Source organism: Tetrao urogallus, assembly GCF_951394365.1.
Source record: "Tetrao urogallus genome assembly, chromosome: 3".
NCBI lineage: Eukaryota > Metazoa > Chordata > Aves > Galliformes > Phasianidae > Tetrao > Tetrao urogallus.
In genome coordinates this window covers 38,940,286-39,012,374 of record NC_136815.1, presented here as the reverse complement: position 1 = coordinate 39,012,374, position 72,089 = coordinate 38,940,286, and the positions used below count along the sequence as shown (strand labels likewise).

Genomic DNA, 72,089 nt, shown 5'->3' with positions numbered 1-72,089 from the left:
CTGAAGTAATCCAATTAGTCTTTCTACTATTTAATTTGATAGCATGCTGCCTCCAACTAATTATCAGAAAAGTTGGAAGGATGTAATTCCATAGGAATTATGCTGGTGCCAGCAGCTAACATCTGTACACTTCGCAGGAACCAGACAGCAAAACTCTTAGTTCCTGGATAATATTATCCGTTGACATAAAGCACCTGTTCAGTGTGCCACAGGCTCCAGCAGCTCCTCAGATGATTCTTATTGTAGTGATTTAAGACTTTATCTTCTCTAGATCCTTGGAAGACATCAGCCTCATTTCCAAAGGTGACCAGCAATATCTTCCCTTTCCTGACTGACATTCAGGGCAAGGGGGATCTTTAGTTTGCTCTGCAGTCTACTGCAGCTCAGTCAGCCAGGAGTTGTCCATGAGAGACCTTAACCTTTGATAGCCAAATGTGCTGGAGACACTGCCTGCTGTCACACACAGGGCTTTTCTCTTATGCACCGTACATGTTGGTAGGTTGTGAAGTAATAATCATGGCTGCTGTCAAAAAGTAAATAAAAAGAGAAAGATATAAGAGTCCCCCAGAAACTGCCAATATTTTTATAGCATCCTGTTAACTAGTAGGAAGCTACTTTTAAGAAAGTGAGAAAAAAACATAAGAAATTCTTATTTAGGATCCAGTGTGTCTCTGCGAGTCTCTGGCAAAGTTTCAATTTGAATCATCTGTATAGCCCTGCATCCTAAGTGCCTTTTTTTCCCCTCCTCTTTCTCTTGGCAGTAAGTTTTAAGCACCATCAGGGAACTGTATATCTTGCATAGAGTTATTCAAGAAAATTGATTTCAAAACTAGCTACTGAGTCCTATCAATTTTATTTTTTTTTTAAAATTCAAGTTGAAAGAAAAAGCAATTCTTTCTTCTCCACTGAATGAAACATTTCCCCCCTAAAATGGACAAGAAATAGAACAATTTCTTGCATCGTAGAATCCAAATGTTCTGTCATAGTCACTGTCAAAAATGCAGAAGGTATTCTTTGCTAGGTGTGTGATGTTACTTTCTATCTCTTTCAAAATAAATGTACGAGGTTTCTCTAAATAATCTGAGAAGGCAGTACACACTGAAGCTTTGCAAATCTGCTTTTGAGTTCCTTGTCCATATTCATCCATTCAGTCCAGTAACTCAGCTTTTATTTTTATTTTTTTTTTTCTTTTTTCCACTTTCATATACCCATTTTAGGACACTGACATGAAATTTACTGTTCCAAAGTCTGCATTGGGCTCTAAAAAGATCATGAACATGTTACAAGGAATATGCAAAAAGAATAGAGTGCACTGCATTTTCACTAGCCAAATATTACTGGAACAGTAGTGGGGCCAGTAAGAAGAAAGTCCCCGTTTCAAATGTTATAAGAAAGTATATCTTGAAAAAAGCATTTTGAAATACAAGACATTTTTACACAGACCAGCACTGATTAAATGGGCCTTGGGGCATACTCTTTCAAGAAAAAGAGTCAAAGGAAGAAAACCACTGTGCGTTCTGAGTGATCTTCCTTTGCTTTTACTGTAACTTTAAGTCCAATTTGTCACAGTGTAAAATGCACTTAACCAAAAATTTAGTTCCATAGTACCCATGTAGTGTAAGACATGAATAAATAGAAAATAGTAAGCATTACAATCCTTAGAACTTCCAGGCTCTCCAGATAAACTGCATAAAATATCGATGTAATTTCTTGCGAGGAAAAAAAACAAAACAATGGAATTTAGAGGCAACTGCTACCTACAAACCCTACCAGAATTTGTCATTAAATATCCTTTAGGCTGTACTTTTACTTAGAGCTGGAATGAATTTATCAGGCATTAAAAAGACTACTGTAGCATGTTCTGATGAGATCTATGTTTACACTAAATCTGGTTTGGTCAACATTAAGTGAAAGGTGCATACCTAAGGAAACTTGCATTTTTTCTTCTAGTGGAAAAAGGAAGCATTACTCTGGAAATACTTAACAAACTAGAGACCAAATTGAAATTTGGAGGCATAACCTTCTGGTAATTGTTATATATATATATATATATATATATATATATATATATATATATAAAATACTATTAGCTGTCAACTTTTAACATTATCCCTTATAAACTGTTAAAAAAAAAAAAAAAAACACAACAAACCACTTTATTTCTTTTTTGCAGAGGAAGAGAGGTTCATAAACAGCATAATGCTATAAAGCAAAGGAAAGCACAGCAATAATAGCAGGGTAGCTAAGTCCTAAGCTGCAGTGAGGATAAGCACAAATACATGAACAAAGAAAAGAATCTGCTTACCCTTAGAAAGCCTCAAGTACACAAGGATCTCCAGCAAGATACCCTTACCTCCACTGCCAACCCTTAATTGAGGTCTTGGAACAGGTGAAGCCAGGATCCATTAGATTGCATGCACCTGAGCCCCTCTGGGCTGACCCTGCCTTCCCACCAGGTGCTCAATCACTGTTTCAAGCCATGACTTAGTATTTCCAATACAGATGGTCATTACCTATTTCTTTTAGTGGATGATCAGTCATTAGTGAAGGCTGGAAGGTACCTGAGAAATGAGAAATGGAAAGTTCTGTATGTTTATAGGATCATCTGTGTTGGGAAGGACCTCCAAAGTCCAACTGTCAACCTGATCTACTGAGTTCAATGTGTGTTGCAAAGGCTCAGACTCCAAGCACAATCAGTTTAGGATTCAGCCACAACCAAACCAGAAACATAAAAGAAAACAAATAGATGAGATAACCAAACTACCAATAATTAGAAACTGTGTAATAGCCTGATACACACAGTTTTCTCTTATTAGTAGTTCAGTTTCCTCAAAAGACTATACACGTAATTCAGAAAACATTTATGTCATTTAGATATTCAATGGACCTGTCTTCAAATTTGTAAAAATCTTTGCTTGATAACAAAGCAAAAGAATGATAAAGGAATTTACTTCCTAGTGAACTCATAGCCACATAAAATTGATATCTAGGGGCTGAGAAGTTTATAGCTGTATAGATTACTACCAGTGAGCATGGTAAATGACAATTTTTGAATAATGCTCTGAAATAATATTCTTTACCTAATTTCCAATGAAGTACATAAAAATGAAAATAAACTGCACTTCTCTCTATTCTGTACAATAAAATCTGTTCTCAGTTTAATTTTGTGGAACACAAACATACATAAAACAAGGAGAGTGTGAAAAGGTAATATATTGTCTCACAAGTGCAGTTAAATCAGAAAGTTTTGCTAAAATATTTTCCTTTCTGTACTGAACACATTATCTTGTGAAGTCCTGATATTCCCCTGCCATCCATCTCTCCTCACTTATTTTACTTGAGTCTTTTCTGTCTGAATATTGCAAAAGAAATGTGTCATTAAATTCTTTTCAAAGTGGCGTTTCTGAGTGTGCTGGGATTATATTCTGTGTTCCTCATGAATCACAGGCTGCACAACCCGAGTGTCAGCTGTGAGCAGTTCATTACTGCTACAACTGCAGTAAGTGAAATGACTGTTTTCAGGGCTCCTCAAAGGAAGCGATCGGCAGACAGCCCTCATTGGCTGCAGAAAGGATGAATCCTACAGCCATAATCTTTGGGGTTTTTTCCTTCTTTGTTTAAATAGAAAATAAATTGAGAGCCAAGGGAAAATAAATAAATAAATAAATGATATATTTCTTTGAGACACAGAGACCTTTGAAAGGAATTTGTCTAAACAAGGCTAACTGGAAAGCAGAAAATAGTTTACCAGAAATTATTCTGGAGCAATCCTCTATTTTTCCTTGATGGTTTGCTTTTATACCTTGTAGAGGTTTTCAAGCTCAAAAGCATTCAATATCTGGAAAGCATACATAGGGCCACTTTGCATGCTGGAGGTATATTTGAAATTTTCTGAAATGTTTTCATGTAGTTAGACCTCCTGTTTGACTTATAATTACTGATTCAGGCAGTCTTTCTATAAACTTAAATTTACATGTATGCAGTGGGTTCAGTACATTCCTAGTGGCTGAAATAGCATTAAATCTTTATGACTAGATTTTCGTGAGTGGAAATTTAGCTAGTATATTCATTTTGCATGCATCTCACTATCTTATAGGCATGGATGGGAAAGTGAAGAGCATGAGTCTCTTAGGAATTGCAATGTAGAATAATTCTGAATGATAACTATCTTTATGTTAAAGCCTAGGCTATTCCTCACCAAAAATATTATTTACAAAGACAAAATATTTTTAAAAAGAAGAGAAGAATGTTTTAAAACATGCTGTATTCATTCACTAAAAACATTTGTCAAGTTTAAGCCTGAACTCTAGTCCTGGGCTCCCAAGGGAAATTCTACGAAGGTGATGAGAGGCCTGGAGCATCTATCTCCCTTATGAGGAAGGCCTGTGACTGCTCAGCCTGGAGGAGGCTGATGGGGGATCTAATCAATGCTTATAAATATCTAAAGGGCAGGAGTCGAGTGGATGGGGACAGACACTTTTCAGTGGTGCCCAGTGACAGGACAAAGGCAACAGGCACAAACTGGAACACAGGAAGTTCCATACAAACATGAAGAAAAACGTACTTACTGTCAGAGTAAAGGAGCACTAGGAATGACAGCCCAGGTTGTGGAGTCTTCTTCTCTGAACACAAACATCCATCTGGATGTTTTCCTGACCTGCTGTAAGGCACCAGCTTTAGCAGGGAGTTGAACTCTATGTTCTCCAGAGGTGCCCTCCAACCTCTACTATTTTGTGATTCTGTGATACTTCCAGAATCTCTTGACATTGGGGTGAAGGGCTGGAGGGGGGACCAGACCTCATATCTGGCAAATTGTATCACTGAGGACTACAAAATAAGATGTAAACAGACATATACTTAAGTTTTAAACACAGGGGTGACTGGCTTCTGGGCACATTTGCCAAAAATGCCTGTTACTCCTGAGATATATTTGACAACCTCTCACACAATCCAGGACAACAAACATTATATCGAAGCAAATTTACATTTTCATGATACCACACTCCAAAACGCAGATTTAAAGTGTAGGAATGTTCCACTTTTTAGGCATGTCTTTCCAAAAAATTATTAGATACCAACTGTCACTTAATCTTTCTGAAGGATCTCAAATTTGAACATCTGGTATCCCTACTTGTCATTTCTTCTTTACTTCTTCCTTTCAATTTTGAAGACGTAAGACACCAGCAAAGTTCATGACAAACTCCAAACCTCAAAGATTTTAGGCTGGATAAACACCATCTACACTTCCTTTCTGAATCACAAAACCATAGAATATCCTGAGCTGGAAAGGATCAACAAAGATCACTGAGACCAACCCAGGGCTCCACATAGCACAACCCAAAAACCAAACTCTGTGTTTGAAAGCAGTGTCCAAATGCTCCTTGAATCCTGGCAGCTTTAGAGATTATAAAAGTTCTTGTCTGAAAGATGCTATTGCGGTGTCTAGAAACTGTCCAGCACAAAAGCAACTTGAATGTGGTCATGACTGTGTGTCAACTAAAGTCAGTTCAGATTGGCTCAGCTATTGTGAGGTCCATAATTAGACATGATTAATACACCAAAAACAATCCTTCCTTAGTGGCTATCAGTGAGTGGCAGTTTTCAACAACATATCTGATGGAGAGAGAGAGATAGATGAGGACTGCAGACCCTTCATTAATGAAACCAGGTGTTGGATCAGTTGCATGCCCATATTTCTACAACTGAGCGCTCCCAAACAACAAAAACCCTCTTTTTTCTCCAAACTGAAATGGAGTTTCCAGATCAAAGAGCAATAAAAACACAAACAAAGAAAAGAATAAACACAGTGGATAGCAGCTCTGGGCATATCATCCAAGACACGATAAACAAAGCTGCATGTGATCATTTTTTCCACTAAGGAGAAATGAAATTCTTTTGATCTGATAAAATGCACAGGTTAACAGCCAGAATGAGAGCTGCAAAATCACAGGTAAAATCCTATTTTGTTCTTGACAAAGCAGAAATTATTTCTTCAAAAGGGAAAAATACCTTTTGACTAACCTTATTCTTTTGTTTGTTTTGTTTGTTTGTTTGTTTATTTACATATTATTGCAAATAATATTTGCAATTTTTTTTTTTTACAGGAATAGATCTTTTTACAGGAACTCTTCATTTCTTCAACCTGCGGGGGGGGGGGGGGGGGGGGGGGAAGTAATAAATAGATCAAATATAGATTTGACACAATTCAAGTCAGAAAAATACATCATACAATACATAAAAGTAGAAAGCAGGAAAAAAAGTATTTAAAAATTTTGTCTGAGAAAGTATCACATATATTCAAAGGATAACTGAGTACTGCACCTATTTTTTCTTTGTCTTTCTGTAGTTTATATTTTATATACACACCGCTACAATTCACCAGAGAATTGCACAACATATCAGTATGCTCATAACACAGAGCATTCAGCTGAAACCACCAAGAAAATGTTAGACTCTTTGTTAGCCAGAAGTCTGTTTGCACGTGCAATAACTATATTTATTACCATGATTTTTTTAAATCTCTGATCTTCTGATCAATTTAAAGTAGTGAAAGATTTTGTATTTTTTACACTTCAAGTTGATAACGGAATGCATGCTCTTTGAAGGACTTTAATGCCATGTCATCCGTGGGTATAACCAGGTTATTACTGAAGATAAAGCACAAGAATTCCAACAGATGCAGCTTTGCATTTGCTTTATTTGGCTTATGTTTAAACAGCCCCACTTCTCTGCACTTTGACAGAATAAGGCTATAGATTGAATTAATAAATAAAGCAAACGGGACCAATTAAGTGCATACAGCCCTTTCCCTAGTGTGCTTGCAGGTACACTTGCAGCACTGGGCAATCTTTTTCTTATGTTAAGTAAGCAGATCTGTTACAGAGCAGAGCTCTTTTATCACTTCAATCCTTTTTCAGGTTTGAAAAATGGTACACAGCAGGAGAGCAAGATATTGCTTATAATATATTGCAAACCTTTGTTATCATTAAATTAATTTAAATACTTCAAAATAACCCAGAGATTTTAATTTATTTTCTAGGCGTATTCCAACTCGCATGCAGTGCATGGTCTTAATTCTCTTTTAATATCCCATATGAGTTCTGTGTAAAAAAATCATTATTTACTCAGCACCAGTGGCAAAGGAAACCACTGTGATGAAACCATGTGGATTCTCTATGGGCAGCAGCATGGAATAAACTGGTGTCCATTCAAATGATACAACTTCTGAAAATAAAATTCACATGTAAATTACCCAGGGCATAGAACTTGCAGTGGAACACTGATGGTCTTAAACAACATTTTGACAATAATAAAAAATAAATGAAGTAAACCAAAATAGCAAAATGCATTCATTGAGCAAAAAAGGAGCATTTCAGTGATTTTCTCTACAGGCTTTTCACTCTCTCTCTTCTATAGTAGCTTCTGATATTATAGCATAATATCATAATATCTTTCCATTGCTATTTCACCAGCTTTCTATACAGTTCCACATTTCTTCCACCTGCAGGCAGCACCTCACCTGATCTCTGACTACAACTGGAGAAGCCACACTGTTCAGGAAACAGGTAACCTGTAGGTAGAACCTTGCTGACTTTCAGAAGAGAAGCTCTTGCATGGAGTCACTGATGGGATCTGGCCTTCAGCTGTAAAATGGTGCATGGACTTTGCAATAGCTTTCACACCTGGGGTCCCCATGTATGTATGATTAGTGACGAAGTACAAACAGTGAAAGAAATGATTTTGATACCATCAAATAAATCATTGCATTTCAATATAATATAAAGATGCTTTCACTTTTTTACTAAAGCCTCCATTGTTCAGCTCTGGGTGGGTGCTGTGGCTGTAAATCGTTCTTTCTTCTCTAGGAGAAATAAACGGGTGATCTGAGGTGAAATTTTCATTGACCTGAGCTTCAAGAAAGAAAATCTGAAGGAACAACACACAGCATTGTGGCTATAAAACTGTCTGCTTAACAGCTTTAAGTAATAGGCTGTATTTCAGGAGATTAATTGAATTGTGGTCAAATTCAACTCAAAGCTCTTTCATTCCCATGTAATTTTCAGCCATCCATTGTTCACCCATTTAATCAACTGCTGCTTGCTTTGTAGGATCCAAAGGAAAAAAAAAAAAAAAAAAGTAGCAGCAGACAGATTGCCATTGAGGCTAAAAAGACAAAAGCAGTGATTATGAAGTTCTCAACACCTTCATAACTCTTTACTGAAGGTAACTTAGCACAGCATCCAACTCAGATCACCCAACCCACGTGCACAGAAATGGACAAGCAAACAGAGAGTGTGTGCCCACAGCAGTTTTAATCAGTTACAATCAAACTAATTTTGAGTTAAGCTGTTCTCAGGGAGGTGGCAGGATAATCACGTACAAACACATCCTCTGAAATAGCAGTAATTTGATAATCCCATGCTGCTGTAATCATTACATTCCTTGTTCATTTGCACTCCTACAAAGCAAGCATTTCCAAACATCCCCTTCTGATGTACAAACATAAGGAGAGCAAAAATTATATGTAGGAACCTTGACTAAATGACAGTAGAAGTAATCAAGCTGAAAAACATCTGCCATTACTGGCTGTGCAGTCGAGTTCGCTTTAAGAACTACAGTGTAGCAGTCTTATCTTGTGAACAGATAAATATCTGGTTAGCTGCCAGGAGAATCAGCACGGCCTAAACCTTCAGATACAAGTCAGGTTTCATAAGTTTGGAGATATTTTCTAATAAAGGTATTACCACAGTATCCAGCAGCCTTTTTATTCATTCAGGACACCTGAGCAGGATCTGATGTAATGGCAAGGATTGGGAAATCAGCACTTCTTATTTAAGCAGAAAATGTTCTGTCCTGCTGCTGACTTGTATTTTGCCTGAAGGTCCTGCAAGAACTAGGCTCACTGAAGCAGCTGCACTTTCACCTTTGATATTTCCTGAAATTGAAATATTTTGCTTATGCACTATGACAATTTTGCCTCTTTCCAGTGCCCCTCCAGATCTCTTTGCTACTCAGACTCTTGCAACCCAAGGCAGATACCTGTGGTCTGACCCTGAAGCTCAACTCGAACTGAAGAGGGTGAGGTAGATTTCAGGAGAAGCACAGGGAGAGCTTCTTCATCCCTGGAAAGGAATGAAAGCTAGGATTGGCAACCCGGTCACAAGCCTACAGGGCATCAGCACAAATGTTGCAGATGCCTAACAGCACTGCTTCATGCAAGAGACGTGTTTCCAAATATGGTCCACTCCCACAGCTTTGAGTGAGAACATCTACCTTAGGATGGATGCAAACAGAAATAAGCTATTCAGATGCACAGTATAAAACAATATCAAATTCCCCACAACCTGGGCAGGCAACCTCTCTTTTTCTCTCTTGCTTCTCCTTCTGTCTTTCATTGCCATCTTTTCAGCTTCTTTCCAACAGGATAAACTCAGCAGAAAACAGCTTCCTGACTTGGCTTGCCCTAACCAGAATTCAGATGCACATACGTGAGATGTCATTTTAAAAAACAAGGTTCTTCTTACAGAGAAGCAGTGCTTCTCATAGAAGTGTTTTCCAAAAAGGTTCAGTGACAAGAATCATGTTTTCCCAGTGGATAAACTGAGGCTTGGAGTAATGGCATGTGTGGTCATCTACAGACCACTGAAGGAGCATTGCATTCTCCCCAGCTTTCTCGTATCTCTATTACTAAGAAAGGTATTTCCTCAGGTCCAAATGGAAACTTATGGCTAGATCCACTAAAGAGCATATTCTAGCATTAGGCACACACAGCATTCACACAGCATGTAGTTTTTGAACACTGTCTATAAAGTGTAGGTTTTCCAATTGCCAGGCACTGCTCTAAAGCCTTAAGAATAAAAAACTGCAGACAAGCTCTTTATTTTCAGCTTTGCATTTTGCTGGAAGCAGAATAGCATCTTTAGAAGAAATTACTATTGCTCCCATACAGCGTAGAGGGTCTGTAATTATTCAGAGCCTCCTGTGGGGCCCTATACAACAGTGATATTCCCCGTCCTCATCAGCCTTTTGTTTAACTGCAAATATAAAGGTAAGTAAAATACTTGGCATTAATCTCTACCCTAAATCTGGGGCCAGGTGAGTGTGAAACTTTACAGTTTTAGGAATAGGTTATCTCATTCAGTCACTGAATTACAGAATGGCTGAGGCTGGTAGTGCCCTCTGGGTCCATCAGGCCCAACCCCTGCTGCAGCAGGGACACCAGAGCAGGGGCCCAGACCCACAGCCAGGCAGCTCCTGAAGAGGGAGACCTCATACACAGCCTCTGGGTAGCCTGTGCCAGTGCTCCATCACCTGCACAGCACAGAAGTGCTCTGAGGGAACCTCCTTTGTTCCACTTTGCACCCATTGCCTCTTGTCCTAGCACTGGGAACCACTGAAAAGAGCCTGGCTCTTTCTTCATTGAACTCTCCCTTCAGGTATCTATAGACACCAATGAGATCTCCCTGAACCTCCTCTTCTCCAGGCTGAAGAGCCCCAACTGTCTCAGCCCCTCCAGAAGCGTTTAGCCCTAACATTCATCTTTACTGAGACGGAAAGCCCAAAGCATGCACCCAGAAGATGCCTGTACTACGATTTTATCATTTAAAAATTGTGCAAACATCTGCTCATTCTTTCAGTCAGTTTCTCAGTCGCTGAAGTACTGAATTACCACAGCAGCAAGTTTTCCCTGCCCCGCTGGAGGAAACATGCTGTGCTGGTGTGAGAGGGAATGTTCATGGAGAGCTCTTGCTGGAGAAGGGCTGTGAGACCCCACAATGAGCAGGAATTGGAGGCTGTATCAGCACCCTGTGGCTGCCAGTGAGTTCACCCCAAATCACCCCAAATCACCCCAAATTAGGGGCAACTACTATCCTTTCCCCTCTACCCTCCCCTCTCCCCCATCTCTGCGCGTTTCCCATCTTTTACCTGTTTCCAGACAGAACTGTTTCTTATTCTGTGCCTTTGCCCCTGCTCTGTTCAGTTCCCATCACTTTTCCCTCCTGTCTCCTGTGTCTCCATGTGCCTTTGTTCCCACTGAACTACATTTAGAAATGTCTCAGCCTAACCTTTGTCTTTCCATTCCTCGTCTCCTTAGGCAGCTTAGACAACTGATTATGGCCTTAGTTTGTTCCTTTAAGGGTGTTAAAATAAAATATTTAATCACTGGAGGTTGAAAATCAACCTACCAGAACCAAAGGTAGGGCTTTAGAAACTTAAAAAACCCCAGAGTTTCCCAAGCAAAAATCAGCACCTTACTCTTCCTTGATACAATATTGGCAATATTATTTTGCATTTTCTCTTTCACTGCTGTTAGCCCTTTTTCCTCCCACCTTCTCCAACTCGCAGAACAAACCCAGTCTCTCCTTTGTGCTTGTTACACCGTTTCCTTTCCTCATTTTCTGCTTCATCTGCTCAGCTCATAGCCCTTATGAATGTCCCATGTCATAGACTTCAAACCAATTCAGAAAAGGCCTTGCTTTAAATTTGAACAAATTATTTCAAGGAAGAAATGTATAACAAGAAACTGGTTAGACAGTACTTTTACACTGTATTCCTTTCCTACACACTTCATTTTTTCTTTGTCTTATGTTATAAGCTGTTCAGAAACAGAAGGATTTTAACAGTAGTGAAAACCTTCATAAAAGGTAATAGGATAACTCCTATTGATTTCAATGAAATCAGGATTTCATCTTTTTCACAGTTGCTCCTCAGTAGACTGCTGCTCTTTTCAAGATGTATCAGTTTCATTTGCAACTGTTAGTGCATGGATACTATAAGGAAAATCCAAGACAGGAATTTCCATTCAATTTAAGGAGCTAACGTCTCTAGAACATCTGTTTCCAGAGAATAACACAGTAAGATGTTTACTGTTCAGATATTTTCTTCAATGATTTTATTGCCTGTTCTTTACTGTATCCCTAAGCATTAATTAGAAAATTGTTTTGACAACAAAAAATTGCCAAAGAAGCATAATTGTTATCCTTTCCATTACTGTTTGTGACCACTTTCAATAGCCTTTTCAATCACCCCTTTTTATATTGATTTTGAAATCGCCAAGGAATTTAGCAACAAAGCAAGGCTGCATCATTTAAGGCAAATGACTTACAAAAGCTATAATCTTTGGAGAAAAAAGAAAAAAAAAAGACATTAATCTAACATAAAGCATATGCAAACAAATACACATTTTGCTCCATGGTAGAAAATACCATGTTGTTAGTTTGCTTTCTTTGGTTGGTTGATTGTTTTTCAAAAGAGTCAAATACATAAAAGAGACCCGCTGTCCTGCTATTTTGCTAAAGCCATGCTTCTCAGATGACTTAAGTATCTCAGCATGAAATTCATAGCAGGCAGCATGATGATATATGAACTAACTCAATTAATTAGACACAAATATGGAAGCCAAAGAGAGGAAAAGATAGCTGTTATTCACTTCCACAAATTCTCTCTGCATAGATAACTGTCACAGGAGAACTTTCATTCAAAATCTTTGTCATCATGACTTTGAGAGAGAACTTGTATCAGTACCTCTTCCCTTCTGGAAATGCACCATTCACCATCTCTGTGGTCTGAGGCACCATGCAGAAGTGTTTGACCTTTCAGGACAAATTGAACTAAGAAGTATCTGCTCTGTGATTCTCGTTCAGTGGGAGGACATCAGTGAAAACGTTACGTTAAACAGCATTGCAAGCTGCAGGGGTCAGAAGCAGCAGTTGAGTAAAAGAGATATGAACATACAAACTTCTAGTTTAAGTGCCTAAAATAGCAGCTAGAAAATTGAACGCTTTTATGGGCCTTAGCCTATGTGATTTGCAAGTCCCCTTGGTTCTTTAATTTTAATTTGCCTGAAAAGAATCTCTTAAAAACAATGCTCACTGACATTCCATGTTTCATCTCTAACCATTTCCTAGAGCAGACATTCTCCCAGCATTTTAGGCAATCAGTGTTTTGCAATTAATGGCCATAGAAGTCCATGGACTAGATAGAAGTCAAAAGATCAATGGTAGATAAAACAGACAAGGCTACTGTGACAGAACTGAATCTGTCCAATGACAACTGCTACCAGCACTGCAGAGAAGAAGAAAAAAAAAAGAAAAAAAAAAGGAAAACATTAACACAATAGTTTGAATAGCAGTAAAATAAGATATTATACTTACAGAAAAAAAAATATATATAGCAGACTTTATTACTAATCTCAGATTAGGAACACATCACTATCACTCCCCAAAACGTCAGTTTCCTCTTCTTTCAGCACACATACGCACAAAAACAACCCTGAAAAACAAACAAGCAAATAAATAACAAATAGTGATCAATTTTGAAATCTAATTTCTGAAATAAGTTCACCTCCCTGGACTTGTGCGAAACACTTTACTACACTGTCCCACACGACATCATTGTCTCTAAATTGGAAAGGCGTGGGTTTGATGGATGCACCCCTTGGTGAATAAGGAATTGGCTGGGTGGTCACACTCAAAGAGTTGCGGCCAACAGCTCAACGTCCAGGTGGATACCAGTGATGAGTGATATTCCTCGGAAGGTCAGCACTGGGATTGGAAACATTTAACATCTTCGTTGGTGTGATATGGATGTAGCAGGTGTGCTGACAGCACCAAGCTCCCTAGTGCAGTCAACATGTAGGAGGGAAGGGCTGCCACCTAGAGAGACCTTGAGAGGCAGGCTTGGGTGAACATCATGTAGTTTAGCTAGGCCAAGTACAACGTCCTGCACCCGTGACAGGGCACTCCCATGCACAGATACAGGCTGGGCCGAGAGTGGATTGAGAGCAGCCCTGAGAAGAAGGACTTGGGATACTGATAGGTGAGAAGCTTGATGTCAGCCAGCAATGTGCTTGCAGCCTGGAAGGCCAGCTGTACCCTAGGCTGCATCAAAACAGGGGTGGCCAGCAGAGAGAGAACTGCATCCCTCTGCTCTGCCCTTATGAGGGCTTCATCTGGAGTACTGCATTCACGTCTCGGGCCCCCAGCACAAAAAAGACATGGATCTGTTAGATCAGGCCCAGAGGAGGACACAAAAATGATCAGAGAGCTTCTCCTATGAAGGGAGTTTGAGATAACCAAGCTTGCTCAGCTTGGAGAATTAAAGACATGGGAAAACTGTAGTCTTCCAGTACCTAAAGAGCTAAACTATAAGAGAGCTGAGGAGGGTCTTTTTACAAAACAGTGTAGTAATAGGGTAGCAGGGGATGTTGAAGGAGGAGAAAATTATTTTAAATATAAGTAATAATTTTTTTACTCAGAAGGGGCTGAGATACTGGAACATGTCACCCAGAGAAATTGTGCATCCCTGGAGGCCAGGTTGGATAGAGCCCTGCCTACAAGCAGGGGTTTGGAACTAGATGATCTTTAAGGTCCCTTCCAACAAAACTACTCTATGATTCTACAAAATAAAGTCATGGAGATCCGTGCCATATTATTAAAAAAAAAAATAAAAATAAAAAAGAGAGAGAGAGAGAGAGAGAGAGAGAGAGAGAGAGAGAGAAAGAGAGTTAAAGAAAATCTGAAAAGTTTCAATGCTTAGGTACAGAAGAAGTCACCAGCTACAGGTAATTATGATGCTGTTACTGCTTTCCAGAAGATACTCACACAATCATTATCTTAGAAGGAATGAAATAGAGGAGCTGTGGAACAAAGTAGTAGAGGATTTCCACGGGAGATGGATCTTGTCACCTTTCCCATGTCATACAACGTACAATCTTTGGCCAGAAAGCAGCTTAAATGTGTTCCCACATGGTCTAGCAATTAGAATTGATTATAGATATCTGTGAGGTTCTTTTCAACCCAGGCCATTCTATGATTCCATGATTTTGCTGCAGCCTAACTACAGGCTTTACTCCAACAAGAAAAAGTATTTGTATATTTGTATTTCTAAAGCTTTTCCAGTTCCTCTATTCAATAGTGTACTAAGTAAATACATACTGCCAAGCTTTGCATCTATGCAAAGTCTTAATCTGGCCTTGAAAGGTTCAGCATTCACCTCTTCCTGCTACTACTACTACAGCAGTTTAGGCACCTGTCATATTTTTCAAGACAATTTGAAACTGTGTCTGATTAAGATTGTTGCCAATGCTCATCTCAGCACTGGCTTCATTAGCAATGCTGAGATCACACTGTTGGAAACAGTATGACAGATCTGTTTGTCTCAAGCTTTAAATAATACACTTGCCTTTTCAACCAGTATTTTGTATTAATTCCAAATTTCAGAAGTAAATCAGCAATTGCCAGGACAGTGGTAGGACTCTCAGGACAGCAAAACTTGCATAATCCAGAGGCTCGACAACCACTGTGGCTGTTGATACAAACACTGAAGGTAGGACTGAGGTCTGCTTTTGGCATACCTCAAGGAAGCGGGATGGAAAAAGTTCTCGCTGCAAGCCTTTGGTAACACACTTTGGTGTCCACCCTTTCCTCCATCACTTACATTGTTGTCTCTGGAAAACGTACCACTGTGGCCAGGATTTAATGCCAAATGCTTCATAACATTTAATATGCATTCACTTCATGTCTGTTTGCCTCTCTTACAGTTCATAACAGTAGGTGCTGGGTTAATGCATCAGCACTTCACACTACTCTTCAAAGCAGATGAGCAGCAGTCCTAGTAGCAGCTAGGTACAGCATGCATAGATAATGCAGTAGGTGACTGTTGCTAAGTCAGGCACAGGGATGGATTGCAGCAGTTTTCTACAAAGCCATAGGTTCTTCATGTACAGTTCCGAAGTAAGCATGGGTATGAAACTCAAGATGACTTAGGCAAATGAAAACATCTAATACTTAAATTACATTGCTTCTACACTGTGATACCCTACATTTCTATGAATGAAAGGCTATAACTACATCAGAAAGTCTGGAAAGAGCTCAAACAACATTAAATTGCACCCCAAAAGAAATTTATTATACTAAGCTTCTGAAACAGTCATCTCAGACAAGTATTTAGAAAACCATAAATGCAATCACTTAGAATGATTACGCATCTCCCAGCTATATATCTAAGCAAGTTAGCTCAGAAACGTTGCATTATATAAGGTGGTTGTTTTTTTTAACTGCCTCTTCTAGTTGTCAGCACACCGCATCTGCTATAATGCAATACTGCCCTCTTCTGGTAGAATTTAATAAGCACAAATTCTTGATGCAATTCCACAGCAAGATGAGAAAGCATTTTTAATTTTAAGGGATATATTACACTCTACATTTTGTACGAAACAATTTGGGAGGGAGAAGACAACAAATTAAAACAACTATTATAAATATTGAATTTAGTTTTGTAGGATGTCATGCTAAAGGTCATTACTTCTATCACATTATTGAAGCTCAGTGTTATAAATTTAAGAGCAAAAAGTAAAAAATACTGCAAAGTTCGCTCTGACTGATTTCAACATGTAAATCCTGCCTAAATACTATCATTTAGTAGAGAGAAACAAACTGATGGCAAAGACAAAAGTAATTGAAAGTTTTAGCAAATACTTAAATTGATCAGAATAAGTGATGAGCAAAACTTGCTTTCTCACTAACAAAGATCTTTGACAGTACAGATGTGAGAATATGTGTAATTAATATGAATATACAAACTGATCTGCTGTTACTGTTCATCTACCAATTACTTCTCCTTATAAAAATTTTCCCTCCTTTAATCCTTAATCCCTGCTCCTGTCCCAGAATACAAAATAATGACAGACCAGAAGTCAGGGTCATAGTCAAGCTTGTTTTCACACTTCTGTGATGAGGTTTTTATGATCATAATGCAATGCTGCAGCACAGAAATACTGGCCTTCTATAGTAGCAGAACTCGGAGAAGCAGGTTTGGGATAGCGAGACGGGACCTACATATGGGATGTGGACCCCAAGTACGCACAGCTCCCCAGGCATCAGTTCATGAACTGGGCAAAACTGCTCAGGGTAACAGAAGTACAATCTGAAATGCAGGGTGCCACATACAGGTGAGTCTGGATACTAGTTACAGCTGCAGAACAATGAAGAAAGCTGCAAACGCACACAGCTCCATGCAGATCCTGGTAGAAGAAGACAACAGCAGTATCAACAAATTTCACCTCTCAATGACCACACACTTCAGATTCAGCGTTACCCTAATAGAGCAGTTTTAAACTGTGGATTTAAGATGGAAACAAATGACAGCTGAGCATCACTCCAAAAGAAGTGCTTTTATAAAACGCAAATAAAATTGTAACACGTGCACTTCTAACTGCTCATCTTCTTTCCATCTTCCAAAGATGGAAAACTACCTACTGCACTCTGCTAACAAGAGATTAGTGAGCCTCTAGATCTGGATAAGGAATCAAGTTGAAGCTTCAGTGAAAACAACTTCAGTCATGTTGGTTTACATTAGAATACAGAAGAAGTCCTTGTTATGGACATACAGATAGTACTGTACCTGAAAATCATTTAGTGCACAAGAGCTACATAGTTTTCTTTATAGATTTCAGAGAAACTTGTAGTAAAGATCTGAAACTTACTAATACAATTCCAGAAAGTAGGAGTCTAAAGTAAGGATCCTAAAATATTATTTATTGGGTTTTTTTCTTTTTTTTTTTTTTTTGTTTTTTTGTTTTGTTTTTTTTTTTAAACATGTCACGATTTTTAGAGATGCAACATGAATGGAAACTACTAGACTTCAAAAATCAAAGTATACAGAAGTCTGTTAAAACAGAATATACTATTGCAAGACCTCCAAAGGATGTCTGAAAGAAACAAAAGTCTGTTTATTTGCCTGCAAGGAATACTTCTAAGTGTGAGGCAAACATACACATGTAGCTAAACAATTGAGGCAGGCCACTCAAATAAGCAGCAGAGTAGTTCTGTATTGTCTTAGACCAGGAAACTCATGAATTCTTTTCCACTTAAGAACAAAAGGCCGGAAAAATGACAAGTAAACACTCAGGAGGGGAAAAAAGGAAATATTTAGCACACACTCATACAGCTGCTTTATTTCCTCTCTTTGTCGATATTCACCATGGTTGCTAGTGAATGCATGAAGGAAGAAGGAATATTTCAGTGCTTTATCTCCAGCACTGGCAAGGTGTAACAGATCCCTAGATTGCAGCAGCAGAGGGTCCCTTAATCTGTGAAAGTAATACACAGAATACAAAGGCTGGCAATCAGAAGACTGTAGAAAGAAAGTATTACCATCACATTACAAAGCACTGATAAATCAGTATTCTTGGTTACAAAACTGACTATAAGCATGGTGCAAACCTACTGCTAAACAAGCCAGCCTTGAATTCATGAAGATGATGGTACACTCCAAAGTTACAGAAACAAAGCAGGCATTCATCAAGCCATCAATCTAGATTTTACTGGAAGGTTATCAAGAATTGCTTAAATTGAAAGCTTTAGCAATCCATCAAAAAGTCCAAGAACCTTCTCAAAAAGAAGTTTATGGAAAGTGCCTTAACACTATTCAAGTATTGTCAAAATAATTACCAGGTCATTAAGGTGGAATTCTATGTACAACTTCAGGAAGAATGCAGCACACAAGTCCTCTACTTTTCATAATGATTAGAAAAGTCAAACAAATACAGAAGCATTTCAACCTATATCAACTATACGGATAACTGAAGGAGAGAGATTATTACTCAGTGAGTTAAAACTGCTTTAAATGAGAACTGAGCACATTCATTTAAAATTCCCTATTTGTTTTGAAACTGACCAGTACACATGCACTCCTAAAGCAGGTTAGAGGAAAGGTAGATGGGTATGTTAAACAAACAAAATACACATGCACACACACACACACACACACACACACAAAAAAAAGCAGACTGAGTTGTCAGTACCTAAACAAATAAAAGAGACAGTATCCAGTTGAACAAAGCTCTTCCGATTCATTTAAATGTAACAGATTCTCAAATTCTTGATATGGCTTTGTCGTCTTACCTACATATGGGATTAATAACTTCAGGTCTTCAAAAACATTGTGTTGGTCTCAATACCTCCTCCAGACCAAAGTGTTTAAAACCTTGCAATTTGTTCAACACCCTTGCTATTCTTACCTCAAAGTTGTTCCTATTTGTTTTGACCTATTAGCTCTGTTCAGGGTTAAACCAATCTCAATATTTAGAAATGAGAGTAAAACTATTCTTGAGTACATAGCTGAAGCATAGTTTCTGAGCTCTCTCAGAGAAAACATACTCTTTACGTAAGTGCTTTGGAAGTATCGTTGGGCCCCGAATAGTTCTTCTGTGTCAAGAATAATACCTCATCTTCCAACCTCTACAAAAATTCAAAATGTACCAAGTACTATTCTTCCAGTATTTCTGAGACTCAATTATTACCTTTATTACAAAATCAGTGTCCCAATTATGAATAAACTGACACCTGAAATTCCAAATAGCTTAATACTTCCACACAAACACAGGAATTCAGCAAGCAGAAACCACCAGAAAAACCATTTTATTGCAACAACGTCCCCATCAAGTGAGATGGCAAAAATTAAGTTTTATTACATTTTGCATTTCTACTTTTTTATGTAAATATAAATTCAAGAGTGTAAAATAAATCCACATATAAAAACACAGAAGAAACATTCTCTTTCAGTGAATGCAAAAAGACTTACATACTGAATAATCATGACAAATCATCCGTTGTCCATTTTTCCAAGTACACAGGAGTGAAAGAATGCAGAAGTTTATTCTCCAAAAGCATCCTGTATAGAGTCCTTAAAGTATATAAGTGATATTCAATAATCTCAATTTCTTGAGTTTATTGATGTATATTTCCAAGAAAAGGAGAGAGAAAAACCATCTCAAACTTCAGATGATTTAAACTCCATCTAAAATAACCTACTTAAAACAAGATTACGCTCAATTCTTATAGCTGAAGCATTACAACTACTTTATTAGTATCATTATTTTGGAAAATTATTTCTTAGTAGTTCTTCCTGTCTTTAGAATGAAGTCAGAGTATTTATTTCAAATAGCATTGTTTACTTATACTGTAAATATATTGCGGAAAATAACTCCACATGCTGGTACAACAGGCCTTCATGAAGTTCCATTTAAACATTACTATCATGTACCTTAAAAAAAGAAAAACAACAACCAGGGGCTGCAGCATGAAATGCACAATAAAGGGTCACTGTCATAGGGTTATGCATCTTCTTTCTCATCTTATATATCTGGAAGTCAATACTGGACTGTTAGTTCAAATTAATATTGGCTGGTTATAAATACTTGGACTAGGAAATTTACTGTTTTAAAAAAATTGGTTATATTGTCTGTTATTTCACACACACAAAAAATTATCAGTATTAAAAATGTATTGTGCAGGATATTTTTTCATAAGGAATGTTTTTCACTGGGTCCAGGCAGATTGTTCCAATGACTGTGGCTTTTAATGCACATCATGTCAAATTCTTAATAAACAGAGTTTTGCCTCATGGTTACATTACAAGAAAGAATTATGAAATTAAGATGTTAAGAACAAAGTTTAAAAAAAATCAGAACTGCCAGTAACTTCACAACTAGAAGAGGAAAAATTGTAAAACAATTTAAATCAGCACTATCGTGGATCCCCACAGGTGCACTGCTACTCATAGGTTTCCAAAAGATGCATACGATTTTATGAATAGCTTTGTGCTAAGAGCCATGCTCAGAAACAAAATATAGGCTAGCACAAGTCTACCTTCTTGGAGATGCATGTTAAGTATAAAACCTACTTACTAAAGTGCATTTGCCAAACAAATTCTAACTTTTACTATAATAACTATTTCAATAAGCAATACAAACTAAATTTTGTTGAAGTTCTACCTCTACTTAAAAGCAGTAAATACAGATGACAAATCTAAAGTACAATCTTGTATTACAAAACATTATGTCTCAATGCCATGAGCTGCAGAAATAAACAAAAAGTACTGTCCTAAACATCTCGCAAGTGAGGAAGTGCCTCTAGTTAAAATACTGAAAGCATACAATGGAGTTAAGTATAAGCAGAGCTGAAGTAAGCATTGCTTTCCTTTTCATTCAATATGATGTTTCTTTAAGGCTCTGGGATAAGCTGTTACTTTTCTCAAGATCTTTTGGCAAAAGATAAATGCAGAAGTAGTAGGGTCACCTGACGTTTCAGAACTTGCACTTTCATATTTCATTAAAGCCAGCTAATTCAGTGTCTGTACACATTTATTGCACTTGTGTTGTTGGAATACATTTATACCAACATAGTAATAATGATTGCAACAAAGCCATAGTAAAATTAACTTTTTAAAGGGTCTGGTACTGACATTAGAGGATAAGTGTCTGCATGTTTAAAATGTTCCCTAATAATAAATACAGACAAACTGCTCAAGTCGGATGCACGTGTTTAACAATTATTTAGCAGATATAAAATTTCACTCATCCTATTATCAATACAAATCTGTTAGGGATCAAAAAGACATACCATGCAAAATATTGATTAGTGCTGCATAATGGAATATATATTTCTATCAGAGTTAAAACAGCATTTTCAAAATTTAAAGAAAAATAGATTTTTAAAAAGGGATTTTACTGTTGAATGCAAGTCTTCCTTGTAGCAAAGATAAAGTTATGATTTATCGCTGTACTTCAGTCTTGATGAAAGACTAATAATAATTTGTCCACCTATTTCTTAATAAATGCTACATTTTCAAGAATAAAGGAACTATCAGTAGGCATTACTTCTACTTAAAACAAGTTACTTCTCTCTGTAATAGGTCAAGTATGCTTTTAAAGATTCAGGTAATGGTAGACTCATGATTTTCTCTCTCAATAGATTTCGAGGAGGCTCTTCTGGCTTCAAGGCCTCACTGTGATCTTTATCTTCCTCCTCTTTGTTATCATCTTCCATTCTTTCATCTTCTTCACTATCTAGAGGCTGAGGAATGAGTTGATTACCAACAAACACGTAGGTGTTAATCCTGCGTCTACGACATCGCCTGCGTTTTCGTTTAGGGGGAGCCTTCTGAGCAATGCCTTTAGCTTTCATCTCCTCATTTATGAAGTTTCTAAGGGTGCGTCTGATATATATTCGAGCGAGGTCCTGAAGATTCCTAACAGCACAGGGAGCTAAAAGGAAAGAGAGTTATACTCAGTAAGCAGAATGTCCCTCTAACAAAAACATTAGTTGCAAGACAGTGCGATTCATGTTTAAGAACAAATGAAATTTTAGCACATGATGAAATACACAAATGAAATGAGAAGAGTGAGGGTTCCCGACAAACCCTGTAGCATATTCTCTACTGAAAAACATCTCTTACTCCAGACATACTCAGATTTGGACTGAGGATGGCTTCTGGAATATGATTATTCTTTCAGAGAAAACACACAGTCCAAGCTATTAAGAGATCTTTGGACAGATGTGCAAGTGAATATCAACTATTTAAAAATTGATTTTAGACAGCACACTTCAAATATGGCATGCCTTGGGACCTACTGTTCCTACCATCTCCTGCTGTTTGGAACATTTCCCCTACCATGACACACTGGTTTAGGCAAGTGCTTTTCTTCCTTCTCTCTTCTACACAAAATACTTCCTGCTAAACCCAAATGATCACAATGTCAAGATCACAGCTGACCAAGTAAGCCACCCTTATCTTTGTAGCAGAAAAGGCACCAAAGTTTCTGAACAACAACAACAAAAAAAAGTAACAAAAAGTCAAAAGCCTCATATTTTGCAGTAAGTAAATGATGATTAAGCATTGCCAGGCTGTTGGATAACATGCCCAGTATGACCCGTTGCCAAGTAATTCCAAGGCAAACAAAGCAATAAAAGGTACAGAACTGTCTGGATGGCCAGGCCCAGAGCATGGTGATAGATGGAATCACATGCAGCTGGCAACCAGTCATAAGTGGTGTTCCCCAGGAGTCAGTACTGGAGCATATTCTGTTCAGTACCTTTACTGGTGACCTGGATGAGGGCACTGAGTGCACCCTCAGTAAGTCTGCAGATGACACTAAAATGGGAGGAAGACCTGCCTGGGGATACCAAGGCCCTACAGAGGGATCTAGATAAGCTGGGCTGACACCAGTGGGATTAAAGTTGAATAAGACCAGGTTGAATAAAGTTGAATAAGTGCCAGGTCCTGCACTTTGGTCACAACAACCCCAAGCAACTCTACAGCTTGAGGTAGAGTAGCTGAAAGACAATGTACAGGAAACGGACCTGGGAGTACTGCTTGATGCTCAGTTGAACACAAACCAGCAGTGTGCCCAGGTGGCCAAGAAGGCCAATGGCATCCTGGCTTGTATCAGAAATAGTGTTGCCAGTAGGAGCAAGGAAGTGATCATCCCTCTCTGCTCAGACCTGGTGAGGCTGCACCTTGAGTACCGTATTTAGTTTTGAGCCCTCACTACAAGAAAGACACTGAGGCCATGGAGAGTGTTCAGAGGAAGGACAATGAAGATGGGAAGGGGTCTGGAGCACAAGCCTTATGAGGCTGAGGGTGTTGGGATTGTTCAGTCTGAAGAAGAGGAGGCTCGTGGGTGGCCTCAAGTTTCTCCAGGGGAGATTCATGTTGGACATCAGGAAATACTTTCCCAAGAGTGGTGAGGTGCTGGAACAGACTGGAAGATTCACCATCGCTGGAGGTATTCAAGAAACGTTTAGATGTTGTACTGACAGACATAGGTTTGTGGGAAATATTGGCAAGTCTATGATACTACATCAGCCAAACCTGTCACTTGTTCAACTTTCTCATTTTTGTTCCTACATAAAAATAGTATAAAATTTATGGATACTACTGCAAAGGAGGAAATGAGCATAATGAGGAAATAAATTTTATGAAAACATTGCCAATACAGATCCAGCTTAAAAACACTCAATGAATTTCCAACTAAATATTTTTTTTTCCACTGACTTAAACTCCATGCTAGTTATTAAAATTTGAGACCAAAAAGATGCTTAATACTGGCAATACCGATTGCAGTTGTAGCCAACAGTAAAAAGACAACGTGAGAAGCATTACCTTGCTGATTTCATTTCACAGGGCAACTTCAATTTCCTAATGCATTTATAATTAGATGGTAGTGGCAAGGTAATAGCATATTTGTATGTTATTCCCTTCTTTCTCTTCTAACTGCACAGTCATTTTAAGAGTATTCTTTTAAACTACTTATAAGAAACACCTTTACTGTACTGCAGCTCACTTCTAAATGCTACCGGTATATACTGTTCGAATTCGTAATATGAGAATGGTAATAGAGAACTCTCAAATTCTTAAGTTGGTCTCTTACAAGATCAACGGGACAAAGTCCACAAGTCCAAAGGACCCAATGAGACCCACCCACAGATTCTGAGGGAAGTGGCAGATGAAGCTGCCATCCATCACATTTGAAAGTTCATGACAGTCTGGTGAAGATCCCACTGACTGCAAAAGGGGAAACATAACCCCCATTTTCAAGAAGGGAAAAAAAATAAGATCCAGGGAACTATAGGCCAGTTAGACCTTGCAAGACCATGGAGTAGATCCTCTTAAAAGCCCTACTGAAGCACATGGGAAAAATAGATAAGGTGAATGTTGGTAACCAACACAGCTTCACTGAGGACAAGTCAAGCCTGATAAGCTTGGTGGCCTTTCATGATGGAGTTACAGCACCACTGAATAAAGGAAGAGCAACTGATCTCATCTACCTCCGCTTGTGCAAAGCATTTGACACTGTCCTGCATGGCATCCCAGTAGACAAATTGGAGAAAAATGGATTTGAATGATGAACCACTCACTGGACAAGGGAACTGACTTGATGTTTGCACTCACAGTTCTGGTCAAAGACTCAATGTCCAAGTGGATACCAGTGACGTTTGTCAGGGATTCGTTTCTGGACTGGTGTTATTTAACATCTCTATAGGCAGCATGGACAGTAGAATCAAATACATGCACAGCAAGTTTGCAGACAACACCAACCTGAGTGGTGCAGGTGAGAAGAGATGCTCCCTCAGCAGGCTTGAGTGTCGAGTCCACACCAATCTCATGAAGTTCAACAAGGCTAAGTGCAAGGTTTGGGGCAATCTCAAACACAGATAAGGATGGGCAGAGAATGGCTTGAGAGTAGCCGTGAGGAGAAGAATTTGGGAGTGTCAGTTGATTAAAGATTCATCATGAGCTGGCTATGTGCACTTGCAACCCAGAAGGCGAACTGTGTCCTGCACTGCATCAAGAGAAGTGTGATCAGCAGGTCAAGGAAGATGATTCTGCTCCTCTACTCTGCTTTTATTATACCCCCCCTGGAGTTTTGCATCCAGTTCTGGAACTGCTGACACAAGAAGGACATGGAGTTGCTGGAGCAGGTCCAGGGGAGGGACATGAAGATAATCAGAGGGCTAGCACACTTTCCCCCTGAGGAGGAGCTGAGGCTTTTCAGCCTAGACAAGAGAAGGCCCCTTGGAGACCTTATAGCAGCCTTCCAGTACCTGAAGAAGTCATGTCACAACAGGATAAGGGGAAATGGTTTTAAACTGGAAGAGGGTAGATTTATAGCAGATACGGGGAAGAAATCCTTCACTGTAAGAGTGGTGACACACTGGAACAGGTTGCTCAAGGAGGCTGTGGATGCCTCCTCCCTGGAAGCATTCAAGGCCAGGTTAGATGGGACTCTGAGAATCTGGTTTAGAGGGAGGTGTCCCCTGCCTATAGCAGAGGGATTGAAACTAGATGATCTAAAAGGTCCCTTCCAACCCAAACCATTCTATGTTTCTATGATTTTTAGTAAGGAACCATTCTTCACAAGCTTACATATACTTCAAAATTAATAATCAGATCAGTAGTTACAACGGATGCAACCTTATATGGCATCCTAGACTTCTGAATGGCTTTTCTCTGTTTTGCATTTAAAACTGTGCATAGAAGCAAGAGGCATGTAAATACTACAAGAGAATTAGTCCACATTGGTCTTACGTTAACAGAACAAAGCAGGAGAAAACTGTTATTGTCTAGTTTCTTCGCTGGCTTTATTTAAATTCCTGGGTGCCACTGAAGTCCTATGTAATACTACTCCTAGCTTCGTCTGTGGTAGCAGAAATTTTCATCTCTGTACCTTTCCCAGCCTTTATTTTTTTTTCCTCATCATGCTATCATCTTATCTCTGCAACAGCTATGCTTTCAGAGACTGTCTAAATGCCCTTCCTAATCTAACTGAAGTTTTGTGTAGTCACACAGAAAGCCCATATAAGAGACTACTAAAGACAGTGAGAATCATCAGCTTCAGACATAAGGACAACTCAGCTATTAAACTTCTGCAGTACCATAGCTGCAATGTAAACCAGTTCCTTCCATTTCCAGAGGGGAGAGAGAAGAGGAATTTTTTTTTTCCACTGTGAGATTGTCTGAACATCAGTACTTTTGATAAACCTAGTATTATCTCAGTATTTTAGATGTATTTCATTGGAAAAGAAGCTGAATCCAAAAGGAAAAGAAGTCTGGCAAAGTAAGCTGGAAACAATGCACCATTTTAATCTGAGATGTTGATTGTGCAGCAATACACCATAGCCAGCAGCACAAACTATCAGTGAGCTGCCACTATGTGAGGTTCTATGCTCCTATTCCGTCACACATATGTAAAGGATAGCCTCTCCTCTTCTAGAGTAACACCAGCAAGCACTATTAGAACCCACCAAACCAAAGGGAGCCAGTATAAGTGACACTTACGCAGTCCCACAGTATCATGTTTGCCATTGTCATTTCTGTTTGGTTGCACTAGTGGGGCAAATGAAACAGCAAGGATATTTTTACTTTCCCATGTGTTCTGTCCCGTCCTCAAGATTTGTGTTAGCTGCATAAGAACAACAACAAAAAAAAAAAAAAAAAAAATCAGTGGTTACAGTTTTGTCATACTCAATACAATTCAGGCTGATGTTCAAACAGTGCAATTTTGATTAACTTTAAAATTAATTTGTAAAGGTTGTTCTCTAAATAGCCAGCACTTCCATATTCCTAGAAATATTTTTCTGTCACTGGAGTTCTGAAGAAGGCTATTCTGCAGTGGGGAGAGATGCAACTGGAAAATGAAGTCCTAAGGTTTTCCCTCTATCAAGGCAGAATACTGTTACTACAACTACAACATTTTTATTTAAATTCCCTGTGCATCTGCAAAAATTGACTCCTGCCTACCACATAAATGCCCCAGGAATCAAATAATAAGATGTTCTGTAGCCGAGTGCTTTGTCTGTGATTGGCTTTGTTACTTTTTTTTCCCCCCCCCGTTTTTCTCCCTTCTTTCCAGGTTAGAGGAACCCAGATCTTTTAGCATCTCCTTATGTCTTACAGTCTCTAGTGTGCTAACTATCTGTACATAAGACAGACCTAACGACAGTTTTAATTTTGCTACCCAGACTACCTTTGAGATATGCAATCAATCTCAGTTGATAGTATCTTAGTCCAATAAATACTTTCTCTAGTATTTATATAACTCAATGACACAGACCACATTTAAATCACTTGGATATTCTGAGAAAGTAAACATATAGTTATTTTTGGAAGGTAACCAGCAAGCTTACCAGCAAATAATTTAGTAATTATCTACATTCAAGAGAGCATCCACATAAATCAGTTTTTTGCTCCCTGGTTCCCTATCAGCAAAACAGGGAGAATAATACTTACCTTTGTAAGGCCTTTTGAGATCTAAGGATGAAAAGTGATAACAGTGTGAAGTATTATTAAAATAATACACCTGTCTGGAAAAAGTCTAATCTAACACAAAAAAAGCAATACTGAAAATTGCTGGAAATAAGTCTTTTCCTCCACTCTTTTTCATTTCTCCTACCTTTAATTACAAACATAAAATCAATTCTCCTGTTTCAGAGAGTGATTTATGTTGTGTTAAAGTATTAGCTGAAGATGTGTGGCAAGGATTTCAAGGCAGTACTAGGACTAGCATAGTATACTTAAAATATTTAAGAATGGAGTACTAGCTTCATGGAAGACAAAACAGTTTTATCACAGATAAACAGGATATTGACAGTTTCCCATCATTTAAAGGAAAACAATTTCAAGACTGCATTGCAAAAACACCTGCTGAATTGCAGTAATACACTGAGTAATGACAACAACAGTTAATGTTCAACTCTGTCAACTATACATGTTAAAACATTTCTTAAATTATGTATTTTTCATACTATATGATAGCAAGGGGAAATTGTCATTAAGTCACCTGATCTTCTATAGGCATTACTAAAATGCCTCCGACTTTCAATAAAATTTTCATGTAGTTTTCATGGTCTTTCTGGACTCCAGCTCCACAGTAAATCCGGTCATACTGATGACTGTCTGAGGCTATTTCCAAACAGTTACCAACCACAAAGGCAGGTTCACAGAACTCAAATCTGAGGAGAAGAAAACAAAAAGAGGAGGCATTTTAAAATAAAATCAGCTTTCTTGAGAAAAGCCAGTCCAGTTAAAAACAAAAATATTTTTACTATCTTCCTTACGTAAAGAAAAGAAAGATTAGCACACATTTTAACAATCGGCATTAAACACAGCAATATTAAACAGAAAACAATGTGCTGTTTCTGCTCAATGAAGGATTAAATTTATTTTTTTTTTTAAAGTTAGCGAGTGCATCACATAAAAACAAAAAAGCCTGAAAGAAACACCAGGCTTCTTAAGAGTAAGCAGACTTGTGATGTTTCTCTGGACAAGGCATGCAGTCAGGTCCCTTTAAAGCAGACAGATGTTAATTGTGGAATATTTGGTTATATATTGTATAAATGTTGAAACAGTCCAATTCCCAATACCTTCCCTCTCTCTTTTAAAAGAGGAAATATAGGTTATTTTAAGAATCATTTTCCTCTACATCTCCCACCTTCCATTTTGAGAACACTCTGTTTTTCTCAAAAATAAAATTTAATAGAAAAGTTTTGACCACACACAAAGCAAGAAAAAAAAAAAAGAGATTAATTCTGAGAAACATCTGTTCTAGTTTTCTTAAGCAAATGAAAGTCACATAACTGCTTCTGAGTGGGCTTAAGTATAAAGCAGAAGTTGCAAAGACTAAGTTCTCCTGACACTGCATAAAATAGCAAAAGGTGCACACTGTAGAGCTTTATTGCCAAAGTTGCATACGTTCGCCATTACAGAGATATTTTCTGACATATTTCACATCTTTGCAGCAAGTCTCTGGTTAAGATGTTCATGCATCATAATGTAATTCATATATTTGTATTAAAAAACAGTGAAAAAACACACAAACCCCCTCTCCAACACACACACACCAACAACATTCAGTCAAAAACCTCCTTCTCCACCCTCATTTCAAGAAGAGATGTTACACATGTGCTCACAGAAAGGATTTATGATTTTCTTGGAAAAACTTTAAAACTACAGAAGTAGTTAACAAGTGTCATCTGGCAGTACCAAATTTAATGCCTCTCAACTTCATCTCAGAATGAATAACTTGCTCTTTCTAAATACTTCTTTGAATGCATAGAGCCATCTTATGAGCTTTACAGCTTACATTCAAAAATTATTTTGATTTGGCTTTCAGTAGGCAATCCCAGTACAACACCTGACATGCAAATAATCATCTCAGTTACACGGAAACCTGACACTGCCTATAAGGCTTAGCTGACTCCCCTATCAACCCTACCATTCACAAATTAGTCTTTTATTAAGCTATGTTTTTGCTTGAAGCACTTTGTTTTCAAGATAGGGTGCACGACCTTGAAAATAATTCAATTCTTTCTTTGACTAGTCACATATAGACTCCAGAATACCTTACTAACTATTGCAACTGCCTTATGTGCTCAATGTGGCTGACAGTCCATGCTGTTGTTTCCTCATCCAAGACCAATGGAAGAAGTGAAAGCTACAATCAATACTGACAGATTAAAAAAAAGGAAGGTGGCAGGTGGGGAGTGCAGCCAACTGCACACAAGCAGGCAGCAAAAATGAACTGTGGTTTAAGTAATTTCTGAAGTAATTTAAAAAAAAAAAAAAAAAAAAAGGAAGAAATATCTACAAATACATTTGGCAAGGTTAAATGCTCAGAAGAAAATGAAACCCAAAGCACTGATTATTTCTTCAGTGAAATGATCTCTTAAGTGCATGGGGGATCACATATTTTTCAACATTTAGCAGAAGTCAGACAGCTCAACGTACAGTTTTAATTTCAGGTTGTCTACAGCTGAAGTAAAGCATCATCACACTGATTTAACTTGAAAATTTAAGCAAAGTACCGTTGTGGGCTTCAAAAGTACAATAAAAACCAGAGGTGAGTAATAGGGCACTCCTCTGAAATGCCACGTTAGATAGCAAACAGTCACTGGCTCTAAGTTATATACTTAGAACAACAGAAGACAGACTGATGTTGCATAACCCGACAACTTTCCTAACACTGTTACTCAAAATGCTCCTCCAAAATCTTACTACCAGATATTCCCAAAATGCTTCTACTGGAAGCACCCTCTTAAAACAGAAACACAAAATTCCCAAGAAAGCAAAGACAAGACAAAAAAATACAAAATGTTTCCCAGACGAAATATACGCTATATATAGAGACCTACAAATACAATAAAAGCTGGAAAGAATTTCTCATTTAGCTCTACAGCTTGCAGTCAAAAGTACACAAGAACAACAATGAATAAGTTTCCCATTACACCTGTAAGAATCAAGACAGGCTAAGCACTAGAGACTATGTCTGCCTATTGGTGCGTTAAACTAAGGCTGGACTATGTTAATACAAATTTGTGGAGACATAAGGCTTATTACCAAGACAGAGAGATAGTGGTTAGGCCTACTACTTCAAAAATGATCTTCTTCACTCCAGTAGCTCCAGCTAGTTTAAAATCTATTTGTCAAAAGTAAGAGCTTCCTGAAAGACTCATTTCTCACAGTAGTCTTAACTAGAGTACATGCAACTCAGAAAGACATCTTTTCAGTTTATTTCAGATGGAAAACAAGGGACTCAGCTCACTTGGCAATGCAGTAACACCTACAGTAGTACGCTGACTGCCCATTTATATCACATAGTAATAGAACTGCCATACACATCTTTCTACCCAGAAGTCTATATAAGGGTAGGAGTAAATGGATGGAAAAGATTTTAAGCTGTATCTAGTCAAAGTAGCACTTGAGTTCAAAAACCAGTGCCGTTCATTCAAGCTGCCTGCAGAATTACCTGCTTTGTGTTTTATGATATAAACAGTGTCAAAACACAAGAAATAAAAATGCATATGAGGTTCATATTTAGAGCATTATGGAATTCTCAAATTTAGTTAAGTTGTAAAACAACAGAACTCAGTTCTTCCTCTGCACTCCAAGTAAACCTTCATCACTGAAGAAATGAAGACTCCTTGCTCACCCCCTGAATCTTTGACTGTTACCACAAAACTATACACACATCTCAGAATCAGAAAACTGACAAATAAATGTATCATTTTGTGGTATCTATGTAATCTAGTAATAAGTAATTAACTTCCAAAAGACTAAAATACAATGTATAGGATTTGTATCACTGACTTTCCCAATCCATTTCCAAAATGAGCAAGGTTAAGCTCTACTTCACTGAAGTATAAGCCTCTGACCATCTGATCAGGGAATGATCTTAAAGTTCAACACAAGTTTTAGCAATTAAATGAGAATAATATCTACCAACAGTATATTAAGCTTGTTAGTTTTAACGTAAGAAAACAGCATCAATCACACTGTTTTACAATGGAATTTAATCTTAAATCCAAATTCCATCAGTCCCTGATGATACTACATCCAATGAGGTAATTTCAATACCATTACCTCCAGGATATGAAAACAGATCAGATACTCAACTTCCTTCTGTGTTACACTGAGTTATTTTTATTACAGTAATGACTTTGTTGAAAAGAAATGGTTTAGTGCCTTAACATGCAGTACTGGCAAATACATAAGCTACCAATCAAGGAGGGGTAATATTTCACTTGGTTACCAATTTGAAATGGAACTATGAAAACAACTTAAGAAACAGCAGGTTTTATTTACATTTTGTTGATCACAGTTAGGGTACAATTATATCTGGAAAACATGATTTATTTTTTTTTTCCATAGATTAGAAGCCAAAAAAAACCAAAAAACCTGAGACTAAAGAACTAGAAAAAACATATAGATGTTTGAATCACATCCAGTTCTTCAGTTGAATCTGGTATTTTGCTTACAAGAAAACAGCCAAAAGAAAAGAAGTTAAGAGTTTCTAGTACAGATAACACACTGACTGTGTTCCTGTGTATGAATGAACATTTGCCATAGGATAAATTTAATTTCATACAGAACTTGTTTAGCAGTGGACCAAGATAGTAAAGCAGTTTCAAGTACCTGAAGTGTGTTAACCTGATTCTGTCCTTTCTGCCTTGTCCCTCAAGGATAGGCATTTCATGTCCATCCCCCCCAGCACTAAAGTTTTACAGATTCAATACAGGCACAGCACTTTTCTTTCAGGTAAGTATCAAAAATTACCTGTAAGATTTAAAGAGTGTTTTTGTCTTCATCACAGCACATTAAGAAAATAAGTAAGGAATAGTTCATTACTACACACATTCTTTTAAGAATCTCCACAGGTATCAACACAAAGAAACACTATTATCGGGATAAAATGAGCTTCCATTTAAAAAAAAAAAAAAAAAAAAAAAAAAAAACATTTTTTAGCGAAGAACTAAGACTGAAATTATTTGCTCTTGTATCCATATCCACCAATCTAGTATTCATGTGGTAACAAAATATGTAAACACTAGTAATCCTACTAAGTTTTTTTCCCCAAGGTAATTCATTGGTAGTTCCTATCATATAACCTACCCAGACAATCTAATTTCCAATTACTTCCAGCTCTGAGGAGTACAGCATCCCTCAAGGGCTAAGCTCTCCTGCCTATACAGCCTTCATGGATGTAGTGCATTATTAACCCTGACATCTCTTCAAGATCAAACTAGAGGTAAGGAGTTGTGTTTTAAGAGATGTTCATTTCTAAGGAATCAAGTTCAAGTTTAATAAAATTGGCCATAAAATCACATACTTTGAATAAAAAGCAACTTTTAAAATCCACAGATTCGTGTTTAAAGCGAACAGTGAAACGTGTTGTAAGATGCTTATAAAAATACTGGGGAACTATTTGAACTGCTGACATTTGTCTTTTGCACAGAGAAAAAGCAGTTCTTAAAGTCAGCATTTCTCCAGCTACATTTTACACTTCTCCTTAACCACTAAAATTCATACAAGGATACCATCTAATATTCTGCCTATTTTATTGCACTTCTGTCTCAGCTTGGTGCTCAGTCCTTACAGAAAGAAAAACCCTTTCAGTATAAATTTAGGACGCTGGTTTGCCATCCACAATCATTTCCTTGTGTTCAATCAACTCAAACCCATACAAAAGGGGACAAGTGTCATCAAGCTGTTCTCCCCTCTAACAGTCCAGAAGGCTCTTTAATAAAATAAAATACACAGTAACCCTCTCAGCAGGTCCAAAAAGGGAAAAATAAAATAAACTATAATGCATATTTTTATTACTGACAGAGGGGGCAAGGGGATCAAAACAAATAAACTTACAGCATGAAGAACTGCTGTTCAATGAGAAGACTGCCAAGTTGTTACAGCAAGCCATTTGAACTATGCTGATACTACATTGGAACAATTTTTCCACGGAAAATTTGTGTTTTAAAACATATTCACCAACAGTAGGGAATTAAAAGAAGAGTACACAAAGTTAACTTCAAATCAAACTTCCCTTAAATCCATTATTTTCAGCTAAAAGATGCCTTAGGATGGGCAAGGATCTTCTAAACCATCTTGACCACCACAAAAACCATCCTTTTCTTTTAAAACACATCTATAGAAACTGAAAAATAAGTATTTCCTGTGATTATCCTCAGAGAATGAAGAGCTACAAATAATCTAGGAAGTTCCAACTCATATTCATTTTTGTTAAAAGAACAATACTCTCAGGGCTTCTTCTGTATAAAACAATTCCATAATTTACTAATCTTACTCCAAGTATACCTAAAGCCAGAAAGAAACTTTAAAGAAACTTCCAGATTGTTTAATCCATTTCATTTTTTAAACTGACATAAGTCTTATATTCTGTGAAAACTACAGTTGAAGGTGAAACATGACTTTCTGTATACCATGCCACAGCAATGCACAACATTCACAGAATGGCTTGTTAGCTTTTTTCACCTTACTTTACTGCAAAAGTACTCTAGATCAAGTAACAACCAGATTTAAAGATGCTTCTAATATACTGCAGAGTATAGGAATAAATTTTCACATTTCTCAATAAATATTTCCCATATTCTATCCTGGTGGTGATGTTCATTTAGGATCCTATCACTAAGAACTACATTAGATACTAAGAACAATTATTAAAAATGGAACAACAGAATGACAAGAGAGCAAGTTTTTTTCCTTGGTTGTTTTTTTTTTTTTGTTTGTTTGTTTGTTTTTTGTATTTTTCTCTATTTTCATTCTGCCTTACTTATGTATTTATTAAAGCTCTTAACAAGTATGGCTCATGTATAAATGCATTCTTATGGCCTGCTAGCATGCTTCCCTGAAAAGTTACATGCATTTCACTTATTGGGACATCCTGCATGTACTCTTTGAACATTAGAATAAACAGAAACAAAAGTATAAAAACTTCTATAACAAAACAGTTGTTACTATCTACAGTAGCAGCTTTTAAGCCCCTTACATACAATTGCAATAATGGGGATTTTATTAAGATTAGTAAAATAGCCAGAAGCAGTGCTGACTAAATTTTTATGCAATATTTTTTTCCTGATCATTTTTCTCATCCAGGTAATGTTGTAGGCCAGTGGGAAATGCATTACAGCTTCACTTCTATTTGTTATCTCAGCTTTAGAATAAAACTGCTTTTGTGCTTCTATTGGGCAACTTCAGCTACCTTTGCTTGTTTATAATTTCTAATAGCCATCAGCTTCACTGAAACATGTGAAAAAACACTGCTCTTATTTATAAAGAAAAGTTAGAATGCTGGACCTTAAAAATACTATGACTAACCTTACTCTCTCTTCAGCACTAGTTAACAAACTTAAACTTCATTAGGTACTACATCTAAAATCTTGATGATAAAAGCAAAGTAGTACACTGAAGGAATATATATATTTTAAATCAATTCCACAGTGAAGTTTAAGAAACCTGCACTCCTAAAAAAGGAGGAGGTGAAAAAATGTCTCATCACCTCACTCTGTCACCAGGACCCTAGTAAATCCATGGATACAAGTCCCCTCAGAAACAGTTTGTTGTTTCTGTAGACAAAAGTATTTGCTTTTTTTTTTTTTTTTTTTTTTTTGGTACTGAAGCAGAAAAGGTAGTTTTATAGATTTAAGATTGTCATATTCTATACTAAGAGTTTTTGTGAAGCTATAGATTTGATTTGGTAGCAACAATCCATTGCTGTTTTTCTCAACTACTTTAATGTAATAACAAATGCTCTTAATACTATAAAAACTTGCAGCAACTGCAGATTTCCAAAGAAGGTAGTGTCCACCACAGAATTTGTCTTATTTCTAAAAGATTTTGTATGTGCTTAGAGATAGCAAGAATACAGATTGCTCCAACTCTCAAACACTTTCAAAACAGTTTTCTTTTCTTTCTAGAAAGCAGTAAACTCAACTGCCACTTTTGGAGCCTCCTGGCTTATGATGTTTATGTATATTATTTCTCTTTAATACCTCTAGCTGAAAAAGAGACATTTCAAAAGCAGATTTTTTTTTTGAAAATGTTAATTTCCAGTGTCAAAGAATCCCTCTGAACTTCTTACTTTCATATGTTTTTCTAGCTAGAGCAATAAAAAAAAGCACAAAATTTCCACTAACCAAATCTAAGAACAAGTTAAAAGTAAAATATGAACTGGAAAGGCTACCAAGGGGCTTTGAGACAGGTTACTTTTCCTGCACAGATTTTTATTGCTATCATTATCCAGCTGAACAGCAAAGAATGGTTTTTCTTTGAGCATATACAAGGAACTTTCAACTTCAACTCTACTTTTATGAAAGTGAGCTTGCAGTGTTCTACAGAAGCCCTGAATTTCAACAAAGACAAATAAATACTTTGTTGGAAAATTAAGCCATTTTTCAATGCCAATAATTTTCTTATAGGACTTCAGAAAGAAGCTTAACCCATAACAGTTATACCAGAAGTAGTACTAGGGTTCTTGCAACTTACCATTGAAGTGGTTTCTTTTGATCTTGAGAAGGTTTGGTGATTCTTTCACATCAGGGACTTCAGCTTACCCAGGTTTGGTTTTTGATAGGGTGCTAGAAGATGGGCAACCTAGCCTTGCCCTGTGTCTCTCTCTCCAAGCTGGATATTCTAGGTCTAGAAGTTGACTGGGAGCAGAAAAGACAACACATTCCCCTTCAATAAAAACAGGTGAAGTGGGGCCTGGTACTTGCACAATGTGTTTCAGATAGCCTTCTTAAGGAATATTTTTTTTTTCCCCTTAAATGGCATGCATTCCCTACTCAAGGTTTAAAGTACAAAAGAGAGTCATATATATACACTTTCAACTCAAGAGTATTTCATTTAATCTACACCTAAAATCTTTTGCACCTCAATCATAACAATACTTCCAGACGATGGCAAATCTCCCCTGTTTCTACTAGAAAATATATACTAAATAAAACCAAGGCAGTATTTTACCTCTCACAAGAAACAACTCCATCTCAATTCAGACAAAAAGTATTTTTAAAAGATTGGTGGGATATGGATACAGATACAAGTGCTTACTGAAATTATTTGTCTTTCTGAAACAACTGTATTAAAAGCTTTTCCTCTAATGAACAGTTCAACAGACAACTAATAGAAGGATAAACTGCCCTTTAAACAAAGAGTATCTCAGATTCTTTATTACCTCGTTACTTTTACACTGCTACCAGACTTTCATCAAGTACCTACCCCAATCATTAAAAAAACCCACATGTAATTACATTTAAACAACATTTTTATCAGGAACCATAAAAAAGCATTATTATATCACACAATGCTGTATCATTCCCTATGAAAAGTGGCATCAAAACATCTTGTTTCATCAGGAGAAGAAGTAAATCATCATAACCCAGCTCCATGCTGCAAGTCAAATGCAAAGATAAAGGTCTACTGCTTCAAGTGAAAGAACACGACAAACAAAATTAAAGCATTTATTTAGGATCCAAGCTGAAGATTTTGAAGGATCTACATTTAAGGTAAAAGCCCTTTTACTTTTGTTTAAGAAAGAGACTTCTTCAAATACTCAGATCAGACTGCAGAATATTATCCACTGAAGAACACAGAAAGGGAAGAAGGGTTTCGCAGAATTCCCATCTGCAGATCTCAATTACATGTGCTCTCTGTATTCCTTCTATACCCTATGAACCTCCTTAGAAGCTGATCACAGGTGTAAGATATTTTTCCTCAAAACATGCATACATTCATTGAGACAATCAGCTTCATTCATACCAGTCTAACAGACAAAATCAGATTTCAAACAGTATGTATGTCTTCTAGATATACACCAGTGTTCAACAGTAGGCAGACACTGCACACCTTCCAAGTTCTTTTTGACAGAAGATCTTTCCTCCATGTATTAAGCAAATCAAATCAGTAGTTAAGTTCAGAAGGAGAAGTCCACACAACTTTCAGTAAGTATATTTCATATATTTCTTTTACAAGCCGAAATTCAGGAAAAATTTCCTGAAATAATAATCAAAACTAGCTTTACTGACCTAGAGTACATTAAGAGGCAGACTGAAAGTGAAGACATACTGTATATATTTGATATAAATATATACAGAAAATATTATATATAAACATAAATGAGCCAGTCAATCAGAAGAAAAACGTGCCATCTTCAGTAACTATATTAAAATACAGTTAACCATAATTAACTATTCAGACAAGGAGTTACAAAACCTTCCACTAAATCCAAAACCCAAGCAGTCAATCAGTATTACGTGAACAGCAGTTCAGTTATTGTCAAGTAGATTTATGCAAGAAAAATTAAAGAGACACGTTTGTTAGGTTGGTGAGGAGAATGCTTCCATAGCCAGTGCTTTATATTTTTTCTGTTGTAGATTATTAAAAAGTATATGCCAAGTGATGTACATGTAAATTAGTGAAAGCATAAATTATATTCACTAATCTTTTTTGACTCCTCCTCTCTATAGCACTATATAACTAAAAACCAGCTTAGCTATCAGTGTACATAACGCATAATTTAGAATATTGTCTCCAGAGCTGATCTCTACATTAGCAGAAAATACATTTCTTCTGCTTTGAGAATACTTACATCTCGTATTACACATACTCACTTCCTTCCTTCCAACAGTACATGTGCACACATTCAGTTATGCCAAATTTAGCAACACTGGGATTAGTTCTTTTCTCCCGGTACTTGCAAATTTTTAAATACAAACCATACATTTCTGGTATTTATTCACATAAATCAATCAGATTGATTTTGTTTAACAACGGTGTACTTCTTTGCTTCCCCTCCAATTCAACTTCTCCTCATCTATGTATGCAAAAGTATTAATTACCAAACTGGCAAGACTTTTCAGTCCAAGTCAACCCTCTGTGTGTCAGAATACATATACAGGAATACAGGCGCACACAGGAATTCATTAGCAGGCAGTTGCATCTTACTTAAAAGAGCAATTAATGTAGTACTAATGATGATCATAAGTGATCACAGATCTCACTTCTGTATTAATATCAGCTAACAGTAAAAGTATGTATTAAATTTGAGGCGATGATAGTAATATATACATACTAAAACATGACACACTTTTAGCTCTGTGTCCCTCCAACATTCTTCCAACTAAACAACTAAAATAATCTAGTTAATGCTAGAAGTACAGAACTGAATACAATTAAGTACAGCTAGCTCTACGATGACTCTACTTCAAGTATAAGAGCCTTCTTTTATGTAAAAGAAGAAAAAGGATGGTCTGTTGTCAGATGAAAATTCTAGAAGATTGGTGTAAGGAAAAACTAGATGGAGTTCCAACTAAGAAAATCAAATGCACAGTAGTTCTTAAAAGATATTACAAAGGCAAGAGGATAAAAAGAATTTTCTCTGCTCCCCTCTGAGCAAAAGAAGATGGGTAAGGACATGCAATTCTTATGCTATCAATACAATTTAAAACATTCTTCTGAATTTCCAGCAGCTACCTTACAATTACTGGTAGAGAAATTATTATCCATGAAGAGTTTTTACACATAATAGACCTAGCTGGAACACAGTTTTCCATTTTGAAAGGGCAGAGAGGCCCAAGTTCTGCATTCTTATGGACAACTTATAAACTAATGAAAAAAATGGTTGAGGAAGTCAAACCAGTAAGGTTCAAAGCCTTATAAAACTGAGATAAATCAGGAAGAGCAGGTGGTGCCTGAGCGCAGATGGAGACTCTTAAGTCCACCTCTTCAGGTAATAAACAAATACAATCAGACATTGAGACCAACAGATGCAAATTAGAAGTTAACTGCGTACCAAAAGATGTCCAATTACATAATAAGAACTGACTTAACAGATACAAATTGCACTGTAAAAGACATCTGCATAGTACGTCATGTATATATGCATGTACATGTAGTATATACACGTGTGCATGTACACGCATTCCCAAAATGCAGCAAGATCAATTTTGTGAAGTACTACACAGCAAGAATAGTGTCACACTTCAAAGCCTTCTTTCCTAAGCCTTAACTTACCTTGTGAACTAGACCGAGAAACTGAAGTTCTATGTTGCAGTAACAAATACCGTTTGCCATGTGTGATGCCATTCTTCTACTTCCCTCTCTAAGTTTACGAGCAATGATGTGGTCAGTTAGAATAAAAAGCTGCTGCAAAGTGAACCAGAGAAATGAGATACTTACTTATCAAAGCTATCACTATATTTTATGAAGCTCTCCAATTTTTCCTTGGCATATTCTACCACATCTGAATGAAGCTCTATTCCATGATTTATCCCAAAAGGTCCTGTAAATAAAAACAGCAGTTTTTTTAGTCACAGCTCACTCACATAGAACAAAACTGTACTTTTGCCTGTGAAAGTATTAACATCACGTAAACACTGAATTCTTCAAACACACTAGGCAAAGATATTTTTGTATCTGTATTATGGATGGTTAAGAGGAAACAAAACAAGGTAAAAAGTCAAAGGATGGAAAAAAAATATAAAGAACAGCAATAGAATTGCAGCAAAACAGTTTTATATAACTAATTTTTCATCGTAAGGATGCAGAAAAGCTTGACTTACTACAGACTGAACAACTTCCTTTTCAACAAATTATTTAGTTGGAAGACAACAATAATTATGATTTAGTTCATACTGTGTTCTTCAAATTTTGAAACGTTTTCTTAGTTTCTGACAATTCAGAGATTTTGTATTATATTCCCACAATTACATCTGCTCTATTTTGCAGAAGTCTGCTCCTGTTTTACTCAGATAGCATTTAACTTCCACCTAGAACGTGGCAACTGGCCACATTATGTTCATTCATCACAATACTACTACAGCTGCAGCACTGATTGATCCTGCAATCAAACCCAAGTACATTTCCAAGTTCATTTGCATGCTAGAAGTTAAAGCTAATTTCCAGGAACAAGAAGAAATCATGAGACACTATTATGACTATTTTCTACATCAGGAAAGTGTCTGAATCAGTCACATTCACTGTGATGATTCTATATTTAATATATAGTCAATAACCCAGATACTTTAGTCACTAGAACACAACTGGAAAAAGGAGAGAGAAGAGAAAAAAAAAGCAAGCAAATATCAATAATATTAGAAAAAAATTAAATTTGTATAATCTATAATTCTAAACCTTGCTTAAGTATTTAGCTCAAAGATATTATTCCAAAGAAATAGTTTTCTTAAGACACTAATTACAAAAAACAGTTGCTAAAAGAACCTTTTCTCCAACATACCAAAACCTACTATACATCACTAAAGTGATTACTAATGACAGTTCTTAACATAACACATCATACCAGATAAAATAAAACCAAGCTATATGCTCTGCTCATGAGACCTCTCTAAGGTCAATCAAGAGGTAGATAGATCTTTCAACTTGTGAAAACACATACCTCCTGCTGACAGCCACATCTATTTAAATTTATCAGCCATCGTATTATAAAAGATACCTCTTACGGTATCTTTTGTGATATTTATTTAATGCTCCCTTGCACAATAATAACCTACCACATTACTAATCAGCATAGGTGCAGACCATTTAATGGTCCTTTGCACAATAGTAGCCTACCACATTCCTAACCAGCATAGGTACAGTCTTGTAACATGCAGCAGCATCCAACGCATGCTTTCTCCTATTATAATTGCCACGCCTTTAGTCTCATAAAATAAAAAAAACACATTGATGCCTCCGGTCCCAAAATTACTCAGTCCTTACAATACTCAATTTTGAAGAAAAAAAAAAAAACTAAGGAACTGTAAATGCCCCAACAGTCTCAAATCTGCAAATGCAACATAATGTCATGTTGTAATATACCATATTACCCATAATTTGAACAGAAATACAAGTAGATTCTATTCTTTCATTAGTAAATTTGCAGATGCCAAGGAGTCACTCATTTTAAAAACCAGAAACCAACTTCTCTGTTACTCTCCAGACTGAATTCTCTTTCAGCAGAATTCAACTGCTGAAATATAATTCCACCATCTAGTTTGAATTATGTATTTTAATAGCATCAACAGTTAATCTAATCTATTTGGAAGTTTTCTTCTTCACACACCACTATACTTAGCAGTGTAGCGTATACCACTTCCAAAATCACTTGCTAATTTAATCTCATTTTGATGCTGACAGCATGGCAAAAACATACCCACTACATTATCAAATTGGAAGATACCCACCTACTGTCAAAGAACACATGGTTCCCTGTTACTATTCACACTGTACACTGAAAACTGTTTAAAAACAGGTGGGCTTTTAAATATACATACACAAGGTCAGCTCCAAAAGTAACACCTCCCATTTTATTATGTTGGCCCACAATGACAGAGGCAGATATCAGTGTTATGTCAGAGACTGAACCTTCCCACCAATGCTCTGCTTTGTTGCTGTGAGACGGATAGCAGCAGAGGAGCAGTCTGACATGGAAGTGCATATGAAGCAAAGGTGCATCACTGAACTCCTTCATAGTGAAAAAATGGCTTCCACTGACATTCACTGATACTTGTTCAATGTTTATGGAGACCAAACAGTGGATATGAGCACAGTGAGGTGGTGGGTGGTGCATTTCAGCAGTGGTGACAGGTCATCTCTGTTGGTACAGACTGAGAGCACTGCATGCAAACTCTCATTCATCACTGGCAAAAATGCATAGCTAATGGTGATGACCACATTGAAAAATAGTGTTTTGCCACTATTTGCTCTATCGAGTAGCTTGATTGTGCTCTTTGTATCTGTTGTAGTTTCTATGGAAATAAGTAGGATGTACTACTTTTGGAGCAACATACGTATTTATCAGAAGCATATTTGTTTCTACTCCTTTACTCCATCGTTTAAAACACTAAAATAAGGAAGAATTATTATACATAATTAGTGATCTTATCAATGGGAGCAGAAAATAAGAAAATGAAGTACTATGGAAACATGAGAAGCTTGCTTCCAAATGTAGCTGAACAGCTACTGCTCCAGGCTCCTCAGCACTACTAAGGATATATCAGCACCTGAGTTGGAAACAAGGAACAGCTGTAGCTTAACTGTGTTCCTTAGGGGGCTGTCAGCCCATCTAATGCTCAAAGACAAGTCTTTTTTTTTTTTTTTTTTTTTTTTTTTTTTTTTTAAATCCCACATATAATATTCTGAAAGACAAGAACTCTGCTTGATAGGGTCTAGTGAAGGAGCATTCAACAGGTAACCAAACACCATTTAAAAAAAAGGTCAAGTACATCAATACAAGTGCAATATACATAACATCTTGAACATCACAGCTCAGGAAGAATACTGAAAGAACAAAGCTTTACACAGAGCAGGGAAATGTATGAATACTATTACACAGGTATTCTTAGCACAGAACTTAACTCATAATAACTCATATTAAACAGAAACACCCTCCAAAGCAGGTATCTTCAGTTTAAATTTTTACATGTTAATGAACATAATTTCTGTTTCTACAAGGGAACAGTACCTTTGCCACTGCATTTATTAACAGGAACAAAATACACTGCCAGAGATGCCAACAAATGAAGTTTGTTACGTACGTATTAGGGATAATTTCTTTTTTAAGTGAGAATGAATGATAAAAACTGAAATCAAACCAGCTCCTCACATTTCAGATTTGTGTGTCTATCAACACATGCAACAAAATGCCCAAACTGCTAGAAGGCTTTCTTCAACAAATAACATTCGTTTAATAGTCACTAAAATTGCACCTGTAAGAACTGTGTACTAAAGTAAGTAGTAATATAATGAAATTCATATGTAAAATAAAAACAATTCTTAGCATAAATGCTTTGTATTCTAAGTATCATATTGAGGTTAGAAAATTAAAGCATTTTTTCTTCTAAAGGTAGGTTGTTTGCACATGGATGGAGACTTAATTTTCAATTAAGTTTCTTCAAGAGTCATGAGGCAACATAATTTATATTTCTTCCATAAATGGCATAAATATGGTACATATGCAAACTAGAACTTTAGCCCTCAGGTTGTTCCTCTATGCTTTTCTCTTCTGAGCAATGAAAGGTTGTTTCCTCTCATATTAAAATTCTATGCTACAAAAAATACAAGCAGAACTTCCTCCAAAACACTCTGTGAAATACCAGTGGACAGAAGCATCTGTAGATAACAGTTTACCTACAGCCTGCAGATAACATACAATATTGTAAAAAACATACATCAAAAATCCAGTTTTGTGTGTCATTATTATTACTTTTAAGAAGTGCAAGTTCTACAAGGCTTGTATAATATTCTAATAATATGCAGTGGCAATGTATTAAAATAAATATTTTCAAAGTTACCTAATATTAATCCCACCATTGTACTCAAATACCCGGTTCCACTACCCAGATTTAGAAAAGATAATCCAGGCTGAAGCTTCAGAGCTTCCATGACTTCAGAATAAATGCAAGGTGCTGACAAGTGTATATTTCCATGCTTCCAGGCCAAGTCTTTATAAGCATTGTCCCTGTATCCTTCCAGATAATAATCACCACGATCAATTGCTCTGAAGGCTTGCTCCACACTCTCAGTGCGGATATATTGAGCTTCTTTCAAGTTATCAATTAAGTCATCATTGTCTTCTCCAGCACTCACAGCTCCTCCCATGCTGAATTTCTATGGTGATTCAATTAGTTTGCAAAATACATCAGGAGGAGAGTTTTCTCAAAAGCATTTAGTATGTAACAGATCCTTTGTTGTTCTTTCAAAAGCACATCACAAATGAATCCTAAGGGGAAAAAAAAAAAAAAAGATAAATTTATATAACTTGAGTTTTTAGAAAAATAAATCAACCGTTATTAGAGGGTAATGAAACACTGTTTGCACTGGATCACTTAGAGAACTATTATAGTTGGACATCACACTCGGTCAAAAAAAACATCTGCCCTTCAGATTTGTGTCAACACAATCCAATGGTTTTCAGCTTAACTTTAATATTTCACTGTCTGTCTACATTAGCAAGCACTAGAGTTTATATGGACTGCAAAAAAGTACTGAGAGACTCTCACCCATTACTACATTTGTGGGGCCAACCAGCTTTGGACTAGCTCTGGAGCAGTTTTGAGAACTGAATACCAAACAGCAGATGAAGCATAAACAAACTTAGTTGAATTTTAAAGAAACCGAGCTAACATGCTCAAAAACCAACGGTGTAGTGGAAGACAAAGCAGGCAGTTGGTAATGACCCTGAGATACATTTCAGATATTCACTTGTGTGCTGAACCAGAATACAAGTGTAGAAAACTGCAATGTTCTGGATTCAGCAACTGGGAACCACACTGAAATCCTCCTAATGGATCTAAAGGAATTAAACTAGTACCATTTCTTTAAGTACCTAGAATGTTTTATTAGCTTGCCAGATTTTAAGTGACCAGAAAGTTTTAGAAATTCTGCATAGAACACTCACTTCAAAGTAACTCTTTCAGAATGGTATTTTATCCGCAGTTATGACCATTGCATTCTCAAATGCAAAATGTTAACATCCGGATTTGTTATGTAAATTATCAGCAAAATAGGAACTGAATACTGGAAAAAAAAAAAAAACAACAACATTATTTTAGATGAATAGCTTACCCAAAATGAGCTAGTTACTAATATTACTTACAATGCCATCTCAACCAAAATAACAACAACAACAACAAAAAAAAAAAATGAAGAATCTTAGTCCTTCTGCCAATTTACTTCCCTCCTGTCTTTTACCTAGTTTTATTTGTTGAACAATACATCAAACATAATATACAACCTAAGTCTGAACACAAGTTGTTTCTCCCAGTATTCGGGAGACTTTTCTCAAGAAGAAATAAAATATTGTATTTCAATATAAAAGGTAGACTTGGCTATTTCTAAAAGTATCATTCCAAAGGTATAATCACAAGTAGTATGTTAAAACACGTAAAGAGGAGCATAAGTGTATCAGGCAAGTAGAGGTATTAAATTGTCTCCAATCAATAATAGAAGGATTCGTGAAACGTATTGATAATAAACCTTGTAATCAGAAAAGAACAGCCTACTCAGTTGCAAAGGCAAGGGCTTGCTGAAAACTCCCAGAGGGAAGCAACCTCCAGAGATGTTTCCCTCACAGCTACCAGCCCTTAAATTAGGTCAGGGAGGGGTGGACCCCAGTTCCACCCCTTCCAGTACACAGATGAATTGCTTGCACCTGTGCACCCAGAGGTGGACACACCTTTTCACCAGGAGCTCAGTCACTGGTTCAGGCTATGACCTAGTAGTTCCCTTCCAGTATTTCTGAAGCAAATGTAACCTTTTATCAGAAATTACTCCAACACAATCCACCAAATTCCTGTTTTGTAAAAGCCCATCTGTACTGAGCATGACACCATATGGTATTAGATATATACTTGTTTGACAAGTCTGGGTAGGCTGTCCAGCTGAGTCTTCTCCCAGCTTCTCACCAGCAGGACAGCATGAGCAACAGGGAAGATCATGTCTCTGTATAAGTTCTGCTCAGCAAAACATAATACAGTATCATCAACAGTATCATCAAACCACAAAGCAGCATCAAATGAGCTACCACAAAGAAAATCAGCTTTCTTCCAACCAAAAATCAGTATAACTAGTTAAAATTAATAGCTACTAAAACAACAGCCATCTTGCCATCCCTTCACTCTAAGAGATTCTCGATTGCCCTGAGAGATGCAGTTCAAAAGATTTTTAACTAAAGGCAAAAATTTGATTGCTATGTTGAAAGATGAATGCAGCTGCTAAAGTTAAGAAACATCAGTTTCAGCCCTACCTGCAGAATGCATTCACTGCCTCATGCCAGCAGATGGAGAACTTCACCAACTCTGTATTCCACTGCTGAGCAAGCAAAACAAAACAAAACCACTCTGAAGAAAAAAAAGCCCTTTCTCTCAAAATAAAGCCTTATAGTTTCTGTGAGATAATATCTCCTGTTTCACATGAAAGTACTTTGCCACCAAAAACATTTGCTAATTTCAAGATAGTCACTATAGTAATACATTTAATTTATTTAGGTATTGTCTAATTTTATGTTCTTGGGATTACCCAACAGTAAAAGTTAGTTACTACAGTGGCACCACACTTTCAAGTGATGACATGCATTGAAAACACACCAAGTTATGGTCTTTTCATGAAAAATGAATTATTATGCTATAGAGAAATATCCTGTTAAGGCATAAATACTTCCTTTCAATGCTTGTTTATAAGCTTTTTCCTTATGAAAGTAAAATTACTCGCTTCCAACAGAAGAATGAGACACACAGTTATGTTTTCTATTTTTTTAAATACAGAAAAGAAACCATCCCACACGTTTGTTTGGTAGACACTAGAGGGGAAAAAAAAAGGCAAGTTAGTCCAGGTGCTGTGCTTCTGACAGCTGACCGAGGATCAAAACAAGCACAGTAGAACACGACCTGGTAAAAGCAGTCTACATAGATTGCAAAGTTTATAGAAAGCATTCCGTGGAGCGTACAGATACCTAAATCGCAGCATCTGCAGATGCAGAGCATAACTAACATTCTAGTTACTATTTTACATAGAGATACAGAGATCATAAAAGAGAGAGCTGCCTAAAATTAATGAAATGCAATCATTAACTTTAGCCTTAGAAATCCCCGGAATACAGTATCCAAAAGAAATTATAGTTGAAGAATTACAATGTCAACAAAGTTTTAAGAAGTTCATTCACTAATTAAAACTAATTAAAAATCTATTTCTCACTCTACATTATTTAAATCTATTTCTCACTCTACATTATTTAAAAATTTCTACAAGTTGACCTTAACATTTCTCATACCCACAGTAAAAATGAAAGGTCAACAGTTTTCAGCTTTTGTAAAAGGTCACATAACTGCTGAACAATACCTTTGACATGCATCTAACTTGCTGTAATCAATTTTACTGGAATTCCTCATCTTAAGTGTTTTCTAGTTTGGTTAACTGTTTGGGGTTTTTGTTGTTGTTGTTTTCTGGGGGCAAGGGCCGTGTTTTTTATTAAAAACACAAAAACAAATACTGTCACATTAACTGAACACATGTTCTTGGGCTATGTCAATCTAAGAAACATTAACGAGCTTATTTTAACCATAACGTGAGCGTATTTTAATTGTTTTACATGCCCTGCACTCCTATCTGAGAAGTCAGTAACTGGTACAAGCTTTGCCAAGTTTTATTTGCCAGCTCTTAATAAAATTCTGCACATTTCAAAAGCTTTGTAAGTGTATTTACATTTTAGATTAATTCCTCAGGTCAGTAAAGCCCACACACTTGTCTTAGACTGAATACCACATAGGAAAGTTATTCAATTAATTTGATAGACAAAATCTTGCCTTTTTCAGATCCATACAATATCAAATCTATAGCATTTTGTAATATTGACATGTCCTTTAGCCCACCTTGACTGTTACCCAGTCTCAAAGGATGAAAACCAAAAGGAAGTATAATAGATGTCATTACCCATATTTTCAAGTCTGCTCCTCAGAACTAATGCATTCTGAGAAAATCTTACTGTCATTAACATACCATCTCTGAAATTCTCTCATCGCACTTTGGACTGCAATGCTTCCCTTGCAGTTCAAAGGGGACATGCAAAGTTTCCTGCTGAGCCTTCCTTCTTCTGGGGAAACAGCACACAGAAGACATAAAAACAAACCACAAAGCTATTAGTAAAATTAGATGCAGGAGCCTGCTGTTAAATTTGCTGAAAAGCGTTTCCCCTGCAAGAGGAGAAAACTAACCAGACACAACACAAAGGACTGAAAAAAAATATAGTCCATTTTACAGTGTTTCCTCATGGCAGAAGTTAGCAACTTTAATCTCATCAGCAGATGCTTGAAATTTGCTGGGCAACCAAGTACTAAATCTGCTTCTACTAGAGTCAAAGTAGTAAGAGAAACTGACAGAAATGTGATCATATTTTGCCTGTTCTTGTCCTCTCTAATGACTCTCTACAAGCAAAGGATTCCATTTTCCATTTATCTTCCCCTGTTGTATCAAATATTGCAGAAGTGCCATAAGCAGGGGCAATTCAACTCCAAACCACAGAGAAATTACAACACTATTTCCTTCATCATGCAAAGACTAGAGAAAAATCAAAATATGAACTGTGTGCTGGAAGCAACTGTAATAGATGACAAAAAAAAGACAGAATAGATAGTCGGATACAAAGACTGAAGTCTTCATACACGTTTAGGAACTTCTGTACTCATGTCTTTTCGTTAAAGCACAACTAGAAGCAACGAAGTCTAGATGTTCTGGGAAGAGTAACTGCTAATTGAACTGTCCTCTTCCACAGCTATTGTTTTCTCACTTCAAATTAGTTAGAAAGGAGGAAAATTATTGTTTTTATGGTACAGTAGCATACTGTCGGTGACTTAAGAGAAACTAGTAGAAACACCATTTTATTTTTTAATCTAGTAGACTCATCTCACTAAAGAGCATTCCCTCCTAACCTGCTGTCCATGTAGATCATTTCAAGAAACTTTACAAGTTCAACAAATACAAAAACAAATATGGTCAGTCCTCCAATTTAATACACCACTCACCACATACTTCAAGGTTCTTTGCAATAGAGCAATGGAAAAAGGAACAGACCACAGGATTAAAGCTAAGCCAAATGAATGTAAACAGCTAGGACTACTGACTTAACCTGAATTGCATTGACCTACTTGGGCAGACAACGTTTGTCAAGTCTGGTGTAAGCTTAAACCCTGATCAGGCCTTCAACAGATGTTTATGCAAGTTTCCAGGTGTGCCCTTACTTTCACTTTCTTCCTTCTTCTGCAGTCACCTGCACTACTGCATATGGTATTTGGTGTATTCAGAAGATGCACTGAGGCTCATGGCTCCACGAATGTATGAACAGTGATAAAGACATCAGTGCAGATTTCATAGTAAAGTTACTTCCACCTTCAGAGTTACACAAGGTGGTATAATTTTTGGACCATCTCTGCTGTTGAATACACTCAGTGTATACATTCAGTGAATTTCTTTCCCTTTTTCTTTTTCCTCTTAACTTTCATAATTTGTTTTCCCCTCCTGTGAATTTTTTTTTTTTTTAATTAAAATTTTTAAAAAATTGAATTTTGGTGATTTTCCACCTCAAAATTTCTCTCCTTTCTCTAGGCTGGGACACTTCTTTTTTCACTGTTTTCTTCTAAACTGGCCTATTTCCTCACCTGAAATTTGACCTACCCTCTTCAAACAGTGACAAGATTGAATGCCAAAATAAGCATTTTCTACACACAAGTTCTATGTGCCAGGCCTGTATTCAGATTTGCTGATTAAGATCTGAAAATTCATTCCTTCATATTGTAAAGAAAAATCCCAGTACTTCCTGAGTGTAACTCTGAATTTGTGGTTTACCACCATAACCCAATTCAGTTCTCTTTACTGCTTAAAATCTAGATGACAAAAAAGAACCCACCTCAGGCTTCAGAAGTTTCTTCTTAAAACAGTTTTCCAGCTGTGACACCACAAACTTGTTCTGAATGCCTACTTTGAAAGAAATTAATTCAGTGCTTCCACAAATTCAACAATGCAGACTGTAGTACTGGGGTGAATTCCCAAGTGCAGCCTAGCTCCTGAAATTTGAAGGTGTAGATCCGTACTAGAAGAGTACTAAAGTAGCTCTATATCCTCAGAGAGGTAGCCCTCAACTGTGCTCTCTATTTCAGTCTGTTTATGAGTTGTCACTATGGTTAGAGACCTAGCTCCTGTTTTCACATCCTAGAATATCCTCCAGGCCCCTGGATGACCTTTCTTAATTATAACCTGCAGAAAGACAAGAAACCTGTCTCGCTTGCCTAGTAATGGACTAGAACAGCATGACACGCTTTTTCACAATATATGGATAAGTAGTATGTCATCAAAACAAATTTGCTACCCTGACACTTATCATTAGCAGTCAGCTACACATCAGTTGTTATAGAACAATCTAACAAAATACAGATTAGTTACATGCATACCATACATAATGAGGGAAGGTCAGCTACAGCTTGATCCTGCTGTTTGCATGATGCTGCATAAAGTGATCTCATCTCTGTGGAGCGTAAGATGTCCCAGAGACCAGTCGAAGTCCCAGAGGAGTATCTCAAACAACATGTCAACTTAACTCAGTGCCCCAGTGTGACAGAGAAAAGCCCTGATCCTTCCATCCAGCAGAGTCTTTGCAACAACCCAGCAACAGTTCTCTTATAGTGCAACCTCTTTGAAGGACTCAGCTCCTGGTTAAGTGTGCCTACAGCTCCCAGGTTACAACTATTTTAAGTCTATCAAGTAAAAACTGAAAGACTATTGCTTTATATCATACAGACACTCCAGAGAATCTAAGACTCACAGAAACAGCAGGTATCAGATAATGTTGGCTTCTTCACCAGCAAGACTAAATCATCAGGGGACTTCAGAAGGTGGATATGCATTCTCAATGTATAAAGATGTCTGACAGTCATTGAGTTTGTATTTGCACCTGTTCGTTTTGTTTTTTTGTTTTTTTTTTTTTTGTTTTTTTTTTTTTTTTTTTTTTTTTTTTTCCCCAGAAGAAAAACTGCTATATTTACAGAAATTAGCAAGTTAAAAAAGGCCAGGCTGCAAAACTCATCACCACAACAAACAGCTCTGCTCAACAATATTTAACAGAGAATACTCCTTGCAAACAGGCTTATAGAAGCTGAAACAATCAAACATTAAATGTTTTAAAAGCAAGCATTTCTCTTCATGAAAGAAAATGTTTAAATTTAGTTTGTGGTGATGACAGAAGGTAGCAAACCAGACACCATAAAGTAAAGTGATACTCCTTCACCTCTTTAAAGCAGTCAATTGCAGAAGGAGAAGGGTATACACATTTCAAAATACAAAGCAGGTTTAGTACACAAACTGAAACGATCTCCTGAACTTTTAACACAAATACAGCTTCTGCAGCTACAGTCTAAAGTGGATCAAGTCACAGAATCACAGTTCATATAATTTTCAGTAGGATAAATGTGGCTTATGACTGAAAATTCACTACTTCAGCTAGTGCTAAAGTTCAAAAGCTTATTGTGCATAAACATTTCAAGTTATTTAAATAACTCACTTCCAGCAGCAACAGAACAACATAGGCCTGTTGCCTTTAGCAAAAGAAAATAGAAATGAGGTCAAGAGTAAAAATAGAAGACGGTTACATTCCTGACACTTGAAACCTCATCTCAAAGCTATGTATTTACAGCACTCTCAAAAATAATCATAAAAATCAGCAATTCAACTTGAAGCATACTACGAACATTTGTATTTTGTGGTCTTCAGACATAATTCTGAATAGCATGCAAAAACACCACAAACAAATCAGTACTATACTATCAAAATGTTTACTTCCACAGTCTAAGAATGTCAAGTTTTATTATGTACCCCTCCATAAGACGCTGCATAAAGAATTTCAAGTTTTGATCCTGTTTATTAGATTCTTAGAATGGTGCAGTACAATACAACAGCATATTTTAAGCAGCTGCTTTATTACTTGGGCCCGTAATCTTCAAGAAGCATGTATGAGCACAGCCTACTCTTGCATCCTGCCTTTCATCACCAGTATTTCACTACTACCAGCTTCCAGAAGCACCACACTGGATCCACTCATTTTTTGAAACACAAATGGTTTTATATGCATGCTTATTCACATGTCAATAGCAATTACTTAAAGGCTCAACCTCGTCCATAACAAACCTATGCTTTTTAAGATGTTTAATGCCTACTTTATATGGAGATCAACTACCCCATGTGGTTGTTATTAAATCCCTGACTTATTGAAATGTTCAAGATCTACAAATAAAGTATGAACTGAATGTATGTTATAAATCTACCCAAAAAAAGTCCCTATGCAAATGCAAGAGCTATCCAGGAAAGCAAAACAAAATTCAGCTCCTTATTTTACGAAAATTAGAGCACTGGTACTGTCATCGAAGTCCATTATAAAAGACTGTTCCACGAAGTTTCACGTGATGGTTCTAGCATTCTCCCTGTTTCCATTTAAAGCACAAAGCCACGAACAAGAACAAAAGCACACTGGGAAATGCAGTATGATTTCTGTAACAGTATCACTTTAACTCACCCCTACATAGCCCAGTAGCCATTTCTACCACACATTTTCAACTACACTTGCAAATAATTATACCAATTATTTGACAGCACCTATCAAAGTTAATCCTGTCAGGTTATGTAATAAAAATATTTTTTGCTACACAGAGGAGCAGGCACACTATCAGGCAGGGGGGCCCAACCAACCAGCTTGCTGCAGTTTCTCCCAGGGCTCCACCAAGAGCCATTGACTGCTTCACCTCGTCCATCACTGGGCCTCCCCATGGCACCTTGAAGGTAGAGAAGTGATACTGCTTACAGGGCCTCACATTTATTGAGGGAGACAGGGGAACAGCATATGGGAACTGCACCACACTTGTTATGGAATGTTTAAGGAAGGAACAAGAAGGATTAAAGGGGTTGGGGAGAAAATACAGAGAGCTAAGGTGATAGAAGGACAGGTCACACGTTAGCAGGTTGCTGTCAGTGTGCCTTGCCTGTCCTGTCTTCTCACTTTTTCCTAACCCTTTGTTCTGAGTATAAGGCTCTATTCTGCATGTACAGAAGTCTTAATAGCAGCAACTGGGGCCCATGTGGCAAAGGGTCATAGGAAACAGTGTGATCCCTGGTTTCAGAAAAGAAGGGGGTAAGCATATGCAGGTCAGGTCACAAGGAGCACCAAACTGGACTGGCCCACAGGTATGTGAGGCCACCTGGGAACCATGGGTAGGGGTCAATACCTGAGCAGGCTAACTGGAGGAGTCAGTTGCTGGAGGGAATGGTCTGAGCCTAGTGTTGGAGAACCTCAGGTGTCACAGATAGAGGACTCCTGATAGGTGCATGCATACGAAGATACAGGGAATCAGCAGACCCAATGGCCCATTATAGGTAGAACAGGTGTCTAACCCCAGTAACTGAGCAATCCACACTGTATGTATGCATGCATGCATTTCACAGAATCACAGAATTGTAGGGGTTGGAAGGGACCTCCAGAGATCTTTAAGTCCAACCCCCCTGCCAAAGCAGGTTCCCTACACCAGGTCACACAAGTAGGCATCCAGGCAGGTCTTGAACATCTCCAGAGAAGGAGACTCCACTAGCACTTCCCATTAGCATTCAGCCTAACCATCCAGAAAGAGCAACAGGGTAAAGCAGTTGGTGCTGCCTGTACTTGCACTAAAGCTGTGTTTTCTGCCAGTGTTAACACATATGTGCAACTACGCATTTATGTATGCATGAGCTCAGGGCTGTCTTCTGAGAATACACACTCACTTCTGGCCATGTGTGCCTAAAATTAAGGCTCAAGTGACAGACATATCCAGTCCCTAACTTCCCAGACTGAATGCTGAAACTTTAGTTGTAAATAACGTCTGATGGCTTCTTGTTTGAAAGTAGTAATTCAAATGTTATTCTAACATTCACAAATGCAATCTGCCCAAGTCTACTCACTTGAATTTTCTCAAAAAGATGGCATCACTAGCAGACAAATCAAACCCTATTCTGTTTTGATGATGGCAAATGTCTTGCCCGCTTTAACATCCCAATGCTTAAAGCCACTGAGCATGGCAAAACAACATGTGATCAGTGCCTAATTATATATCTGAAGGTAATACTCATTCCTTACTGCCATGAAAAACTGAATCAGGATTAAAGTTCTACTGCAAGAAAAAAAAAAAAAACACCTCTATGACTAAGGAGACTGTTTCAGAAGGAAACACTTCGATGCAAGACCAGATTCTGAAAAAATAGCTTAATAACAGGTACCTACATCCAGTAAAAAACTGCAACTGCTTTCTGAAATACGGTGACATCACACTTTTCATCTAAGTTCCAACATATTTTTAAAGCTTGTATAAATTTAGAAGAAACTGATTTCTGTTTACTTTCTAAATCATACCCTAAAAAGAATCTCTAATTAGCTACATTCTATGTTCGGTTATTTTTAAGATTTTGTGTTTGCTTTGTTTAAGATAGCTATAAGATTGTTTCTTCTTCACTTACTCAAGTACTTCACAATTCCTTTAAGAGCACAGAAATGCTTTTACTATGGTGCTGACATTCATTTACAATAGTCAAGGTTTACAGCATTCTTTTGAAGGCAAATGACAAGGGAGAAGCAGACAATGGGAATCGTTTTACAACTTATTTGTTGTATTGTTGTTTTGCATATCCTACTACTGTTTTAAACCACATAGTCTAAGATACTGACAAGCTTCTATGGCTAAGATCACAAAATTAAAATACATGTTCCCAAAATTTGAACTACTAAGAATTCAAACTTGACCAAGTTGACCCAAACCGCAAATAAAGCCCATTAAGTAGTCAGTACTTTGAAACATTCTACAAATAATTACCTGTCCTTTACAAATATTCTGACCTACTTCTGATCTCTCAACAACTTCAGGCACACCTGATTTTCATAGCTCTTAAACATTATAAGCATTGAACAAACACCCCCACAGCACTTCCTTAAGAGCCAACACACATAAGCACATTTTTAACTTTAACGCATTATACTTTTATTTCATCTCAAGATAAGAATTAAGTACCATTGAAAACATGGCTCCAAAGTTAGAATTTACCTATGGGACTAACAGCAGGTGCAGTCTAGAGAAGGATCTGGAGCTTTTGGAAATGCCGCAGTGACCATTTCAAGATATTTATACAAATATTTTACCAAGATAAGGAAGTTCAGAACCTTTTATTGTTTGATGTAGCAGCTATACACTGGGACATGTTCATCCCCATAATCCTACCCAGTCAAACTGTTACAGATATAAAGCACAGGGGTTTCACCTGACAGAGGTGTAGTTTACAGATGTAACACAAGAGGCTGCTACAGTCACATAATCTGCCTTAGTTACATCACGAACAACCCGTTTATCCAAGCTAAATCCTACACTGACTTTCCTGAGAACTCAGCTACTCCAGTACACATCTCAGAATCTCAGAAAACTCGACAGTAATGAGTCTTAGTTATAATTACCTGAGGTAAATAAGAGACTTAAAGCCTATGGGATTTGTAACACTGCAAACTGTCAGCTCCACAGAAATTATTAGAAAAGACTCAGCAACTGGTCTGTTTCCTCCTTCCAGTTTCACTGACCTGACTGTGATTACACCAAATTTAGTTTGTAGAAGAACACAGCAATGCTTAAGAAAATAGACAGTAAGTGACTACACTGAATGAAAACAGAACCACATTTCATTCTCGAAAGGGTAAAGAGGAGGACAGTTTTGAAAATAAACAGCAGAGTCACATGCTGCAGCAGAAGAGCCAGCAAATCCCACCTGCCAGAATCCAATATCAACAACAAGAGCTAACAAGAAAGCTATGGGCCTCAAGATTTTCCAAAATAAATCAATTCCTTCAGTGATACCAACAGCCTGATAGAAGTATTCATAGCATTCCTGACTACTTGAAGGTATTAGCACTGCAAGATATTAACCTTTTGCTTTGCTGCTCTCATTGGTGGATTAAGGAGTTCACTCTTTCAGCAATTTATATTTCCATGCATTTTAGCTGTACCAACAACTAAAAAGTCATGTTGAAGATATCACTACCAAGACAGCGGCTCCAACACTATCCATTCAAACATTTGTCAAGAATCACAGAATTGTAGGGGTTGGAAGGGACCTCCAGAGATCATCGAGTCCAACCCCCCTGCCAAAGCAGGTTCCCTACATCAGGTCGCACAGGTAGGCATCCAGGCAGGTCTTGAACATCTCCACAGAAGGAGACTCCACCACCTCCCTGGGCAGCCTGTTCCAGCGCTCCGTCACCCTCACTGTAAAGAAGTTCCTGCTCACATTTGTGCAGAACTTCCTATGCTGCAGTTTCTGGCCGTTTCCCCTTGTCCTGTCTCCACTCACCACTGAAAAGAGTCCGGCCTCGCCATTCTGCCCCCCACACCTTAGATATTTATAGAAACCATATATAAAGAAAACCACATGGTGATTCCTGAATTATCTGTTGAAAATAATAGTACAGAAATAACACAAATTCTCAGAATAGTAACCACTTCTCATTTTCTCCCAACCACAATCCTAATTCTTCTTCCAATGTTAAAGCAACTGTTTATAGGAACCAAGCTTTACATTTGAAACAGGGACACCACAGACATGTCAATCTGTGTGTAACTTACCAGCTGACTATTACTACCAGAAGTTCCAATGATTTCATCATTCAACATGTGGAAAACATATATATAATGAACTTGGCTCATCTTGGAGAAGCAACTTTTGTGTTACTTTTAAAATAAAAAGATATGAATAAATAATGAAGAGGTCATCGGTGAGACATTCTCTTTGAAATTTAGATCCCTTTCACTTCTGAAGACAGAAGTTGATTTTAAATGCTGTTTGTTCTGCTTTAAGATTTTTACTGACACAAACATTTAGAATAGTAACATTCATTCAGACACATGTATTCTATATCTACTGTACTACTGCATACCACCTCTCAGTACATCTTAAGCTACTATTATATATGTAAAAAACCTGATTCAACTGTTCCTCTCATCTTTAAGTCTAAATTAATAGTTGTAGACAACAGCTAAAAAAGCTTCCCAAAGACAGTCAGATGCCACCTGCTGGAACATTACCTGCTATCACTAAGTTGCTGTTGCTCATCCTGAACAGTTTTCACAATTGCTTAATTCACTGCTAGAAATATGCACCTATCATTAAAGATTATAATGAGCCAGTTGTTAAAAAATATATATATAAGGAAGGAAAAGTCCTTATTCACAGAATTAAAAAGCACTGCTATTTAAAAATTATACAAATAAAAGTTTTTGCAATACCAACAAACTGTTGATACTTGAGATGAGATTCAGGTGCTTAAACACAGACCTCCAGTATTATTTCAGATGCTCCTGCTAACTCTGGGCTACTTGGTCTATGACACTGCAACAGCCGGTGTGAAGTAACAATGGACACCTCTTCTGTATGATTCCTGTCCTTGCAACATGATTTAAGACCACTAAGAAGCACTCCAACTGCATACAGAGACGTATCACTCAAAAGGAACACGACAGTTGGATCTGGAAAAGGAACCAGGTATGTACTCTAAGGTGTCATAGGCCAAAGAGGCCTAATAAATAAAGAACCCAGAGGCACTCCAGGTTCTATGAATAGGACCAAATATAATCATTACACTACCACATGACTGGATGGTTGTGTGTGCATGTGTACTTTATGTGCCTGTATATACATAAAATAAAAATATGTAAAAAAAATCTTCAGTAAAGCATGCCTAACAGCAAGGCTACCTGGATTTATCCTCTTATTACTTTCTCTACCCCCTGCTCCCACCCTCCCCCTTTTTGCTGGAATTTCAGGACAATGTAGGCCTTCAGTAGACATTGTCATACCTAAAAGCTTCATGCTGACTACTCTAATAACGATACTAAACATCTATTTAAAGCTGCTGAAGGGTAAGTATCTTTCCATATCTGAAACATGAAGCTATTTTCATTACAAGCTTTCAGGCATTCCATTTTGCTAACAAACCACTTGCTCTCTAAGACCAAGTTCAGCTCTAAATCCTCACTTAAAAACAGTAATTCCACTTGTCCTCCAGAAACACAGCAAATCACATTAAGCATTTGGTTTGCAGCATTATTCTGAGCAAATACCTTTAGAAAACTTGGAGCACTGGTTAATGCTTAAGGAACTATAACCTTCAATAGTTAAAGTCGCTTAAACAACACTCCAAATACCCCAAACTTCCTGCAACTCATACAACATAATGTTCTCCATTTTGAACTAAACTTTAACATCCTTTCTTCACTAAATACTACACAAAACAAAGATGAACTCCAAGATTAGCTTTCAATAAATGTATTTCTAAGTAGTGGGCTCCAAGCAATTTCTCTGCCCCAAGGCAGCCCTCTAACTGGAACAGCTTACTCCCCATTCATGGCCACCTCCCCTACCCAGAACTCCCCCACCAGAGAACACACCAGAACATGCAGAGTTGTCACCATGGTGACTTCCTGATGTCACCTCTGAACTATTCTGGGGCTGCAGGGTGTTGGTATTTTGTTTTGTTTTTAAACTGCCTTATGATTACTTCTAAAGTACTGCCTTCCTCCTCACAATGAGGGATGGCTTATATTTTCATGTATCAATTTAAAGGACTGATAACAACCCTTGATAAGTCACCTATCTATTGCAGTCATAATCTAGTGCTTAATCCAGATAAAGGTATCTTCACTTTCAGTTCACTTTTGCTTGTTACTTTCAACATTTTCAACAAGATTCTCTTCAGAAGTGGTATACATCTTGCTGCTGAGATTTTTGAGAATCCAAAACACAGTTGTTGGGATTTCAGGCTCCCTGTCACAAGTTAACATCACTGCCAACTTTGCAGTAGCAAGCTTAACTCTGAAACCAGTTGGCATGATGTACCAGAAGGACAAAAGGAAAAGAAAACTAATACTACTGTTCTGAGTGGAAGCCAGCTAATTCTTCAATCCCTGGTGGAGGAATAAGACATTTAACATCCTGAACTGCTACAAATTCTGTCCTTTCTTCAAGGCTCAGGAAGTCCATCCCAATTTTCTTAAATGCAGCAGCAGCAACTGCTGTAACAGCTCACATTCAACAGGCCAGAAGCCTCTAAATAATATATTGAACACACAAGTAAGCCCAAAAAGAAATGGAGCACGGGAGCTATTTCCAGATGTTTTAACATAATTGTATCCATATTATTTCACATGAACTACTTTACTGTCTAGAACTCCATAGGAGAATAGGGAAGAAATGGAATCATTACTTTTACAAAACAGACACATTAAAAGAGCTCTCCTTTAGAAAAACCCACATCCTTGCTTAGAAACTGATTCAGTTGACCACCTTCTGACTCTACTGGAAGACCTCTAGAGTGCCTTTAGGCAAGTCACACTTCTAACTGTTCATCTGCAAAACACTGGGAAGCATTCTTCTCACCTCTGAATTTACATTTTAAGTAGGTAAAATAAAGTAGATGATAATCAATTATGCTTGCACCTAAGACTACCAAGTGCAGCAGATTTTGAGCCACTTCTCTTACACAGAGATAACTACTGATCAGCAAGAGAATTGCTTGCAAGTTCTATTATTCTGTTCTACAGAGTAAAACAGCAGATCTGTGAAGCCCTTACTGACAAGGAGAATAACATGGGGAATGAACAGTTACATGTAAAGATGTTTCTCTTCCAAAAACAACTGTGTTGTCAGCTGTCCTTCAGCACACAATGAACATTCTCATCAATTTCAGAATTACTTTCAACGTGTTTGTTTTTCAGGAGTCTTAAAACTACTGGCATAACTGTTTTTCTATGCAGCCTTTCAGAAATTTGTCCATGTTGAATTTTGGGAATACATCTGAAAGAAAAGAAATGCATTATCAATCATGTTTCGCAATAGGAACTTGAAATTTGGTCCCTGTATTACTGTTCTTTGAAGTTTGTCCAGAAGAGTTACTACAGGCAACATGCCCTTTAGAGACTTTCACCTCCATCAATATCTATGCTAAGCTTAACTTTAGGCTTTTGAACTCACAATATTTTAAAGCAACAGCTCATTTACATGAGCTGCAAATTTACAGAAACGCAGCCAGACGGCTGCTCTGGTGCAACCCAGAACGAGCATGGAGAACTACAATGCATGTTTGGTAGTTCGATCCTATTATTAGACTCTTGGGAGGCAGAAGCCTCTACAAAAGGAGCAGCTGCAGCTTGGGGTAGTCATCAACAATGAAACAAAAGACTAAGGAATAAAAATGACCAATTTGGCAACACGAGGGCTATAAAAATGGCAAGATTTAACTAATAAATCTAGTATTTCAAAATAACAATGGACTGTTCAAATATCTAGATCAAGTCACAATAACAATATAAAAGAAGTTTGAGGTTGGATGAAAAAAATCCACTGATAAAGCCAATTAAGAGAAAGAATGACTAAGAGTTTACTGTGAAGATCTGAGACAACGCAGGGAAAAAGAGCCTCTACCTGCACAAATCCAGAGATAACATTTGGTTGTTCTGAGTGCAAGTTCAGAATTAGCTCATCCATTTCTGCAATTTCATGACACTTCACTGCAGAGCTCCCAACATCTAATTGTTTCTCTTTGCGTATCTGAGGCACATTCACTGCTGTCAAACACATCTGGCTATATGCCCATCTCCATCTGAAGCTCTCATAGCTTTCTGAACACAGTCAAGTAACTTATGTTCCTGGTGTTACATGATCTTTATTACCCAAAGTCAGTTAAGACACTGATAGATCTTTGACTCATTTGTCCACCTACACACCCAAAACACCTCTCAAACTTCTCCAACAAATGAGGCAGGAGTTCTGCTGAAAGCAGCTCAATTTATACAAGCTTGACTCATTCCAGAGATGGTCTGCTTAGGGCCCAGAATAAAGTATGAGTTGGGGGAGGAGGGGAAGGGAGGGGCGGCAAGTATCACATATTATAATTCTTTTGCAAGAACAGTGAATTACAGTTACAAGGTACTCTCCCAATGCACTCTTGTTATCTACTAACTTAAAGCATAGATTTTTCAATCTAGAAAAGCACTTCATTACACAGAGTGAACAAACAAAAACTGGTATCTTTATTAATCTGTTCAAGTGCTGACTGCCCTCATCCGAGCATCCTCTCTGTGCACCTGAAAAGTTTACTGCTCATTACCAGAAGCAGCCTTACTTTCTTGCTTAAGCGTGCAGCTCAACTGTGCTTAACTTTGACCTGTCAAACAGAAAGAACACCCACTAAGGACAGCAGCTGCGCAGGTCCTATTGAGTACTGCTAGGACACAGACACCTTCAACACACTGCAGCACATCCATCTCTTCCCTCACACAGACCCCCCCAAAATGTTTTCCTCCCTCAGGATGAATCCTGCTCACCACCCGAGTTACTTGTTCTCACCGCAGGATGTTTCGTTTTTCCCTTTCTCCTTTCGAAGTCCGGGCTGCACAAAGCAGGCCTCGGCTACTAACTGCGTATCAGAGAGATGCCAAGATCCCTCCCTCCACTCTCCCTGCACGGCCGCGCCGTGGCAGAGGGCGGCGGGACGAGGGGAGGAGGCAAACTCGGCGGCGGGGGACGTGTCGGCGGAGAGAGCAGCGAAGGGGGGAGGCCGCCCGGCGCGAGGTCCCGCTCCTCCCTCCGCCCAAGCGGAGAGCGATGTAAACAGAGCCGGGAGCGGCACAGGCGGGGAGCGGCCCCGTTACCTTTGCTCTCGTCCGCAGAGCCGAGCGCTGCCCGCCGGAGCTTGCGGGTCGAAAGGCAGCGTTTACGTAAAAAAACGCGTTTCTCCCCTCCACCCAAACAAAAGGAAAACACAGCGGGGAGGAGCCGGAGCGCAGGGACGGCGCTCCTCTCAGCTGCGGCCTTCGCCCCGTCCCGCTCAGCCCCGCACACCTGCGGTTTCCCCCCCGCCCCGTCTCGGGCCGCAGATCACGCACCGCACACACGAGAGGAGGCGGCGGGGAGAGGGGACAGCGCTCTCCCAACCCGTACAGGCGTCAGCTAGCCCGGGGCCCGTCCCGGCTGCGCGAAAACAACCTCTTCCCCCCCCCCCCCCCCCCCGCCCAACCCCCACGCGCCTGCGTGCCAACGGACAATGGGAGCCGCAGTCGCGGACGCGGGGGGGAAGAGAGGGGTGGTAAGGGGGGTTGCGTTTTCCCTCACCCCAAACCGTCCCGGCTCTGCCATAGCGGCCCCGCAGCACAGCCACGGGGAGCCCCACTGCCGCCTCCTTCTCCTCCCGTGCGCGGGGCACTCACCCGGTGTGCGGCAGGCACCCCGCTCAGGGCAGAAGTAAAGCGGACGAGCGCTCCAGCCGCTCCCGCGACCGCCCACGGAGCGAAGCGAGGCCGGTGGGCCACGCAGCGGAGGGCTCGGCGAGCTCCGGCCGCTGTTTGTGTTGGTGTAAGGCGCCGCAAGGGGAGGAGGGGCCCCAACAGCTGAGAGGATGTAAACAGAAGGTCACGTGACGCCGCCGTCGCAGGCAGTCGAGCCTCCTCCGCGCCGCGGTGCCGGTTTTAAAGGGGGAGGGGGAAGCAGCAGCGCTTTGCTCTCTGATAGGTCACGCTCTGCGTGTCCGAAAGCCAATGGGAGCAGGGTGTTTAACGCTGTCGTCATCAGTCGCTAGGGGATATAGGGATACTCACCGTAGCGCCCAACGGCCTTCTACGGGCCGGCCGGTGTCGGTCGGGGTCGTAGCGCTGCTGTAGCCGCTGTCACCGCTGTCCGCGCTGCGGCCGAGGGTCGGAAGCAGGCAAGCTTCTGAACGCGGAGGAACGGCGCTGAGGGCGGAGGGGGGTCCTGGAGCGGCCGGCCCCGCAGGGAGGGCAAGGGGTGCACAACTTGTTAGGCCTGATGTTTGTAAAAGTGTGCAAAATGTATGATGCCCGTCTGACATCGTTCCACTTTCTCCGAGGCTGCTAATTCGACAGGATTTTGACCTTGCTGTGACAAGCTCAGAGGGAGAGTGTCACCTCCTCAGATCCCACTTGGGAAGGGCCTCCCAATCCTCAGGGAGAGGGCACCCAGCTCGGATGTGCCAGTCAATATGCAGAGAATATACAGTTTGTAGAAATTTAAGGCTACTAGATATAAAAACCTGTACAGACGCTACAATTAAAGTTGCAACTTCGGTAACTCGGTGACATTTAAACATTTTAATCTGGAGTGGTTTAAGCGTTGCAAAATGCAGCCGAGAGGTGTAAGGGTTTGAGTTTTAGCCAAAGTTTGAGTGCTGGTGGAACAGGATTTCTAAGTGAAAGCCCCGAGAAATGAATTAGGTAAAAACATTGCTGGTAAGCAGCCAGGAATGAATGTCACTTGGAGGGGAGGGGAGGAGTGCTGATGCCTGCTATAGTGGCTGTAGATAGCTACAGTTTAAGGTGGAGGTAATTGCACACATATACTAGGGAGAGTTTCTGCTAAGAATGACAAATAATTCTTTATTTTTAGTTGGTCAAGTGGCTATTTTGTTACTGCTGTAACTGATCGGCTCTTGCCTACTGTGCATGAAGATTTCCTGCTTTTCATCCCTTCTCTTTTCATCATCTTTCTAGATCTCCTTGTGTGTAACCGCTATCTTACTTGTCAGACAAAGTGCACTTAATATTCATTCAGGACAGAAGTTATGGTTTGTTCATTTGATTTTAAAGATTTTTTCTGATAACTTTTTTTCTCGCAAATTATCGTGGCATGAACTGATATTGTTTTCTTTCCATTTACAGTGGGCATAAACATTGAATTAGGAAGGTCATTCTGCCCTCTCAAAGCTCAAAAAAAAGATTCAATATTCAAGCCTAACTGAATATTCTACTCAAGCACATATGATTCTACTAATTCCTGTCACCCATCTTCAAAACAGAAGTAAGGCACATATTTTCTGTTGCAGTATATAGATTGAATCTGGATGCAAATTGTATTTATTGCCACATCATTTTAAGTTTGACACATGCATAAACTGGATATCCTTTCTTTTCATTTGACTGTAAGTTAACATTCCTAAAAACATATGTCAGCTTAAGTATTATGTGACAGACTCTGCCAAAGTTCTGTGTAAATTAACTGAGTTCAAAACCCATGTAAAGCACTTCTTAATTTAAGAATATCCCTTCACCTTTATTTAAAAAACAGGTTGTTTAAGCTAACATGCCCCTCAAACTTCAATAATCATTGGAAGTGGATTGGGCTGGGTTTTTGTGTGTTTATTTGTTGTTTTTACTTTTTCAAATTCAAGCATTCCTTATTCTTTCAGGATTTTATATTCTGTTATTTTTTTGTGATCATACAAATAAAATATGAACTAGGTGAATGAATCTAGTTTGTCTTCATTCAGTGCTGAGTGCATCAGTGCTGGCAAAGGTTAAAGCATTTTCATGTCTAATAGAAATACATGTACTTTAGACTTCCATTTTTATAGATAAATTTGAAATTTGCCACGAGTAATCATTAAGGTTAAATACAGAAATGTAGCTGCTACTACACTGAAATGAAAATCAGATATACACAGCAATTCAGAGTCCATTCCAAATAAGGATTGCCATATGTATTGAGTAGTTAGGTATACTGAATACCACATTTCCACAGGAAAAAAACTTTCTCTTTTACATGCTGGCCTTCGTAAAAATGACAACAGCTTAAAAATAGAATGATGCAAATAGCATCCCTTGAATGTAATCCTGTTGGCATGAAAGTAACAAATAATGTGTAGTTCACAATGCTTTTATTTTTGTGCACATTTCAAGTCATAAAAATCATTTATATATCATTACATGTAATGTGGCTTGCCTTGAGTCAGTTTCAACTTTATGTTCCATGGTTCTGCATAATTGTTTTTAAATACTTTCATATGCCTCAGGAAGTATATAAAAATGAGTATTTTGTCTTGAAATGTTATTTTCAGGGATATTCGATAACACAAATGGCCTATAAAGCTTGGCTTTGTAAAAATATTCAAAATATTTTTGATGTTCTGCAATACATTCAAATTTCAATAAAGTTAAAACATTATAATGTTCTGTTGCATTTCTTAGTAATTTCTTAGTAATATCCATACTAATTAAGAATTTCTTTTTTCCCTTGCTTAGCTATGGAAAGGCTATATAAGGAGAAGGATATTAAAAAACAAACAAACAAACAAACCCTATATCTAAGCTATGTTTCCATTCATTTTTGTCACATGATTATGCATGTATGCATTTTTAGACAATGTTGAAAGCTTACAAATCATTATCATTTTGAAAGAGTGATTTTTCATTCTAGCTTTTACATTTACATTTGCTTTTAGAATCATAGAATCCTCAAAATTGGAAGGCACCTCTGAAAGCCATCTAGTGCAACTCCCCTGCAATGAACAGGAACACCACAACTAGATCTGGTTGCCCCCAGGGCCTGATCCAGCCTTGTCTTGAAAGTTTCCAGGATCAGGGCATCAACCACAACACTAGGTTACCTATTCCAGTGCCTCACCACCCCTACTCTAAAAAATTTATTCCTTTATCTATCCTAAATCTACTGCTTTTCTTCTAGATGAGTGAAAAAGACATAGAGTACAAAAATAGAAACAAATCCCAGAACGATTTTAATTATGGATATTTACTGTTGGAAGAAGTAATTGACTTTGGCCTTGAAAACTAAACAATTAAAATCTCTTTCTAATGAAAAGTTACTTGTGCCTGAGATTTCAACTAATACTTTATGAAGGGTGTAGGCTTAAATAAGAAAACAGGATGTAGTTACTATTGGGTTGTCATGTGTTCTGAAAAACACACATAACAAGTATCCCCAAAAAAGTAATAAGTGATAATAAACTGATAAAGTAATAAGTAATGAGTGAACATAGAATATGAGTTTTATTTAAGTACTATGGATATGTAGCCAGATAACCTGTTCTATAGAGCTGTATTTCTGTTTAAAGCTTTATCCCTGGGTACCCTCCATGTATTTAGATGAACTGACTTGAGTGACATGATTTTATATTGTTTATAAACATATTTTATAAACAATGTAATTTAAAAAAAAAAAAAAAAAAAGACAAAAATTGAAAGTTATTTTTAAACAAGGGAAATGTTAAGATTTTCTATTCCATCAAGTAGCTTCAATTGTTAGTGGTCAATCGAATGAAATAATTATGAAAGATTCAGCATTACCAGCTCTTGAAAATCGAATGTTTTTGTTTCTTTTGTCTTTTATCTGATTGAAAACATCCATTATGTGCTATTATATCAGTGAAGCTGGAAAAAAAAAAAAAAAAGTGTCTTTAAAGTGATGGCAGGACTACCGGTTTTCACTTAATGGTAGTTGCAGTCTCTATTGCTTGTGTCATGCTAATGTAGCACACCCATTAGAAACTGAAAACGTAGCAGCTGAGGAACTCTGAACAAATATCTTCACCAACAGCAAGTAGGATAAGAAGAGTTCATTTATTTCTGACTTCACACTTAGTGGAACATTTAGATTCATCTGAAGATCAGAAGTTGCTGTTTTACTTCTACTCTACAAAATAAGCAGTGTCTTTATACCATAAACTACACTGAAAGCTGTTATATTTTTTATGCTTAAATCTTTTAACTTTGTGTAACTTTATGAAGTGCAACATCCTGTTTCTTATTTGTTTTACATGTAACTAATTTTTTTCAAGTTTCCCCAACCTTGCTAGACTTCCTTCCTTCAATCTAATCTTACTCTGTTTTTTGTTTCAGCTTTGATTATCAAGCATTTTAAAACTACAGTTGCTCTCTTTTCATATGCCTTATCCTGATATTCATGCTTTAAAAGAGTATGTGCACTGAGCTCTTATTTTTTCCCCTATTATTTTATTTCATTGCCTTCTTTTATTTTTGTGGATTTTCATTCTTGACAAGCCTTGATTGATCATTTTACAGTGTGGAGCACACAGAGCATGTGCTGTATAAGTAGCAATTACACTTTTCAGATATTGTCCTCTGTTCTCTATAGCATGTATTATTTCTGGGAAGAAGATACAGTGAGCACATACCTCAGACAGTATCATGTGTAGTCACTGGCATAGCCCGTTTCAGGAAGAGTGCTCTGAAATGCAGAAGACCTGTAGTGTTTTTCTCCTGTCTCAAACATTTGGTCTTCCTGTTGCCAGACAAACCTCGACCCAAACAAAACTCCTTAAAACAAATGTGGGTAGTAAGAAGCAGGCATTCTTAAATAAGGCCCCGGATGCCCAGAGGATATTTCCTTTTTAATGTGCACACCCAACAGAACAAAGGTACATTCTTATATAAGTTTTGAGTACATTATGCCTAAGTGCTTGGAGAGAGGTCTACAGTTGTTGTGAGGTCTCTGTCCACCTCTCTCATTCATGTGTGGTTAGTTAACGATGGGGTAATTTCTCTTTTAGCAGTTTAGATAGATATGCTAATTTTTAAGGTGCTCCTAAAAGAAAAGCTTAGCTAGACTGACAGTATTCCCACATTAATATAGTGTCTCAAAACTAAAAATACTGCACTCGAGAAAATTACAAAGAGGAATTACAGAAGGAAAAGTAGTGAAATCACTTCTCAAAAACAGTTCATTTTACCTTAAATGTTTGGCCTGATCATTGTACTTTTAACATGTATCAGGTATTAATTCTTTTCTCCTAGATATTGCAGCGTCTCTTCTGTTTTTCCGTTGCTCTCTTATATATCCCAACAACTACCATGCTGTTTCCAATGATTTATAGTAGGTAGTGCTCCAGTTCCCAGGAAGCTTCCACAAAGTGCCAAAGCCAAGTTGAGTCTGTTCAGCTGTGTAAGCAGCACCAACCCACTGACAGTAAGGCTATAATGGAGTTGTCTGACTGCCTAGTTGTATGTCATATTGTAACCTCCAGTTACACACCTAGGAAAAGATCAGGCTGGCTCTGTAGGCTGTTGATGAGGTTCTCTGAAGCAGGAATGCAGCTACACTGCTTTCTTGTGTGACCTGGCTCTGGAAGTGGTTTAGTCACATTTGTAGGGTGCCACATTTACAGATGAAACTTGATAGATCTTACCTGTAAGACTGATGAGATATAATTTTGCAAGCTGTAGTGTCTCTTCATCTTTGGCCTGATGCAGTTTGGATACACAAACCCAGGATAAGTCTTAGATACAAGTGGTTGTATGTTGATCATATTTAAGATCAGAATAATGTGTCCCAAAGGTATGTATTTTTTTTTTTTAACTGAAATATTCATGGCTGTAGATTTTGAAATACTCTCTTCTCAGACATAAATTGCATTAAGCTTTTGAACACTTACACATTCTGTGGATTGTGATTGTGCTCCTCTAAAGCAAATAGAATCAGTTCCAAATAAAATGTGCTGGGTCTTTAGTCACATACATTTATTTGGGATGTCTGAAATCTACCATGCATCCCAAATCTCATGCTTCATGTAAGCCATCGCAACTATCATCTGTCCTATTCGAGAAGGAAACATGATAGCAGAAACTTAGAAACTCTTTTTTTTTTTTTCTTTTTTTCTTTTTCTTTTAACAGCCCTGAGTAAGCAGGAATAGCAGTGATATTTAGCCAAAATGATACATCTGGATGGGAGAGTGCAAGATGTTTTCTTCACTTGTCATGGAGTCCTCTGCTAGGCTGGTGTTAGTATTCTCAGGTTCTGGAGCAGTCATGTTGGGAGTGCTACTGGGTGTTGGCAAAGAATGACTCATAGCCAGGGGTATGAAATAATTTCAGCTGCCAGAACATAAGTTATTCTCAGCTTATATTTTTAAACATTGAAAGCACATGCTAGAAATACGCATATTTTTTAACTGAAATATAAAAATGTCTGAAGTGAATTGGAATCTGTTGCCATTGGCCTCAAGATATCTCTCTTATGATCTATTTACTATATAAACTTATTTCAGGTTACTTTTCCAATTTACTGCCCAGGCCTTCATTTTCTGTTAGGAGCAAATTTGAGAACATCATAATGGAAGGGTTCCAGTGGCTTGGAATCTTTGATAATTATATAACCAAATTTTTTTCATAAACATAGCACATTGATACAGAGCACACTGATACAGAGAATGGTTGACACGCTGTAACGTCCAGTTACACAATTGAATAAAAAAAAAAAAGTAAAAAAAAAAAAAGTTAAAAAATAAAAGTAAAAAAAATTGTTACCAAGACTAGTGTTTGTCCTGTATCTCATCAGTAGATATTTTACAAATGGGGATCTTTTAGCCATTTAAGAAAAAAATTATGAACACCTGCTTCAATTACAATTTTTTTTTCCCATGACTCTAATGGGAAAAGATGCATCTTCCTTCAGCATTCCTTTAGCATTTTGTAACTTGTCTCAGAAGCATATTAGTACAACAAATTATGAATATTTCAGCAGAAAGTGTCACCTCTGTCCTATTCATGGATTGTAAACTGCAAGCCCAAGACATTCTCCAAGAAATTGTATTGATTTTAATCTAGCTGTAAGTGACAGTGAGTCAACAACAGACTTTTTTGTTATTCTTTGCTTAAATCAAGAGGGTGTTATGCTAAATTTATGATGCTATTTTTTTACAAGCAACACAACCCTTAAACTGAGAAAATTATAACTCATCATGACTAATACTTTGAAGCCAAATAGTCTATGAGCTTCACGTAAATGAGTCAGTTAGAAGGAAGTTACTATATTTTGCATCTTAACTAATAGCTGAATTTTATTCTGAAATTAACAGAAGCTGGGAGCTTTCCTGTATTTTTGCCTGATTTTATTAAATGTGGAACAATATATAATTCCATGGATAATCAACCAACCTACATGCAATAATTTAAGAGTCTTTCAAGTACTACCATTCACTTAAGAGTATCCATTAGGTATCTGTTTCTTATATTCTACTTTTAAGTGGGAAAGATGAGAAAAGCTGTCTGCATATTGTTAATGTGTCAAAAAATCCACATCTCTAGTTTCATTTCTAACACTACTATAAGCAACCCAGCAATCACAAGAAAAAAGCAAAGCAAGAAGCCAGAGCCAAGGTGAAGCCAGGGAATCCAAACAATACAGAGATGGAGGTAGTAGTATAGAGCAACCTGAGTTTAAGTAGATCTCCTGGCACCATGGACAGAACTGGGAGTGGAGGTCCCCGGTGTGGCTCATCAGGCCTGCCACGGCCAATTGGTGCACTCAGCCCTGATATTATGCTTTTCAAAGTATCAAGCCCAAATAGAACTCTTCCACATTTTAATTTGGCAGGCAACACTTTTCAGTAAATATGTTGGTGCAGTGTATATTAACAAGATTGACATTGTACTGCTTAGTCATATTAAAGGTCCATCAAACAAAAATCTGATTGTTTCATATGATCTGCTGTGGTAACAAGTAAATTTGTGATTTTTTTTTCTCATTTGTTTCATTTGGCCTAACACATGGATCTTAATGTTCAAGACAAGGTCAAGCAAACCTGTGTTTGTGCCAAGTCTTGAGTTAAGCTGTATGCAATAAGGGAAAGATGCTAGCTAGTGAAAGATCCTGTTGAAGCCAATTCATTCTTACATGTAATAACAGGAATGAACATTTTGTACTCTAGAAGGTCTGAATAAGCATGTTAAGTCTCCACCCTTTAAATCATGTTCCATCCTGATTCCTGACAGTTCTCAATTTTCTACCAAAGGAGTTAAAAACTAAATAATCAAATATTTGGGAATAAAACAATTATAAGCCTTCATAAGGATTGAAGGTCCTTAAATCCCTCTTTAACTTTTCATACAATTACATGAAAAGAAAAACTTCACTGAAAAAAACAGGTCTGGGAGAGGAAGATTTGTTTGATTGGCTTTTTGGATAACGTGAAAATTCATCTGCTAAAGGCTGGAACTTCTCATCAAATAAAACAGCAGCCTGGAATAAATGGGACTACATCTTAGACTAAGTTTATGCCTACATAATACTTCTAATTCTGTGTGTTGAGCCTTTCAGTTGCAAGAAAGTCTTCAGTATAGCTTGAGAACAGTATAAAAGTATTCCATTAGTATTAGGCTACACATAATAGCAATTGCAGAATCTGATCCTGAAACAATTGAAATTTCAATATGCTAAAAATATAATTATACATTTTATGTGCCAAGTTAGCTTCTCTATCACTTACTTCTCCACTACTGAAGCAAGAAAAAAGGCAAGGAAAAAAGGCCTCTTTTTCCTTCCCTAAGAAATGCGCTTTTAAAAACTCCATTGCTGTATTTTTTTTTTTTTTTGCTTTTTCTAAGATATACTCAGTCAGAATCTACATTTGTGTAAAAATATTTTATAAGGCATAGGCAATAACATGTTGATATTAGAGAAAACCCACTAATTATTTCTGTTGTCTCTTCCTTTTTTAAGGTCTGTATATAGCTATTTTTTGAGGTGCTTTAGTGCTTCACATATCACATATTGAAAAAACAGACCTAAAAGCATACTGTAGATTACAAAGAAATCTAGCTGTGGCAATAAACACAAAAACTTAAATTGTATCAGAATTGACTTAACTGTGGTCAATGAATGATGTTTGTCTTGGTTGCCCAGAGAGGTTGTGGATGCCCCATCCCTGGAGGTGTTCAAGGCCGGAGTGGATGGGGCCCTGGGCAGCCTGGTCTAGTATTAGATATGGAGGTTAGTGGCCCTGAATGTGGCAGGGGGGTTGGAGATTCATGATCCTTGAGGTCCCTTCCAACCCAAGCCATTCTATATAGAATCATATGATTCTATGATTAGAAGTGAAACTATATCCATGTATAAAAAAACAGCTGAACAAAATTAATGAAAGAACAAAGCCAACCATTCCCCCAAAAACCCACATAACTAAGGCTATTTAATTACACACTGCTTTGTTCAAACACATCTTCTAACATCAAAATGTATTTATTTGAAGGCTACTGTCTTCATATATTTTATGATAGTCTTCTACCTTCCAAAACATCACCAGTTTCTTTAAAGGATGATTTAAGAA

At 37.7% G+C, this 72,089-nt stretch overlaps 1 protein-coding gene across 1 annotated transcript; it reads right to left on the bottom strand.

Moving 5' to 3' along the window:
- Positions 1–21,677: 21,677 nt before the first annotated feature.
- On the bottom strand, positions 21,678–44,226 carry PCMTD1 (protein-L-isoaspartate (D-aspartate) O-methyltransferase domain containing 1; the record flags this gene model as incomplete). The annotated part of the gene is made up of 5 exons (XM_079533311.1): positions 21,678–22,048; positions 26,623–26,746; positions 28,124–28,295; positions 39,808–39,910; positions 43,920–44,226. 5 exons carry the CDS (start codon positions 44,224–44,226, stop codon positions 21,678–21,680), a joined length of 1,077 nt encoding a protein of 358 aa, XP_079389437.1.
- Between the last annotated feature and the right edge of the window lie 27,863 nt (positions 44,227–72,089).